Source organism: Cervus elaphus, chromosome 18, assembly GCF_910594005.1.
Source record: "Cervus elaphus chromosome 18, mCerEla1.1, whole genome shotgun sequence".
Classification (NCBI taxonomy): domain Eukaryota; kingdom Metazoa; phylum Chordata; class Mammalia; order Artiodactyla; family Cervidae; genus Cervus; species Cervus elaphus.
The window spans coordinates 22,953,730-23,025,818 of record NC_057832.1 but is presented as its reverse complement, the minus strand read 5'-3'; the positions used below and the strand labels follow the sequence as shown (position 1 = coordinate 23,025,818).

At 40.1% G+C, this 72,089-nt stretch overlaps 1 protein-coding gene and 2 non-coding genes across 3 annotated transcripts; 2 read left to right on the top strand and 1 right to left on the bottom strand.

Moving 5' to 3' along the window:
* Positions 1 to 26,709: 26,709 nt before the first annotated feature.
* LOC122674970 lies at positions 26,710 to 26,814 on the bottom strand. Its single transcript, XR_006335131.1, has one exon. It is a non-coding gene; the product is annotated as a U6 spliceosomal RNA (small nuclear RNA).
* An 18,567-nt stretch (positions 26,815 to 45,381) lies between these two features.
* TRNAC-GCA lies at positions 45,382 to 45,452 on the top strand. The gene has a single exon. It is a non-coding gene; the product is annotated as a tRNA-Cys (tRNA).
* A 12,212-nt stretch (positions 45,453 to 57,664) lies between these two features.
* PDK4 (pyruvate dehydrogenase kinase 4) lies at positions 57,665 to 70,823 on the top strand. Its single transcript, XM_043872629.1, has 11 exons — positions 57,665 to 57,797; positions 58,797 to 58,938; positions 60,555 to 60,626; positions 61,373 to 61,557; positions 61,731 to 61,817; positions 62,263 to 62,340; positions 64,106 to 64,182; positions 66,194 to 66,292; positions 66,481 to 66,591; positions 66,874 to 66,987; positions 68,599 to 70,823. The coding sequence occupies exons 1-11, from the start codon at positions 57,683 to 57,685 to the stop codon at positions 68,740 to 68,742; spliced, it is 1,224 nt and encodes a 407-aa protein (XP_043728564.1). The 5' UTR covers positions 57,665 to 57,682; the 3' UTR covers positions 68,743 to 70,823.
* The last annotated feature ends 1,266 nt before the right edge of the window (positions 70,824 to 72,089 follow it).

Below are 72,089 nucleotides of genomic sequence, written 5' to 3'. Positions count from 1 at the left end.
TTCATTAGAAATCTTGGAGGATAAAGATGAGGAGGTTTCCTAGAAGGTTACATTTACAAGAGAAAGAAGTGGAAAATAAAAACTAGAGGTCTACCTCACAAAGTTCAAACTTTAATTACTAGTTCTACGGAACAAAGACAAAGGAAAAAAGAAGGCACTATGAAAGAAATAGTGGGATGCATGAGACAAGTGCTTGGGCCTGGGGCACTGGGAAGACCCAGAGGAATCGGGTGAGAGGGAGGTGGGAGGGGGGATCGGGATAGGGAATACGTGTAACTCTATGGCTGATTCATATCAATGTATGACAAAACCCACTGAAATGTTGTGAAGTAATTAGCCTCCAACTAATAAAAAATAAAGAAAGAAAGAAAGAAAGAAAAAAAAAGAAAAATTGCAAATACTAAGGCCATGGTTTAGTAGATTAAAAAGACTCATCCTGAACAGTAAATGGAAAGAGATTCACATTCAGGCAAATCCCCATGAAATTTTAGAACACTGGTTAGAGAGAATAGTCTCTAAGCCATCAGAGGTAAAACCAAGAATGAAGAAATTGAGACCCAGGAAACAGAAGAACTGCATAGAGTGGTGAGCCTGCAGGAGAGTGGTGAGAGAAAGTTTCAGGATAATTGTGCAGATGGCAATTGATCCATGTTGAAAGAGGAAAAGAAGAGGCTTCATTGGGACATCTCCAAGAAAATAAAATGAACTTACAGAGCAGCTGATGTGTTTGCAATATTTAGAAGAGTTTTAAAATTCTGTCAGTGAAAATTTGTGGCTGAATGAATAACAAGTACATAGAAAAGTGGGCTTCCCTTATGGCTCAGCTGGTAAAGAATCCGTCTGCAATGTGGGAAACCTGCGTTCAATCCCTGGGTTGGGAAGATCCCCTGGAGGAGGGAAAGGCTACCCACTCCAGTATTCTGGCCTGGAGAATTCCAAGGACTTTATAGTCCATGGGGTCACAGAGTTGGACAAGACTGAGTGACTTTCACTTTTCACTTTCACATAGAAAGCTAAGAAAAATTTTTAAAAAGACAATGATTAATCTCAGTGAAACAAAACAGAAAGTAATCACATCATAGCATATGGTTCAGCTGTTACGATAATTACATAGATATTCAAAGGTAAATATTGAACACTGATTTAACAAAAATTATGACACAATCAAAGTAGGATGAAAGGAAAATGAAGCGGGAGGACACCTAGGATAAATCATAGCACTATTCACAAGAGCCAAAATGTGGAAACAACCTGAGTGACTGTTGGCAGATGAATGGGTACAGAAAATGTGGCAGATATACCTGATGAAATACTATTCAGCCTTAAAAAATAAAGAAATCCTGCCATCTGTGACAACAGGGATGAACCTGGAAGGCATGATGCTATGTGAAATAAGTTAGTTAGACAAAGACAGATGCTGCATGATTCCACATGTAAGGGGCATCTAAAATAGTCAGATTTGTACACGCAGAGAATAAACAGTGGTTGACAGGGTCTGGAAGGAGGGGTATACGTGGAGTTGCTGTTTAACAATTATAAGGTTTCAGTCATTCAAGATGAAAAAGTTCTAGGTAACTGAACTGCATTACAACATTGAGCTTATAGTTAACAACAGTGTGCGTACACCTGAAAATTTGTTAAGGGAGTAGATCTCATGTTGTGTGTTCCTGCTTGTGTGCATGTGTGTTAGCTCACTTCGTCATGTCTGACTCTTTGTGACCCCATGGACTGTAGATCACCAGGCCCCTCTGTCCATGGGGATTCTCCAGGCAGGAATACTGGAGCGGGTGGCCATGCCCTCCTCCAGGGGATCTTCCCAACCCGGGGATCGAACCCAGGTGTCCCACATTGCAGGCAGATTCTTTACCATCTGAGCCACCAGGGAAGGTCAAGAATACTGGCGTGGGTAGCCTTAGCCTCCCCCTTCTTCAGGGGATCTTCCCGACCCAGGAATTGAACTGATGTCTCCTGCATTGCAGGCAGATTCTTTACCAGCTGAGCTACCAAGGAAGCCCTAGGAAGTCAATATGTAAGTCTAAAATTGAAAAATAGAAAGTAGTAGTATAGGAGTGCTTTTTATAAATAGGATATATTGTAAGTGAGTGGAGGAATAAAGTTGGGTAGTCATCTATAGAAAGATTTTTCTTTCAATAGGGGGAATAAAGAAGGGCTTCATGAACGAGATGTTTTTGTTAAAATTCTTTTGGTTGCAAAAAACAGAATCTTACCTGACTTGCCAAAGTTTAAAAAGTCGGGGTGGGGGCTGTTTTTACTATATAAGGATACAAGGGTAGTTCTTGGAACTTAAGTGGGAAGTACAGCTGAGCCTGATGAGAAACTGGAACCAGGAATCTGGTGCCAAATAGAACAGAGGTTACTATATCTAGCTCATCAGCATCAAGTCTCCAAATCTTTGCTTTTCTCTGTGTACCTACCTTCATTTCTATTTATGGAATGGCTTTCCCTACTTCTGAGCGTGGTTGCTGCAGAAAGACATCCTCAGCCTTAAAGGCCACAACATCCAGGTCCAAGATGGACCACTGGAGACTCACTAAAACTTCTGAATCCCAGTTCCAAACTCTACAAGTAGGGATGTGAGTGTCTAAGCTTTGGGCAGATGGCGATTCTGGTCGTACTAACAGTGGTAAGAGTAGAGAGGTTGCATACAACAAGCAAAGCAGCAGGAGCCACTACTTGTGGGCAGAGAAGGAAAGGAACTCAAAGAAGGAGGGGCATAAGCTAGGCAGAAACCCAACAGGCCAACACCATATATTTTTAGGAGAGACATGTTTTAGGCAAAAGAGATATAAGAAAAGAATTCCAGGCAGAGGGAAGAAGTGAAGGAATGCAAACAAGTGCAGTCCCATCTGGATACCAATACATGGGCTCATGGTTCTGCTTAGCCAGCAGGAGGAAGTAAGGGAGTGCACTATAAAATAAGTTTGGAAACATAGATTCTCTGACCTTTAGTCCTAATCCTGCTCTCTATTTTGCGTCACCCCCCTCCCCCCCTCACAATTTGAAGCAGCCAGGGTTCTGTTTGTCCTTTCTTGATGGTTGCAGTGTTCTGTGCTGGTAGATTCCTTATAGGATTTGAAAACCAACCTGTTCAGACCTGTCTACAAAAGCTTATGGAGGCAAAGAAGTGGGAAGTTTGTATGAACACCCAGTTCACCTCCTGTTAAGACTGTACAAGGGAACATTTAATATCCTAACTCGGCAAAATAGTTTCATAATTATTTTCCAACTGCAGTTCTACCCAAACTTAAGAAGCATTTAAAGCACTTGTGAAGGAAAAAGTGATTTTTCAAGTATCTAGTATAATATCAAATCCTGAATGCTATTGCTTGACAAAGAAAATAATTTTATAAAAGAGTAGAAAATTGCCTGGAAAACTATCAGAGTAAAAATATAAATTATATATAATATTCTTTAACATAACAAATAAAATGGGCAAAGATACCTGAAGATAAATTTTTGAAAACATTAAAAGATGCTATTAGCAATATTAAAAAGAAAATAATCTATGCTGCTTCAAAAATTAAATAGATGTAAACAGGCTAAGAATCACTTAGAAGAAATGGAGTAGCCATCATATTCAACAAAAGAGTCTGAAATGCAGTACTTGGATGCAATCTCAAAAATGACAGAATGATCTCTGTTTGTTTCCAAGGCAAACCATTCAATATCACAGTAATCCAAGTCTATGCCCTGACCAGTATTGCTGAAGAAGCTGAAGTTGAAAGGTTCTACGAAGACCCACAAGACCTTCTAGAACTAACACTCCAAAAAAATGTCCTCTTCATTATATGGGACTGGAATGCAAAAGTAGGAATTCAAGAGATACCTGGAGTAACTGGCAAATTGGTCTTGGAGTACAAAATGAAGCAGGGCAAAGGCTAACAGAGTTTTGCCAAGAGAACGCACTGATCATAGCAAACATCCTCTTCCAACAACACAAGAGAAGACTCTACACATGGACATCACCAGATGCAAAAGACCGAAATTAGATTGGTTATATTCTTTGCAGCCAAAGATGGAGAAGCTCTATGCAATCAGTAAAAACAAGACCAGGAGCTGACTGTGGCTCAGATCATGAACTCCTTATTGCCAAATTCAGACTGAAATTGAAGAAAGTAGGGAAAACCACTATACCATTCAGGTATGACCTAAATCAAATCCCTTATTATTATACAGTGGAAGTGACAAATAGATTCAAGGGATTAGATCTGATAGACAGACAGCCTGAAGAACTATGGACAAAGGTTTGTGACATTGTACAAGAGGCAGAGATCAAGAGCATCCCCAAGAAAAAGAAATGCAAAAAGGCCAAATGGTTGTCTGACAAGGCCTTACAAACAGCTGAGAAAAGAAAAGCTAAAGGCAAAGGAGAAAAGGAACGATATACCCATTTGAATGCAAAGTTCCAAAGAATAACAAGGAGAGATAAGAACGCCTTCCTCGGTGATCAGTGCAAAGAAATAGAGGAAAACAAAGAATGGGAAAGACTAGAGATCTCTTCCAGAAAATTAGAGATACCAAGTTAACATTTCATGCAAAGATAAGCACAAGAAAGGACAGTACTGGTATGGACCTAAGAGAAGCAGAAGATATTAAGAAGAGGTGGCAAGAATACACAGAAGAACTACATGAAAAATATCGTCATGAGGCAGATAACCACCACGATGGTGTGATCACTCACCTAGGGCCAGACATCCTGAAATGTGAAGTCAAGTGGGCCTTAGGAAGCATCACTACAAACCAATTAGTGGAGGTGATGGAATTCCAGTTGAGCTAGTTCAAATTCTAAAAGATGATGCTGTGAAAGTGCTGTACTCAATATGCCAGCAAATTTGGAAAACTCAGCAGTGGCCACAGGACTGGAAAAGGTCAGTTTTCATTCCAATCCCAAAGAAAGGCAATGACAAAGAATGCTCAAACTACTGCACAATTAAACTCATCTCACACGCTAGTAAAGTAATGCTCAACATCCTCTAAGACAGGCTTCAACAGTACGTGAAGCATGAACTTCCAGATGTTCAAGCTGGATTTAGAAAAGGCAGAGAAACCAAAGATCAAATTACCAACATCCACTGGACCATCAAGAAAGCAAGAGAATTCCAGAAAAACATCTACTTCTGCTTTATTGACTATGCCAAAGCCTTTGACTGTGTGATCACAACAAACTGTGGAAAATTCTTCAAGAGATGGGAATGTCAGACCACCTTACCTGCCTCCTGAGAAATCTGTATGCAGGTCAAGAAGCAACAGTTAGAACTGGACATGCAACAACAGACTGGTTCCAAATTAGGAAAGGAGTACGTGAAGGCTGTATGTTGTCACCCTGCTTATTTAACTTATATGCAGAGAACATCATGAGAAATGCTGGGCTGGATGAAGCACAAGCTGAAATCAAGATTGCTGGGAGAAATATCAATAACCTCAGATATGCAGATGACACTACCCTTATGGCAGAAAGCAGAGAAGAACTAAAGAGCCTCTTGATGAAAGTGAAAGAGGCGAGTGAAAAAGTTGGCTTAAAGCTCAACATTCAGAAAACAAAGATCATGGCATCTGGTCCCCTCACTTCATGTCAAATAGGTGGGAAAACAATGGAAACAGTGACAGACTTTATTTTGGGGGCTCCAAAATCACTGCAGATGGTGACTGCACCCATGAAATTAAAAGATGCTTGCTCATTGGAAGAAAAGCTATGACCAACCTAGACAGCATATTAAAAGCAGAGACATTACTTTGCCAACAAAGCTAGGCAAAGCTATCATTTTTCCCGTAGTCACGTATGGATGTGAGAGTTGGACCATAAAGAGAGCTGAGCACGGAAGAATTGATGCTTTTCAACTGTGGAGTTGGAGAAGACTCTTGAGAATCCCCTGGACTGCAAGTAGATCTAATCAGTCCATCCTAAAGGAAATCATTCCTGAATATTTATTGGAACGACTGATGCTAAAGCTGAAACTCCAATACTTAGGCCACCTGATGGGAAGACCCGACTCTTTGGAAAAAATCCTGATGCTGGGCAAGATTGAAGCAGGAGAAGAAGGGGACGATAGAGAATGAGATGTTTGGATGGCATCCTCAATTCGATGGACATGAGTTTGAGTATGCTCTAGGAGTTGGTGATGGACAGGGAAGCCTGGTGTGCTACAGTCCATCGGGTCGCAAAGAGCTGGACACGATTGAGCAACTGAACTGAACTGAACAGAAAGTAGGCTAAGAGCCTACTCCATGTGATGCATTTGAGAACTCAGATAAAATGATTAGACCCCTAGAAAAAAAAGATGACATACTAAACTTTACTTAGAAAGAAATGGTAAATGTAAACAGTCATATGACTGCAAAGGAAATTGAATCAGAAGTTAAAATCTTCCTTCATAAAAACAAGGTCTAGTCAGTGGAGCCAGTAATTTCAAGTAAATAGTCAAGGAGAAAATAACTTGGCAAACTGTTAAGGAAAAAAGTTCCATTCTCACACGAACTATCAGTGTATAGAAAACTGGGGATATCCCTAGGTGACTTTATCAGGTCACTGTAGCTTTGATACAAAATCCAATGGAGCATGAGAATAAAATTACAGCTCAGAGTTGCTCACAGACACAGGTACAAAGGTGAGAATATTAGCAACACGATCCAGAAGTATGTATGTGTGTTTATCAAGATAATGCATTAGCTGGTTGATCCCAGGAGTGAAAGTTTCATTTCATATAAATGAATTAATACATATCACTATATTAACTGAAAAGAGGAGAAATAATATAATTATCTCAAATAAATGATTATAGAAAAAGCAACTGATAGAATTCCACATCTTTTTCTGAGTTAAATGAAAATAAACTAGAAATAAAAGAGAACTTCCTTAAACCAATAAAAGATAGCTACAGAAAACCTACAGCTAGCATTATATTTAATTATGAAATATTTAAAGTTTTCCCTTTGTGGTTAGGAAAAAGACACGGTATCTGCTAGCTTTATTTGAATGATATTGCACTGGAGTCCTTAGTAATCAGACAATAAAAAGTAATAAAAGGTATGAGAATTGGAAAGAAAGAAACAAAACTATTAACTTATGCTTGTGAATATAATCTGTGTGTTAGAAATCCAAAAGAAGCTACAGATAAATTACTAAACTTAATATGATAATTTGGCATAGTTATAAAATGTAAAACTCAGTATACAATAATAAATTTCAACAGCATAAATGAAAACTTAAAACTATATCTATAGCAACATCAAAATTGCAAAACATCTAGAATAAATATAACAAAATTATTCAAGAACCTTATGAAGAAAATTATAAAACTCTACTGAAAGGTAAAGAAAACCTAGTAAATACAGATATATACATCATGTATATGGATGAAAAGGCTTGATATCACAGAAACATTAACTATTCTCAAACTGATTGGTGATTTCAATGATATTCCTCCCATTAAAATCCCAGCAGACACTTTGTTGTGCTTGACAAGTTGATTCTCAAGTTTATATGAAAGAGCAAAGGGCTGTGAAGAAAAAGAAGAAAAGGCACTTATTTTATCACATAGTTAGAGTTATTATAAAGCCATGATAATCAAGACAGAGGGCCTTGTTATGGAACAATCAAATGAAACAGAATAGAAACTTTAAAAGCAAGTCTACTCATATATGGGTCTTTGATATATGACAGAAAGTGTGTAGCAGGTCATAATAGAAAAGAATGTACTTCTCAATAAATTATCTTGGCACACTTGAGTATTCACATGTGAAAACCTAAAATTCTATCCCTCTAATACACTATACTAAAAAACCAGTTCCGTTAAACCAATCTTAGATCAAAAAGGCAAAGTTAACAACAGAGAAGAGTGCTTTTATGACCTCCAAATAGGGAAAGATTTCTTACAACACACAAAGCATAAAGGAAAACTTAAATTCTATTGTTTTATTCAAAACATATAAAAATAACTACAAGAAAATGCACAAACTGGGAAAAAGATTTTTTGACATACAAAACCGAAAAAGGGTTGATTAATCTCCAAAATAAATTTTAAAAATAAAAAACCTAGACCAAAAAACCTCTCTTACAAATCAGTTGATAAGAATGCAAACAATTCAAAAAAATAAGGGCAACATTTTGAACAAGAACTTCACAGATGAATAGTCTTAAATGGAAATAAACATAGGAAAAGATGCTCAACTTTATTAGAAATGATGAAGTATAAATTCTAACTACAGTGAGATAAATATCACACCCACAATGGAAATTAAAGTCTGGCAGCATTACATGCTTGTGAGGATGTGGGAAAAAAGATGGATTTTATACAGCTGATAGAAGTGTAAGTATTTGCTACAACCACTTTGAACACAAATTTATTTTCTAGTAAAATTGAAAATGCATACCCCATGATTCAGGAATTCTACTCCTGAAAATCCATGTACATATGCACCAAGAGAAATACCCCCAAATGTATCTGGTAGTACCATTTATTATTTCACCAAATTCTGAGCAATCCAAATGCCTATCAACAATAGAATAATAAGTTGTGTGTTACTGCAATGAACTACTATGGACTAGAAATTTAATGAATTTTGGCTATATAAACAACATGAATTTTAAAAAAATGATAAAAATATATTGCATGATTTCATTCATTTAATCTGTTATTTAGAGATTCAAGGAAAAGTAATGTTACTATGAAAAGAAATCAAATTATAAACACAGAATTTTGGATCATTGTTATTTGAGAAAGGAAAATGGGACACAGAAGGGAAAGAAACACACAAGAAACTTCAACATTCTTGGTCATGTTCTGTTTTTTGCCTAGACCATGGGTAAGTGGATTTTCACTGTCTTTGTGCTTTACATCTTACACATATTTCATAAATATTTTTGTATTTATGGAACATCAAAGTTTTAAAATTCTTAAAAAATGTTTTTAATATGTCAAGCACAAGAACAACTTTTCAACACTCTACAGGGGCACCATCTGAGAGTCAGTGCCCTGGGCCAAGGGTTCAAGCAGCTCAGGCCAGTGACGGCAAAATCTCAAATGCAGAAATGGATGCATTGAACCATCTTACCCTGTCATACCCAGACACCCCAACTAATTGCTCTTGTTCCAATTCTTATTTTGCCAACCTATCTCCCAATTACAAATTTAACATCCCACATAGATTTGCCCACAGGGAGAGAGGGGACTGATCAACAAACATGAGTCACTGGAGAGCTTGATAGCTCCATTCCTGACTGTAATTTAAAGCTGACATTCTGGCTGATATTTCAAGTTCTGTGAGCATCCTCAGGGACAATCTATGCCTGTCGAAAGATGGGAAGATGAATCATTCATTCTAAGAACAAGTGGAGGGGGAGGCCGAGAAGGAGGCAGAGAACAGAAGGAGAAAGAAGGTGCTGTCCAAGCCAAGTTTCAGATGCAATAACAAGAGACTTTATCATAGGGGCACTTAAACTGGTTGCAGGCTGAAATTTGAGTGTTTACAAAACAACTACATAACTTGAAAAGTAGTAAGTGCCATCGTGGGACACAGCATCCTGTAGTGGAAAGAGACAAATTTTCAGAGTCAAATTTGTCTCCTATATTAATAGGACTCCTCACTCATGATGACTCTAAGTCTCCGTATATTCACCTGTAAACACAGTCAACAATATTGGTGGTAATTAAAGATAATATATTATAGCTTTTCTCAAAGGAAGGCAGCCTGATAAAATGAAGGTGCTTCAGTTTTGATCCCAGACCCCCGCCTGATTCCAGCTCCACCACTTTCTGGTAATATGGTTTCCAAGACTCATTTTTCTCATCAATAAAATGGAGTAATGAGACCTACCTTGGGGATAAGATAATAGTAATAAGTCATGAGACTTAAGAGATAACAAGCTCAATACTGACACTTCACAATTGTTCATCACAGCTTATATGATATTATTGTTTCTGGATGTTGATTTGCTATTTTAAAAATCAAAATCAGAGATGGTCTGACAGAGAGAGAGAGAGCCAGAGAGACTCTAGGCACAAAGAGTTACAGTAGTCACAGTGATAGGACATCGACATGAGCTCAGAGAAGGAGCAACAGTCAATAGCTACCTGGGGCTGGCTATGGTACAGTAAGGAGGGAGTGGGCATCAGTGACTCAGACATGGGGACTTCTACCCAAGGACACATCTCTATTCACTGGAAAGGGTAGGAAAAAGTAGTACTGCCAGTCAGCCCCAGAGAAAACTGAGCTGCAGATGGGTAATCAGAATAAAAACTCACCCAGGTGTAGCTGGGAGTCACATAAGACCAAGACTTGGATGGTAGCCTAAGTCAAAAGACTGTGGCCTAAGTCAAAGCACTAATCACAGATTCAAAGCAAGAGGCCACAGGGTCATTGTGAGGCTGACAGATGCAGAGGTGGCTTTGGCTCCTTAAATGTTCCAATCAGGCTAACGTAATCGTTTTCTCCTCTGAGAAAGGAATGTTCAGGAACTCTTGGCTGACCTGGAGTATAATGTCTGGGGACTTCACGCTGGCAAGGGGATAGGACATTGCTTAACCTCGGGCTACGGTACATAGAGCAGAGGGAGAAGCTCTGGGTGGCAGCAGGCTGGCCAGCCACACCATCCAGAACGGGGCCAGGCAGAGTCCCAGGCATTAGGATGAGAAGCAATTCTAGCAGAGATTTCTACAAACAGCATTTCATAGGACGTGGGGGCTTAAGAAATAACCTGTGGATAGAAACAAGCAGAGTCACAGAATTTGTCTGACACCACTGTGCAAACGTCTACAAGTCCTAGTTACAAAGATGAGGGGACTTAATCTGCAAGGAGCCACGCACACACTGTTTTCAGAATGGCAGGATTTGGCAATAAGGGTCCACAGTGGAGTGGATGTCCATGGCCTGCCCCAATCCCAAACTCATGCTCTTTAGCTTGAGCCAGTTCTCTGCTAGTTCTTAGGGAAGACAGAGCAAAATGTTATTTCCAGAGATATCTGCCTCTGCGTTCCCACCTTTGCTGGATGCAAGTTTGGTCTTTGAAGAGTAAAAATTCAACTTCCTGAAAGAACTCTGTACAAGACTGTCATTTCAAAGCACTATGAAGAGTTTTATAAGTACTGTTGACTTGGAAAGTCATTTTGAAGGGAATACAATTGTATTTCTTGAATGGGAAATGAATCCAATTTCAGAATAACTTTCAAGATTGTTTTTATTCCCTAGTTTCCTCTCACTGAGGACCTTAGAAATATTCCACTACAGTAACTGTTCGCTTGCAGTTGCTTAGATTTTCTCTGTTGCTTTAATTTCAGCACGTTCATTGTGATTTGAACTGCAGTGCTTTGATTTTATGCTTGGTAGGATGGTAGTTCTTTCCTCTGTCATTTGTAATCACTTTACTTAATCATTAGCATTGCCAAAAGAAAACAAAAGCACCTGATGCTTTTGAGCATTAATAACAAAGGGCTGCTTTTTCCAAATGCCCTTCAACTTGAGAAGAAATAAATCCCCTCAAATTCTACCTCCCATACAAGGGGGTTTATTCCATCTCAAGTTAGAATGGGGAGCAAACTCTTGGGGAAATAACTGGATTTTCTAACCCCAATGTAAAAAGTTTAATGTCTTAGTGTATAATTCAAGACCTTTAACAGTTCTGTTCTGTGGTTCTCCTATTCACCTTTTCTTTTACCTGGCTAAATATTCAATTCATTCTAAAATATCTATTTATTTTACCAAATATGACATCTCTAAGTCATAATATTTGTAAGTAAAATCATCATAATTGCAAATTCTGGTGTTTGTTTCTCTCTAGCACTTTGTGGGGAAAATCCTCATGTCCTTCCTTTGTTCTAGCTTGAACATAAGTTTAAATATTCTTCCATTAAAAAACTTATTTCCACCAGCCTCAGTCTCTGTGGCCATCCAAAACCCTGACATTTCTCTGGAATACTCCTTGGATTTCAAACTTAAACGGGCTCCAAGCCTATTTTAAAGAATTGGACTTCTGTTTATATATGAAGAAAATAAAATTGCCTTAAAAAAAAAAAGTAAACACACTGGAGCTGTGTTCTGAATGAGTAGCAGGATGTATCGCTTTTATTTGGGAAGACTTGTTTCTGGGTCTTATTGTTATTCTGTTGAAAAGCTGCCTGTGGGCTGGTCTGGTAGGAAGAAACTGAGAAAAAGCAGGAGCTAAGTTGGGTTGCATAATAATGTTACAGGGCTTCTTGACTTTCCTTGGCAACTAGAGGGGAAGGAAGTATTAGGGACACCAGGAAAGTGAGGAAAAGGGAAGATGGGAAATTGCAGACCCCAGCAACCTGAGGCATTTGTGGGCAGGGAAAGAGCAAAGAGCTCCGATGGATTCCCTTGAGTAGGGACTGGCTGAGTTCTTTAGGGGTAGTGAAGTCAGCCCTTCAGTTAGCTTCTTCATCTGTACTCGGATCCTTTTATTATCCCCCAAAATCTTCATTAAAATACTGTGACAATACCAGCTGTGTGGTGGAGCTGCCTTGAGGAATGGAGGAGAAGGTGGAGTTTGCATATTGGAAGCAAAGATGAAGAAAGAAGAGGCCAGGCAACAAGGGTAACAAAACATGGATGGGTGACTAAGGCAAGGCAGGAGGAAGGAAGTCTGAAGGACAGATGACAATCATCACCTGGAAGAACATACACTTCTCCCATCCCAGGAGTGTCAGGAGTACTAAAGAAGGAGGCGAACTTCCCAAAGCTACATGGCAAGAGTGTGCAGCTGAAATAAGACTTGTACACAGAACACTTGAAGACTCAGAGATCTATGGATTCTAACACACGCATGTATGCACGCTAAGTCTCTTCAGTCGTGTCTGACTCTGTGCAACCCCATGGACAGCAGCCCACCAGGCTCTGCTGTCCATGGAGTTCTTTAGGCAAGAATACTGGAGTGGGTTGCTATTTCCTTCTCCACTGTCTAACACAAAAATCTCTTTTTCTCTCCTTTTTTTTTTCCATTTATTTTTATTTGTTGGAGGCTAATTACTTTACAATATTGTAGTGGTTTTTGCCATACATTGACATGAATCAGCCATGGATTTACATGTGTTCCCCATCCCGATCCACCCTCCCGCCTCCCTCTCCATCCCATCCCTCTGGGCCTTCCCAGTGCACCAGCCCTGAGCACTTGTCTCACGCATCCAACCTGGGATGGTGATCTGTTTCACCCTTGATAGTATACTTGTTTCAATGCTGTTCTCTCTGAACATCCCACCCTCGCCTTCTCCCAAGAGTCTAAAAGTCTGTCCTGTACATCTGTGTCTCTTTTTCTGTTTTGCATATAGGGTTATCATTACCATCTTTTAAAATTCCATATATATATGCATTAGTATACTGTATTGGTCTTTATCTTTCTGGCTTACTTCACTCTGTATAATGGGCTCCAGTTTCATCCATCTCATTAGAACTGATTCAAATGAATTCTTTTTAATGGCTGAGTAATATTCCATAGTGTATATGTACCACAGCTTCCTTATCCATTCATCTGCTGATGGGCATCTAGGTTGCTTCCATGTCCTGGCTATTATAAACAGTGCTGCGATGAACATTGGGGTGCATATGTCTCTTTCAGATCTGGTTTCCTTGGTGTGTATGCCCAGGAGTGGGATTGCTGGGTCATATGGCAGTTCTCTTTCCAGTTTTTTAAGAAATCTCCACACTGTTTTCCATAGCGGCTGTACTAGTTTGCATTCCCACCAACAGTGTAAGAGGGTTCCCTTTTCTCCACACCCTCTTCAGCATTTATTGCTTGTAGACTTTTGGATAGCAGCCATCCTGACTGGCGTGTAATGGTACCTCATTGTGGTTTTGATTTGTGTTTCTCTGATAATGAGTGATGTTGAGCATCTTTTCATGTGTTTTTTAGCCATCTGTATGTCTTCTTTGGAGAAATGTCTGTTTAGATCTTTGGCCCATTTTTTGATTGGGTCATTTATTTTTCTGGAATTGAGCTGCAGGGGTTGCTTGTATATTTTTGAGATTAATCCTTTGTCTCTTTCTTCATTTGCTATTATTTTCTCCCATTCTGAAAGCTGTCTTTTCACCTTGCTTATAGTTTTCTTTGTTGTGCAAAAGCTTTTAAGTTTCATTAGGTCCCATTTGTTTATTTTTGCTTTTATTTCCAATATTCTGGGAGGTGGGTCATAGAGGATCCTGCTGTGATTTATGTCGGAGAGTATTTTGCCTATGTTCTCCTCTAGGAGTTTTGTAGTTTCTGGTCTTACTCGAACAGCCAAAGCAATCTTGAGAAAGAAGAATGGAACTGGAGGAATCAACCTGCCTGACTTCAGACTTTACTACAAAGCCACAGTCATCAAGACAGTATGGTATTGGCCCAGAAATATAGATCAATGGAACAGAATAGAAAGCCCAGAGATAAATCCACGTACCTACAGACACCTTATCTTCGACAAAGGAGGCAATAATATACAATGGAAAAAAAGACAACCTCTTTAACAAGTGGTGCTGGGAAAACTGGTCAACCACTTGTAAAAGAATGAAACTAGAACACTTTCTAACACCATACACAAAAATAAACTCAAAATGGACTAAAGATCTAAATGTAAGACCAGAAACTATTTTTCTCTCCTTTAGAAAGTCGATATTGTTTCTCCTGATGACATTCATGTAGAAAGCACTCATTGCCATGCTTCGGATGGTCTACCCTCTTCAATCAAAAGCAAACTAACTTAAAGGAATTGGTTATTCTCTGCCAATCCAACCCATGAAAGACTTTTTTGGACACTGACAAACAAAATGTGTTCTGTTTTACACTTGTGAAAGTGAAACTGCTAGTTGCTTAGGCATATCCGACTCTTTGTGACCCCATGAACTGTAGCCTGCCAGGCTCCTCCATCCATGGGATTCTCCAGGCAAGGATACTGGAGTGGGTTGCATTCCCTTCTCCAGGGGATCTTCCTGACCCAGGGATTGAATCTGAGTCTCCCACATTGCAGGAAGATTCTTCACCATCTGAGCCACCAGAGAAGCCCCAAACACAAGCTGTTTTACTCCTTGTGGTGATATCTAAACATTCCTGTGAAAGGGAGAATTCTGAGCTGAATCATGTCCATTTCTGGCTGCCCCATTTGCCAATGTCTTCCTTCCCATTATTCCTTTCAAAGATGGAAGCAAGGAGATGACGTCATGACTCTCCACATCCAGATGACATGACATGAGGATGAACTTAAGACTGCCATAATTCCCACCTCCCAGATGTTGGGTTCTTTGCTGATACATCCAGAAGCGGCTTCCAGATTCTTCTCAACAGCAGACTTGTGGCAGCCACTCTGAGTGAGTCAGCACTGGCGTGTGGGATGTAGTGGATTCCTCCCGCGCCCTGTCTCTTCCTCTCAGCTCACCTTTTACGACAGACATTGCTGCAGCCCGTGCCTCTGCTCACAGGCATTTCCTGACTGCACCTCACATTAGCTTCACCACTCGTCTGCTACTTTCTCACCTCTGGCTTTTCTGCCACCACCCTGAAGGACCCGTAGGGTATCTGCCACATTCCCTCACGTGTGCAGCCTGGAAACACAGGGGGAGTTAAGTGAAGGCTCACAGGGCAACTCTTGACCAATGAGCATGCAGGCAATGGATGACTGACCAGTGAGGATGCAGGCAATGGATGAGCATGAGTGCTCCCTTTTCCAGCCTCCCAGTGGCCCGTTCTGATGCGCAGCTTACACTGCTTGTCAGAGTCCCACTGCCCGCAGCTGTGAGCAACTCGAGAATGCCCCCTTCAGCTAGCTCTCCCACTTCCCTCCTTTATTCCCCACTACCCTTCGCTCTTGTTTCTTGGGGCCGCTTCCCAAAATGAGCTACCTACATTCACATCCTTGTTTTTTGAGGAGAAAACCATGCTAAGCAATCTATACCGTCGCTATTGAAACAACAGTAAGTTTCATACATAAAATAATTTGATATTTATTTTGTTAGTTTTCTTTTATAGTTTCTCCCTCAAGACGCCCAGAAAGGATTTAAACACATGGTATGATAAATTGTCCTTTACACCTCTTCATTGCTTGACATAAAATATTGTCATGTGGATTAATTTAGGCTACCCTGACAGCTCAGTTGGTAAAGAATCCACCTGCAAGGCAGGGATTTGTTTAATTAGTATTAAAAATAATCTATGTTTGAAATATTTGCACCTGGTTCTGTCTCTGACAATTAAAAGTAAACAGAACTTTCTCTTTCAATTTTACTTTAGATCTGGCTTAACATTTATTCCTATATAGTATGTTGACTTTTTTTTTTATATTTGGTACTTGTTTTTATGGACTATATGAGATAGTTTTGATAGAACCTGATGTTAAGTTTACCAGAATTGTCCCTGTCCTCCTGAAAATTCTGTCTGTTAATCCATGTCCTGTCCTCATAATGCTTTAAATTAAAAAAAAAAAAAAAAAAAAAAGATCTGAGATGCCTCAGGACAATCAAGACTTGGGATTTGTTAATTTTTCCCTTTTATAAGGGTACCAGTCATATTGGATTGGGGCTTCCCTGGTGGCTCAGCTGGTAAAGAACCTACTTGCCAATGCAAGAAATTCGAGAGATGCAGATTCTGTCTCTGGGATGGGAAAGTCCCCTGGAGAAGGGAATGGCAACCTGCTCCAGTATTCTTGCCATGGACAGAGGAGCCTGATGGGCTACAGTTTATGTGGTCGCAAAGAGTCAGACAGGACTGAGGATTGAACACGTGCAAACACCCACACACATATACATATTGGATTAGGTTTCACCCTAAAGGCTTCCTTTAGCTTGATTATCTCTTTAAAGACTGTATCTTCAAATAAGGTCACATTCTGAAGTAATAAGGAGGTCAGGACTTTCACAAATGAATTTAGGAGGACACAGTTCAACTTAACAATGGTCAGATTCTCAAAATGAGGCTTCATAACTGCACAGAAAGTCCTGAAATTCTGATCTGCTTTTCATCCACTTCTTAAAAATGGAAACATTTCTTCCCTTTCCTGCCCCAATTCTTAAGGGAGTATCCTGGCTTGGGAAGTCACTGCTACCAATGAGAATGTGTGATATTTTTCAGGGGCTATTTGGGCAAAGCAGGAACCACTGGTCTTGGGTAATGTTTTAATAACTTAGATAATAAATATTTTATATGCTATTAAAGTGAGATTTTCCTCCTATATATCAATTACATGTAGATGAATAGCTGAAGATAATTTTCTTTATGGCTTCAGAACAAAGTGGAAAATTTACATGCAATGGCCATGGGATGGATTTATTTCTGAAAAAATGACATTCTCTGCAGTTTCAATTTTGTGCAAAGAACTCTAAAGGTTTCAATATGCTACTCAACAGAGCCCTGCTTATTTGATCTGCAGTGAAGGGACTAGTTGTGAATTCTGGCTTAGTTTCCAATCTAAAAGGATTTAAGGAAAAGTGGTGTTTTTAGCTGTAAATCTTAAAACTTAACTATATTCTGGAATTAGATCAAACAGAAGACATAAATTAAGCTTTCTACAGACTATATATGGATCCAGACTCAAAAGCTGATGTTAAATTGAGACTGTTTCACCAAGATTTTAGTGTACATTTTTAATGACTTGGCCATGGGTAATTATCTTATTAAGTAGTATTGGGACCTTTCACAAACAGCTCAGATGTCAGAAGGGATCCTAAATGCCTGTGTTCATCTGTGTTCTTCCCATATCAATTTAACGGAAACCCAGATTTAGAATTCAACCCCTTCCCAGATCTCCACAGGAATACCCATGACCTCAAGTATATATCTGGACATTTTACATACACTGAACATCCAGGGATCACCAGGAGCTCTGAGCACAGTCCTCTTCCAGTCCCTTTCTCCCTTCTCTTTTCTTGCTTTCTCCTTTTTGTGTTTTCTCCACCTCCACCCCTCCCTCAGCCATACCATCCCTCCAGTAAAAATGCCAGTTCCTCCTCCCAGTTCATGCAGAGCATGAATCACAGTGTATCAAATTATTATCTCAAGTAAACAGCAGTGCTTTCCCTATTAACAAATAGGAGAACAAACTTCTCTCTATTGCATTACACACTGACCATGGGCAACTTACTTCACCTCTATAAATCTAAAGGCCTACAGTGAAAATCCCCTGATAAAATGATTTTGGATATAACAAGATTGCCCTGTCTTAATCAGACTCCGGGAGTTGGTGATGGACAGGGAGGCCTGGCATGCTGCGATTCATGGGGTCGCAAAGAGTCAGACACGACTGAGCGACTGAACTGAACTGAACTGAACTGAATCAGGAAAAGCTAAAGTTTATTTCTGTGGGAGGGGGAAAAAAAGTGACATCAGAAGCGGAAAGGGTAAAAAAATCTCAAACTATTTGGGGAAAGGAAAACAGTCCTCTGAATCCTGAATGGGCCAGGGTTCAATTCTCTTGGTCCAAACTGGCCAATTAAACAGGAAACTTCAAAATCCCAAACTTCAGTAGGCCTTGGGTAGTGGGGATGGCACACTTGGACCCTGGAGCTTCCTGCATTTTATTTCTCACGAAATAAAATGACTTTCTATTTTACACAACTGAATTTTTAGACTTCTCCTATTATGATGGGGTTTTATATGAATATGGAATTTTTTAAGCCTTATATATCTTATTAGACTCTCAAAATAACCACCCTGTTTAACAGTAGAAAAGAAAAATTAAAAACAGACACCTCTGAAGAAAGTAAGGGCCTTAACAAATCAGTAACAAGAGCTGGGCCTCCCACCAGTTCTTCTGATGACAACTAGACTAATTCTTCCTGGACTGCATGCTTCTTTCCCCAGGAGATTTCATCAAGACCAGAGAACAGAAATTTATTTTTCCTTCAAAACACTTATTTGGAATGATACGCAGTTAATTATCTCATGTTTTATGTGGCCTCTGTCCATATGTTTCAGAAACTTTGGAGGTTCATGCCTTCCAATTGGACCAATTTGTGGCATCCAATTGCAGTCTGGGTCTAAAACAACCTGGCAATATGGTGAAGTCAATCAGACAAGCAATCATGTCAGTTAAGTAAATAGGATGGGTAATTCTGTCATGACTGCCCCATCTCCCCAATGAAGTTTCATTCCCTACTGGTATAAAGAACTTTGCAAAAACATCAAGGTTGTGGGACTTCCTTGGTGGTCTAGTGGCTAAGACTCTGTGGTCCCAATTCAGGGAGCACAGGATTGACCTGTGACCCAAGTTTGACCCCTAGTCAGGGAACTAGACCCCATGTACCGCAGAGTACATCATGAGAAACGCTAGGCTGGAAGAAGCACAAGCTGGAATCAAGATTGCTGGGAGAAATATCAATAACCTCAGATATGCAGATGACACCACCCTTATGGCAGAAAGTGAAGAGGAACTAAAAAGCCTCCTGATGAAAGTAAAAGAAGAGATTGAAAACGTTGGCTTAAAGCTCAACATTCAGAAAACTAAGATCATGACTTCTGGTCCCATCACTTCATGGGAAATAGATGGGGAGACAGTGGAAACAGTGAGAGACTTTATTTTGGGGGGCTCCAAAATCACTGCAGATGGTGATTGCAGCCATGAAATTAAAAGATACTTACTCCTTGGAAGGAAAGTTATGACCAACCTAGACAGCATATTAAAAACCAGGTATATTACTTTGTCAAAGGTCCGTCTAGTCAGGCTATGGTTTTTCCAGTGGTCACGTATGGATGTGAGAGTTGGACTGTGAAGAAAGCTGAGCGCCAAAAAACTGATGCTTTTGAACTGTGGTGTTAGAGAAGACTCTTGAGAGTCCCTTGGGCTGCAAGGAGATCCAACCAGTCCATCCTGAAGGAGATCAGTCCTGGGTGTTCATTGGAAGGACTGATGCTGAAGGTGAAACTCCAGTACTTTGGCCACCTCATGTGAAGAGTTGACTCATTGGAAAAGACCCTGATGCTGGGAGGGATTGGGGGCAGGAGGAGAAGGGGACGACAGAGGATGAGATGGCTGGATGGCACCACTGACTTGATGGGCATGGGTTTGAGTGAACTCCGGGAGTTGGTGATGGACAGGGAGGCCTGGTGTGCTGCGTTTCATGGGGTCACAAAGAGTCGGACACGACTGAGTGACTGAACTGAACTGAACTGAACCACAACTAAGACCCAGCACAGCCAAATAAATATGAGTAAATAAATATTTTTTTTAAATAAAATCAAGGTTGAAAGAAAGAAAAACTGGTTCTGTAGTGATTTACAGGGTAATATGTGTAACAGCAATAATAGTAATAATAATAATAGTGAGAAGAAGAATAGCAAGGGATTCCATCTATTGAGTGCTTACTATATTCCAGGTATGTGCAAAACACATCATAATTTAATCTTAAAGAGAAACCATTTTATACATCTATTTTTGACCTTTTTTTTTTTTTTTTTTACTAGAAATAAATGTTGCATGAGTGGTAAACTAGCTAACTTTTCCAAAATAAAATCTAGGCTTTGATGCTTACTACTTGATCAAATAAGTAGATGTGAACAATTAAGACTAAAACTTCCAGCATTGCTGTCATGTAGAAGAACAAGAATCACAAGAAATGAACCATGATATCTAATTTAGTATTTGCTTCTTAAACAGATGTTGCAACATCTGCTTTATCCATTCATCTGCCCTGCAGGTGTAAGTTAAAATTTCCTATGTACTGGCTATTTTTCACAACAGAAAATACTCATGTGCTTTATGGAAAAACCATGTCCAAAGCTAGGAGCAAGTTTCACCATGATAATCTAGTGTTATTTGCCTATGTTTGTGGCATTGCTTTCTCTCTGCTCTCACAAATAACTTCAACCTATCTTCTAGACAAGTAGAGACACTGAAACAATTTAGGTCTTAAAGTTTCTGTAGCATAATTCTTTGATGAAGATGTCCATATTTAATCCCCATACCATGTAGGCTGTTGGTATGATCAGAAAAAGGATTTGGAAATCAGAATAAAAATAGCAGCCATCGAGTGATACATGTTGACATTTTCATGATAGGCAGTCTGGGTTTGAATTTGCCTTCTGCCATTTATTAACTACGTGACCTGAGTTGCTTACCTGTATTCTCTAAGCTTTGTCATCCTTAAAATGAAGATAAGAACAGCATCTGTCTTATGGGGTCAATGTGAGGCTTCAAGAAGATAAGGCACATAGATGTGTTGACATAGTGCCTGGCACATAATAAGAGCTTAGTAAGCACTGCTTATTATGATCACGCCTTCCTCAGCCAGTTTGTGCAGATTTGGCCAAGTCATTCAACCTCTTTAATTCTGATGCTATAAGGAAATAGATTAAACTAGATGTTCTCCAAAATCTTTTTCAGCTCTAATTTTCTATGAGTCGAAACCACTCTGTACATTCATAGGAGATATAGTTCAGTTGTTCAGTCATGTCCAACTCTTTGTGACCCCATGGACTGCAGCATGCCAGGCTTCCCCATACTTTACTATCTCCCAGACTTTATTCAAACTCATGTCCATTGCATTGGTCATACCATCCAACCATTTCATCCTCTATCACCCCCTGCTCCTGCCCTCAATATTTCCCAACAATAGGTTCTTTTCCAAGAAGTAAGCTCTTTTCATCAGGTGGCCAAAGCATTGGAGCTTCAGCTTCCAGCATCACTCCTTCCAATGAAAATTCAGGGAAGCCCAGGAGATATAGTTGAAGTGAAAATCACTCAGTAATGCCCGACTCTGTGATCCCATGGACTATACAGTCCATGGAATTCTTCAGTCCAGAATACTGGAGTGGGTAACTGTTCTCTTCTCCAGGGGATCTTCCCAACCCAGGGATCAAACCCAGGTCTCTTGTATTGCAAGCAGATTCTTTACCAGCTGAGCTACCAGGGAAGCCCAGGAGATACAGTTAGTGATCATCAGATACTCAATATGTTCCTCTACATTTCTCAACATTGTACTTGACCTGAGACCTCATGACCAGTTCTGACCATCGGAAAGGTGAACGTAAATGGTGTTCTCCTCTGGGTCCATGGCAGTTATGAGCATGTGTGAATTTCTGCCTTCCCATGTTACAATATAAAAGCAGCCTGGACCTCTGAGATCCCACTAAAGAAAATCTGCCTGGCCTGCACTTGACTGTGACAAGAGTAAGAAGTAATATTTTGTTGTGTTGAGTAAATGAGATTTTAAAGTTTGGCTGTTGAAGCAGCCAGCAGTTACTTGCCCTGACTTATATAGTGTCAGACTCCTCCCATCCTATAGCTTAAAATTGTAATGTAGGTAAAGCTGTTTAAAAATAAGGCACACAATTTCTGGGGAGAAGGTGGGGCAGGGGGAGAAGAAAGGAAATGTAGTTCAAAGATCAACATGTGGCCTGAGAGGCATGCGTGAAAAACATGAAGAGACTGAGAAGCCAAATACGGCAGTGTTTTCTGTGTATCTCCAGGTTTGTGGGTTGTTGTTGTTGTTTTTTTTTTTTTTTTGCATTTACTAGATACCATCCTTTTCCCGTTAGCTTGCTTCCAGGTTTATTCTACTGTACACATAGGAGGCTCTGACTCCTAAGTCAGAAATGCCTCTGTTTTTACAACAGCTTAACATTTCTTCTGGTTTTTACTGGACATTGTACAATTCTTATAGCATAAGTAATTTTACTATAACTACACTAATTATAAGAAGAAAAACAATTCACACCTAAGGTAAAATGAAAAGTCATACAATATCTGGTGGCCCTATCTCACAAGACTGTTGTGAAGACCAAAGTAGACACCAGAGGCTGAAAATTGTGAAGTGTTATACAATTCGGTGAGGTGGGTGATGTGATGATGAAACGAGAAGCATATTGCAAAGGCAGTAAAACTGGATATCTGATATGTAAAATCTATATTTCTAAAGAGAAGAAATTTATGAAGGTCAAAATACAAAGCATGAAATCTTTGTAGAAATCTACACAGGAACTTTAACAATAACAGCCTAGCTTCATTCTACAGAGTATACACTCATTTCTCTATTCTCTTCCTTTAAAGAGAAAGCTATTAAACTTAATAGATATTTGCAAGAATATTAACATCTCCTTCAGAATAACTGAAATTATAACAGCAGTGACAATGGCCTTTCTAAGCAGCTACATATTTACATCTGGATAGTTTAGGGCCTCCCAGCTGGCTCAGTGGTAAAGAATTCACCCGCCAAGCAGGAGATGCATGTTCGATCCCTGGGTCAGGAAGATCCCCTGGAGAAAGAAATGGTAACCCACTCCTGTATTCTTCCCTGGGAAATCCCATGTCAGAGGAGCCTGGAGGTCTACAGTCCATAGGGTCGCAAAGAGTCAGACACAACTCAGCGACTAAAGAGCAGCAGCATTAGGATAGTTTAGAGAAACTGGAATTCTTTAAGAGTTCGCATCCATGTTTTCTTAACTAAGAAAATAGTGTTGGTAGACACACATCAATGTCATTTAATTAATTGTAATTGATTTAAACATGAATTTCAAAGCAAATAAATACCAGTGATTCATCTCTCCATGTCATTTATCAAGATGGATTTATCCAAGCCATTTGCGATTTGGATGGAATGCTGGAACGGGGACCACTGCATCGTAACAAACAAGATAGATGAAAATCTCAGAGGATGACTGTTGACCTAATCCAAACAAAGTGTCTCCTGGCTCCAGTGACTGTTGCCAAGTCTCAGCAGAGTGCTAAGAATAAATATAGCACAAGTGCGGAAAAGGGTCTGCTTGACTTTCCGTTTGTGATTGTTCAAGCGGATGAGAAAGAGCTGTGAGCTGAGCTCTGCCAACTGCATGGAAGCCATCAGCTCGTTGACGCTCAGAACGGGGTGTGCTGTGAAAGCAGCAGTCCCTCACAAGATAAAAGGGAAAAGTAAACAATGTGACCCGAAGAAGAGGACGAAGCTTGAGGCAACGCATCAGGCCACTGAGACAGGAATAATACTTCACTGTACCGAAAGTTACCATCCAGTGGTACCCTGCTAGGACCCTGGGAGAGTGGGTTTTCCTGAAAGGGGATTGACAAATGGTCTGAAGAGGCACCCAGCAGCAGCATCTTCATACCAGAAGAACAAAGATCCATGCATTTCCTAAGACTTTGAGCCAGGTACATTGTGTAAGTCACAGGAGACTTGTTTCGCCAAGGCCTGGCCAACAGTGGTCAGGTCATCTCACTTAAACTGTATCTTGAACATGCCATGGTGCCAATTTTTAAAAGCAGCAAAAATTCCGGTTGAATAGTCATCAGTGACTTTCGATTAGATGTAACTAATTGCCAAAAGGGTCCCAAGACATGGATATACTGAATAGGTTTTTCGCTTCTCACCCAGCGTCCAGCAGTCAGTGAAGGGGTCACTGCCAATAGGGATAGAGAACGGGAAATGGGAATGAGAAGAGTGAAGTGTAAGACATGGAGAATGGAGAGATGGGGTAAAGAACCATGGGGACAGCTCTGATGCCTGCCTTCAATAATTTGGTCTTTTGCCAACCACAAATTCCCTGGAGACAGGGAAGACTTGTTAGCAAACCAGACATGCCTCTCCCTGAAACACACACACATACACCTCTACCTGAGCAACATTTTAAATCGCAGTTCCACCTGTAAAAATTCAATCTTTTCATGCCAGATAAAAAGATTCTCAAAATAGCTTAAGACCCCAAATCTGTTCAATACTAAGTTTAATCACATTGCCTGATACCTTGATATGAAATATAAGATGGTTGGATGAGGCTCGGTGACATTCTTACTTTATTCAGCACACTTAGAATTTTGTTGTTTAGCGTTGCTTCTTGACTCCATAGCTTTCTTCCAGGTTTAATTTCCTTCTTGCTGAATTACTTCAATCAGAAGTTCAAAAGCAGAGAACTATGAGTTCTAAAAAATTACTTTTTAGGATGTCTGAGATTTTTTTATTGACCAACCCAACAGTTACAGAGTTTTAGGTAAAAGTTGATTTTTTTCCTCTGCACCTTAAAGATGTTTCTTTGTTTTGTGGCACCCATTACTACTGAACAGAATTGTTTTGTCAGGCTAAATACCATTCCTTTATAAGCAATATGATTTTTCTCCCAATTGGATTTAAAGTTTTCTTTAAATATGAATATGCAACAGCTCCTTCTCCATGAAATCCTTCAGACTTGGACTTCTGATCTGTCTTAAATCATGAAAACTACTTAGCCATGATCAATTTTTTAAAATATCTTCATTTGGTTTTCTTTTTTAAAAAAAATTAATTAATTTATTTTAATTGGAGGCTAATTACTTTACAATACTGTAGTGGTTTTTGCCATACATTGACATGAATCAGCCATGGGTGTACATGTGTTCCCCATCCTGAACCCCCCTCCCACCTCCCTCCCCATCCCATCCCTCAGGGTCATCCCAGTGCACCAGCCCAGAGCGCCCTGTCTCATGCATCAAACCTGGACTGGCGATCTATTTCACATATGGTAATATACATGTTTCAATGCTATTCTCTCTTTTTTGGCTGTCTGCTAGACATATGACAGAGATTCTCAAACAATGTATCCCATTCAAGTTCCTATTTCTTGATGTTTCTGTGTTGCATTCAGAGTGATTTTCTCAGGTCTGTCTTCCAATTCATTAGTTTCCTCTTCAATGAGTATGTGTGTGTGTGCCAAGTTGCTTCAGACATGTCTGACCTTGTGCGACCCTATGAACTGTAGCCCGCCAGGCCCCTCTGTCCATGGGGTTTCCCAGGCAAGAATACTGGAGTGGGTTGCCATTTCCTCCTCCAAGGGATCTTCCCAACCCAGAGACTGAACCTATGTCTCTAATGTCTCCTGCATTGGCAGGCGGGTTCTTTACCACTAGCATCACCTGGGAAATCCCTCAATGAGTACAGTCTTCGGTTAATACACTATTGACCTTTTTGGTAGCAATTTTATTAAAATATAAATATCATATGACACACAATTCATTCATTTAAACTGTACAATTCAATGGTTTTTAGCATATTCTCAGAATTGTGAGAGTATCATCACAATAAATTTTAGAACATTTTTATCACTCCAAAAGAAATTCTGTTCTCTTTAGGTGTCACCTCCCAAACACTCCCAGCCCTAGATAACAACTGATACACTTCTATCCCTATGGATTTGCCTGCTCTGGACATTTAATATCATTCAAACAATGTGTGGCCTCTTGTGAATGGCTTCTTTCATTTAATGTTTTCAAGTTTCGTCTATGTTGTAGCATGTGTCAATACTTCATTCCTTTTTATTGCCAAATAATATTTCCTTGTGTGACTATACCACTTATTATTATCCATCCATCAGTTGGTGGGTATCGGATTATTTCTACTCTTTGACTATTATGAAGAATGCCACTGTGATCTTTCACATACAACATATTTTGGTGGACATGTGTTTCCTTGGGTGTAGGAATGGAATTGTTGGGTCACAGAATGACTTGAGGGCTTCCCAGGTGACACAGTGGTAAAGAACCCATCTGCCAATGCCAGAAACATAAGTTTGACCCCTGGGTTGGGAAGATTCCCAAGAGTAGGAAATGGTAACCCACTCTAGTATTCTTGCCTGGGAAATTTCAAGGAGAGAGGAGCTTGGCGGGCTACAGTCCATAGAGTCAGAAGAGTCAGATACGACTGAGCTTACACACATTCAGGGTGACAGTATGTTTACCTTCTGAGGAGTTTCCAGGTTGTTTTCCAAAGTGTACTGTTTTATATTCTTAATAGCAGTGTATGGGGGTACTAATTTCTCCACTTCCTCTCCAGTGCTTGTTCTTCATGAGTTCGTGTCATCCTCACACAGGGGCAATGCTAATCTTCTCTATAACGTTCCAATTTTAGTATATGTGCCACCCAAGGAAGAACTTACCCATCTTTTTATTATACATATATGAAGTGACATCCCATTATGGTTTTGATTTACCATTTGTGTACCTTTTTTGGAGACATGTCTGTTCAGATCCTTTCTGATTTTTTAATTAGTTTGTCTTTTTATTTCTGAGTTCTGAGAGTCCTTTATATACTCTAGATGCAAGTCCCCTATTAGATATATGATTTGCAAATATTTTCTCCCATTCAGTGGGCTGTCTTTCCACTTTCTTGATTGCATTCCTTGCAGCACAAAAGTGTTAGCACAAAAGTCCAATTAGTCAATTTTTTCTTTTGTTTCTTATACTTTCCTTTTTATATTTTAAAAAACCATTGCCAAATTCCAGGTAACAGATCTAATGCCCATGTTTTCTTCTAAGAGTGCTATATTTTCAGCTCTTACATTTAGGTCTGTGATGCACTTTTATTTAATTTTTGTATATGATGTGAGGTATAGGTCCAACTTTATTTTTATTTTTTTGCATGCAGATATTCAGTTGCCCCAGTATCATTTATTGAAAAGATTATTCTTTCCCCCATTTAATTTTTTTGGTGCATTAGTCAAAAGTCAATTGACTATAAATGGAGGGTTTATTTATAAACCCTGGGCTCTTAGTTCTACCCCGCTGATCTACACGTGTGTCCTTATGCCAGTGCCACACTGTCTTGATTTTTGTAGCTTTACAACAAGTTTTGAAGTTGGGAAATTTAAGTCCTCCAACTTACAACTTTGTTCTTTTCCAAGATTATTTTGACTCTTTGAGTTTCCTTGAATCCCCATATGAATTTTAGATCAGCTTGTCAATTTTTGCAAAGAAACCAAGTGTGAGATTGATAGGAATTACATTGAATTAGATCAACTGAGGGAGAAGAATTCAAGAATTCAATCTGTAGATCAATTGTAAGAAAACACATGCACATAAAATGTCCTTCTATTTATTTTAGTCCTCATTAATCATTTTCAACAATGTTTTAAAGATTATTGAGTGTAAGTTTCACACTTTTGTAAAACTTATCCTAAGTATTTTATTCTATTTAAGCTATTGTAAAAAAGTTTCTGAATTTCATTTTAAGATCACTCATTGCTAGTGTACAGAACTATAATTAATCATTTTAAATTGAGGTTCAGTTCAGTTCAGTTCAGTCGCTCAGTCGTGTCCAACTCTCTGCGACCCCATAAATCGCAGCATTCCAGGCCTCCCTGTCCATCACCAACTCCCGGAGTCCACCCAAACCTATGTCCATTGAATTGGTGATGCCATACAACCACCTCATCCTCTGTTGTCCCCTTGTCCTCCTGCCCTCAGTCTTTCCCAGCATCAGGGTCTTTTCCAATGAGTCAACTCTTCACATCAGGTGGCCAAAGTATTGGAGTTTCAGCTTCAGCATCAGTCCTTCCAATGAACACCCAGGACTGATCTCCTTCAGGATGGACTGGTTGGATCTCCTTGCAGTCCAGTTGAGGTACATAGATTTATAATGTTATATATTAGTTTCAAGTGTACAACATGGTGACTCAAAATTTTCATAGATTACACTCCACTTAATTTTATTATAAAAATATTGGCTATACTCCCTGTGGTGTACAATATATCCTTACAGTTCATTTTATACATAGTAGTTTGTATTTATTAATCCCCTGCCCCATCGACAATTGATTTTTGTATATTAATATTATAACCTATAATCTTTCTGAACGTACAACTTCTACTAGTTTTTAGTGGATTGCTTAGGATTTTCTAAATACAACATCATGACATCTGTGAACAGAAACAGTTTTACTTCTTGTTTTCCAATCTCAAAATAGTTTTACTTCTTGTTTTCCAATCTTGAAGACTTTTATTTTACTTTCGTGGTTAAATGCACTGACTAGAATCTCTAGCACAATGTAGACTAGAAGTGATGCAACAAACATCTTTGTCTTGTTCCTGACTTTAGGGGGAATGTTTTCAGTCTTTCATCAGTAAGTGTGATATTAGCTGTGGACTTTTCTTCGATACCCTTTATTGGATTGAGAAAGTTCCCCTCTATTCCTAATTTTTAAAGTGACTTTATCATGACAGGGTATTGGATTATTTCAAATAGGTTTGCTGCATCTATTCAGATATCCCTGGGCCGGGAAGATCCCCTGGAGAAGGAAATGGCAACCCACTATGGTATTCTTGCCTGGAAAATTCCATGGACAGAGGATCCTGGTGGGCTACAGTCCATGGGGTCACAAAGAGTCAGAAATGACTGAGTGACTAACACTTTCACTTTTCATTATTCAGACGATACTGTGAGATTTTGTCCTTTATTATTATATATTGGGCTTCCCAGGTGGCTCAGTGATAAAGAATTCGCCCACCAATGCAGGAGATGTGGGTTCTATCCATGGGCCAAAAAGATCTCCTGGAGGAGGAAATGGCTCCTCACTCCAGTAGCCTTGCCTAGAAAATCCCATGGACAGAGGAGCTTGGCGGACTCCCATGAGATCACAAAGAGGCAGATATAACTGAGCATACAGCACATACACATACACACATTACATAGATTTTCAGATGTAAAAACCAACTTTTGTGTTAATTCCACTTGGTCATGGTGTATATATATAACTCTTTTAATATGTCCCCATATTTGGCTGGGTATATTTTGTTGAGGATTGCATCTATATTCATAAAAAATATTGGTCCATAGTTTTCCTTTCTTGTGATGTCCTTGTCTGGATTTTGTATCAGCATAAAAGTGGTCCCATGAAATGAGTTGAAATTGTTCACTCCTCTTCTGTTTTTTGGAAAAATTCATGAAGAAGTGGTATTAATTTTTAAATGTTTAATTAAATTAACCAGTAAAATTGTCCAGGCCTAGACTTTTCTTTGTGCATAGTTTTTTGGCTAAATTTACTTTTTGTTATAGGTCTGTTCAGAGTTTGTATTTTTTCTTGAGTCAGTTTTGGTAGTTTGTGTCTTTGTAGTAATTGGTCTATTTAATATAATTAATCCAATTTATTGGCATACAATTGTCCATATTACTTCTGTTTAATCCTTTTTTATTTCTGTAAAGTTGGTAGTGCTGTCCACTTTCATTTCTAATTTTAACAGGTTGAGTCCTCTCTTTTTTTCCTTTTTCAGTCTAGGCAACACAGGCCCCTTGGTTGCTTAACACTGGCTGTCATGGTAGCAGAATTTAACCCATTCAATTGAAACACTACAACCACTCAACTTGTACTCGATAGTTGCATTTGGTTTGGCAACCTTGTCCCAGGAATTCTGATGATGCTGTCAGTGACCAAATTAAACTGGAATTACAGTAATTTGGTCTTGTTAATATGGTGAACATACATTGTTCAGAAGCTTTGGTAAGCTCCATGGTTCCTAAACTCTGTTCCAAATCACTTCAGAGTACCACAAAACATTCACAAGAGCCCTGCAAGATATTTTAAAATTTCTAGGGAAACATAGCAGTATTTCTTACACAAACTATTACTAACAAGTTGTGTGGATATAAATATTTAATAAATAAGATGGTTAAGACAATTTTTGGCTTATAAATACTATGAAAAAATAATCAAATCACTGTGACCTGAGAAATTTTGCAACCTCTGGATTATTTATTTTTGTTTTTCCCCACAGCCTTATTAACGATAACTGCATGGGTTTTATTAAACTTTTTGAAATATTAAAGAGTCCTAAGAACCTTTCTAACCTCATGAGCCACAAGTTGGTAACTGATAGATGAAGGTGTCTCTAAAATCACATGAATAGGACAAAACTGTGTATTATTTGTAAGTACATGCTCCATGGTGATATCATTATGGTGATATAATACCTCCTGTTCTTGCTCACATTTCCCAAAGATATTTTTCTAGAGGTAGAGAAGGAGCAAAGAGGCAATTAACTTATAGTGTTGCATTTGGGGAACACTTCATCTATTTTACAAAAATTGATGTAGCATATACTGTGTGCCAGACATGGGGAACAAAACAAAGAAGCCCTGACTAATATTCTAAAATCTAAACGCTTAATGTAATAACAGTGAGGTATGGTGCTTTAAAAAAGATGGTCAGGAAGGGGTCAAATATGGGACACTTAAGTAAATATCCGAATGAAGAGACAGAGAGCAATACAGATAATTAGAGAGGGTTCCAGGGCTTCCCAGGTGGCTCAGTGGTAAAGAATTCACCGGCCAGTGCAGGAAATGCAAGAGATGCTGGTTTGATCCCTGAGTTGGGCAGATCCCCTGGAGGAGGAAACAGCAACCCACTCTAGTAATCTTGCCTGGAGAACCCAACGGACAGAGGAGTCTGGTAGGCTACAGTTCAAGAGGTCACAAAAAGTCAGACACAGCTGAGCACACAGCATCAGGCAGAGGGTTCCAGCAGGTGAAAGGTCAGAGCATGTTTGGCATTCTAGGTAGGAGTTTATGTCGGCTAACCTTTGTCTCTGGGTAAGTATGTTCCTAGCCTTCTCCCAGCCAAGGAGTGCAGCGCACAGAACATCTCATGGTGTCCTACCCCTGCTAACCTCCTGTTCTTCCTTCCTTCCTTTCTCCCTTCCTTCTTTCCCTCCCTCTGTCCTGTCTTCTTTCTTCCACCAAATGCTTACTGAAAGTCTACTGTACACCATCCATTATTCTTGGTACTTAGGATCCAGCAGTAAATAAAACAGACATGGCCCCAACTTGCTTGAAATTTACAGACTAGCAAACTAGGGTCATTTGTAAACAAACAAGCAAACCAAAAATCCCAAGTGTGGTAAGTATTAAACACTTGTTCAGTGAACCTGACCCAAATTAAGAGATAAATATTTGACCAACGAATCAATGTTCAAATGAATGAACAAATGAACAGATGAATTGACTGACCTTTAAGATGTTATTACCCTGAGATTTTTACCATAGCAGAATAATTAGAATTTTTGGTCTGATTCTTATTTTCTATTTCTATATTGCTACAAGTGAAAAATGTTGAGTAAGAATTCAACTAAATCTGTCAGTCAAAAAAACTTCATAAGAAAATCAATTAACTAGCTCAAAATCATTTCTGTACTTTCAGAAAAAAAGAAAGCAGCTGCCTGATGATATTTTTAATTGAATTCAGAAGCTATTACCTACGAGAACCTCTAATTTATTCTTAGCCAGTCAATCGAAAACAATTTAAGCAAAGCAGAATCTGTTTTCTTTTAAGTTGCAACTGAGCTGAGAGCTGCCATGCCAGCTTTCACCCAGTGTGAATTTCAGGAACTGAATGATAAACACCAGTAAATGAAACCTTTTCCTAGAATGCCAGCAGGACTGCTTTAACCAAGGTTAGGCTACTAGGCAACAATCTAAGAAAACCAATATTCTGTTGCTAATTACCCATCTAAAAGGCTAGAGAGGAAATTATGGAAAGAAGCAATCTTCTTAATAATTCCCCAATTACTCCACCCTGAATCATCTCTTACTCATGAAAGGGTGAATATGGTAGTTTCAGAGAATCTCAGTTCTCATTAAACTGAGAATTAGAGAGATTGCCTCCCTGAAAGAAATGGGCTTAACAGTTCTATGCAAATGCCTTACCCTCCGTATGAAGTTATAGTGTTAGTCACTCAGTTGTGTTTGACTCTTTGTGACCCCATGCATGGACTGTAGTCTGCTAGGCTACTCTGTCCATGGGATTCTCCAAGCAAGAATACTGGAATGGGTAGCCATTCCCTTTTCCAGGGGATCTTCCCGACCCAGGAATGGAACCTGGGTCTCCTGCTTTGCAGGCAAATTCTTTGCCATCTGAGCCACCAGGGAAGCCATACCTCCATGTAGTATTTACAAATGCTGTGGGTGAGACCGACAGAGAGGGAAGGCTTCTGGAGGCTGAAGGGGTGGGAGCCACAGAGCTCAAACTGATGGCAATACTGTCAGTCACATTGCAGTCTGGTCTCTACTGGTTCATCTGTTTGTTCATCACATGCGAACAAGACAGAAAAGCTTACAGTCGAATGAGGGAGTCATGTGAGAAACTGGTACACAAATAAACAAGATGGTCAAATGTAACTGTGCCTTGAAGAAAATTTCCAAGGTGATGTGACAGAGAGTAACTTTAGAAGACTTGTTTAATAAAGTGGTTAAGAAAGCCTTCAGGCTATTTTTCTAAGAGTTTTATGTATTACATATGTTCTCTGTGTTCTTTTTAAATAGGGTCTAACCATGCTGCTGTCACACTAGCTAGAGTAGACACCCAACAAGTGGTTCTTTTCTAGCCAACTCATCATGAGTCTATGGAAAAGAATGGAATGGGGGTAGGTCTTAACACAACAACTGGAACCAGCCAATACAAGATACAGGGGGAAAAGTCACTTCCTCCTTTATGACCATGGCTAGGGAAAAAAATTCCTCAGAATTACTAAAAAACCAAGAATATTAGCGAAAAAAATTTTTAAGTTGGATTTTTTTTTTTTTAATTCAAAGCTTTTGTTTTTAGAAGGACACCTTTTAGGAAATTAAAAAGCAGACCACAGACTGGGAGAAAATATCTAATATATGCCAAAAATACTATGTGTGTGCATACTCAACATATATATGTATAAATACATGTTGTTGTTTAGTCTCTTGGTCATGTCCAACTCTTTGCAACTCCATAGACTATAGCCCTGCCAGGCTCCTCTGTCCATGGGATTCTTCAGGCAAGAATACTGGAGTGGGTGGCCATTCTCTTTTCCAGGGGCTCTTCTGGACCCAGAGATCAAATCCACACCTCTTGCACAGGCAGATGGATTCTTCAATATTGAGCCACCACGGAAGCTTCTATAAATACATACATGTGCGTGCACATATAACATATAGGATGTGTGTGTTTCATATGTCATACATATCTGGAAAAGGACACATAAAGAACATATAATGAACTCTTAAATATCAATAATTAGAAGATAACTCAACTTTTAATTGGACAAAAGATTGAAACAGGTACTTCACAAAAAATGATAGAAAAAAATGGCCTATAGCACTCAAAAAGATATTCAACACCATTAGTTATCAGAGAATTACAAACTAAAACCACAGTGAGATACCACTTTTCACCTACTGTGATGGCTAAGATGAAAAAGAGTAACCATACCAAGTGTCGGTAAGAGTGTGGAAAAACAAACTCATACACTGCTGGGGTACACACAAACTTGTATAAAATATTCATAAGAGTTTTATTTCAAATAGCGAATAACTAGGAACAGTCTTTGGAGAAGGAAATGGCAACCCACTCCAGTATTTCTGCCTGAAAAATTCCATGGACGGAGGAGCTTGGTGGTCTACAGTCCATGGAGTCTGAAAGAGTCAAACACGACTGAACATGCACACACAACAACAAGGAACAGTCTTACTACCCACCGCAGATGAACGGATAAACAAGTTGTGTTGTACGTACAGAGTGGAATACTACTTGGCAATAAAATGAACTACATCCAATAACAAGGATGACTCTGAAAAACATGCTGAGTAAAATAAGCCAGGCACAAAAACACATGCTGTATGATGCCACTTATATGAAATTCTAGAAAAGAGAAAGTCTAATCTATAGCAATAAAGAGCAGATTAGTGGTTGCCTGGGGTGTGGATCAGAGCAGACTCACTACCAAAAGACATGAGGGGCAATTTTGGGGTGATGGAAGTGTTCTACATCTTAACTGTGGTTGTGGTCACACAGGTGTGTACATCTGTCAAAACTCTAAGAATGTACGCTTAAAAGGATCACATTTTATTGTATATGAATAATAATATAGTTGGCTTTGACTCAAGTTGACTTTTAAAATGGGTTCTTTCAAAAAGTGATTTTCGTGTTTCCTTACAGCATGGGTGGAGGCATGTCATTCATTAGATCAATTCAAGAAATTGGAGGTTGGAAAGTTAGGCAAACATGGAGCCAATATAACAACCATAGCCCCAAAACAAAAAGCAGAGACATTACTTTGCCAACAAAGATCTGTCTGGTCAAGGCTATGGTTTTTCCAGTGGTCACGTATGGATGTGAGAGTTGGACTGTGAAGAAAGCTGAGCGCCAAAAAATTGATGCTTTTGAACTGTGGTGTTAGAGAAGACTCTTGAGAGTCCCTTGGACTGCAAGGAGATCCAAGCAGTCCATCCTAAAGGAGATCAGTCCTGGGTGTTCACTGGAAGGAATGATGCTGAAGCTGAAACTCCAATACTTTGGCCACCTCATGTGAAGAGTTGACTCATTGGAAAAGACCCTGATGCTAGGAGGGATTGGGGGCAGGAGGAGAAGGGGACGACAGAGGATGAGATGGCTGGATGGCATTACCAACTCAATGGGCATGGGTTTGAGTAAACTCCGGGAGTTGGTGATGGACAGGGAGGCCTGGCATGCTGCGATTCGTGGGGTTGCAAAGAGATGGACATGACTGAGCGACTGAACTGAACTGAACTGAGCCCCAAAATATTCCCTGACATGATTTTATCAAATTTACTGTACCAGTTGTGAAAGATGCTCTGCAAAGAAAAAGTCTCTGGTCTAGTAAACTGTAGAAAAACTGAATATTCTATAGATTCACATTATAACATTACCATAAATACGATTCTGAAAGTCCCAAAGTGAATAAAGATGTATTATACCAGCCTTTTTAAACTTGTTTTAACAAGAAATATATCGTGGGACATGACTTTGGAAATGCTAAATTACTTGACCAATGTCAATCTGGAAGGAAGTTTCTTAAGAGTTTTTAATCATCAATATGTATTTTAAATCTCAAAGAGTGTTTTAGTATGTAGCATTTTCCACATGTATTTGAGCATAGTGTTCTATTTTCAACTGCAACTTGCAAAAATTGGTATTCTATTTTCTTCCAAAAACAGTTTTCTAGGATTCATCCAAAGAGCTTGGTCCTTGCCTCTATCCTCCTTACAAGCAACTTAGTAGTAGTCACTCAGTCATGTCTAACTCTTATTACCCTATGGAGTGTAGCCCAGCAGGCTCCTTTGTCCATGGATACCTCCAGGCAAGAAGACTGGAGTGGGTAGCCATTCCCTTCTCCATGGGATCTTCCCGACCTAGGGATCGAATAAACCCAGGTCTCCTGCATTGCAGGCAGATTCTTTACCATCTGAGCCACCAGGAAAGCCCACAAACAACTTAGCTAAATGGCAAATACAGGATTGTCAAATGTTCAGATGACACAAACCAGTTTCTTAAAAAGATAAGCAATACTCTAAAATTTGAATTCACTAAGATCTGGGTAGGCAAGATTGATGAAATTTAAAACAAACTATTGTTTGAAAATTCAATTAAGTGTATATATGTTTATGGGGACAGATGGAAGCAGGCGTTGGAGTTTTAGCTGACAATAAACTCAACCAAAAGTACAATATTGTGTCATCAAAAACCAATTCAACTTTAGTTTACACAAGAGAATGGTGTCAAGAATAATAAGAGAACCAGTGTAGCTGAGTACAACTGTAGAATTACAAGATGGTCAAAGGGCCAGAAATGTCAAAGGAAGAGTGTTCGGATTTGGTGGGGGAGGCAGAGAATGTATATGTAGAATGGTATGTGCCTCCAAATATGAGGAGAAACTTCATGGAAAGTCATTCAAGTATCTTGATTGCCAGCTTCTAGACCTATTTTTAAAAGCTCTGATTTGGATGACAACAGACTGTGGAAAATTCTTAAAGAGATGGGAATACCAGGTAACCTTACCTGCCTCCTGAGAAATCTCTATGCAGATCAGGAAGCAACAGTTAGAACCGGACATAGGGCAACGAACTGGTTCAAAAACGGGAAAGGAGTACATCAAGGCTATATACTGTCACCTTGCTTATTTAACTTACATGCAGAGTACATCATGCAAAATGCCAGGGTGGATGAAACACAGCTGGAATCAAGATTGCTGGGAGAAATATGAATAACCTCAGATACGCAGATGACACCACTCTTATGGCAGAAAGTGAAGAAGAACTAAAGAGCCTCTTGATGAAAGTGAAAGAGGAGAGTGAAAAAGCTGATTTAAAATTCAACATTCAAAAAACTAAGATCATGGCATCCAGTCCCATCACTTCAGAGCAAATAGATGGGAAACAATGGAAACAGTGACAGACTTTGTTTTGGGGGGTTCCAAAATCACTGCAGATGGTGACAGCAGCCATGAAATTAAAAGATGCTTGTTCCTTGGAAGAAAAGCTATGACAAATCTAGACAGCATATTTAAAAGCAGAGACATTACTTTGCTGACAAAGGTCCGTCTAGTCAAAGCTATGGTTTTCCCAGTGGTCATGTGTGGATGTGAGAGTTGGACCATAAAGAGAGCTGAGCACTGAAACATTGATGCTTTTGAACTGTGGTGTTGGAGAAGAGTCTTGAGGGTCTCTTGGACTGCAAGGAGATCAAACCAGTTAAAGGAAATCAGTCCTGAGTATTCATTGGAAAGACTGATGCTGAAACTGAAGCTTCAATAATTTGGTCACCTGATGCGAAGAACTAAGCCCATGATGCTGGGAAAGATTGAAGGCAGGAGGAGAAGGGGGTGACAGAGGATGAGATTGTTGAATGGCATCACTGACTTGATGGACATGAGTTTGAGCAAACTCTGGTAGTTAGTGATGGACAGGGAAGCCTGGTGTGCTGCAGTCCATGGAGTTGCAAAGAATCAGACACAACTGAGCAACTAAACTGAACTAAACTGTACCTAACCAGGACTATCTTAGTCAAAATGAAAATCTGTCCACAAAATCCACAGGACATGGGAGGACCGGATTCAGAAAAGATTGAACAGAGCTCTGGGATGGGGTAGCCAGAAGCCCGGTGGAAGTTACACCCAGGAGAGAGCTGGTCCTCACACCTGTGACCCTATCAGTCATGATGGATGACCAGCACCTGCCCCCTGGGTTTCTGCAGTTGCAGCCTCACTTAAGATTCAAAACTCCACTACAGAACATTCAATGGGTTGGACCAAAATTATGTGCCTAGCCCTGGCTGGGTTTATTTTGATTTATTCTGGAGAAGAGAACTAGCAGCAATGAGATGGTTGTTGGTCCCAAACAATGTGAGAACACCCCTGCTTAGAAATAGAGTTATGCTCACTGAATGCTTAGCAAAGATTCTTTCTCAATATGAGAAAGGCAACAATTTCTCAGACTCATTCAGTGAGAATTTTAAAAGTGACCGTGGGCAAACAAGGAGATTTTAAGAGTGCAGTGCACATTAGAGGTTAACTACAACAACTCTTGACCTTTATCAACATGGAAACTCACCTGGAGAGATTAAATGATGTTTTTGGAGGAGCTCTCAGTGGATATCAAAAAGAATGAACTCGGGGTCCCCATGACGTCAACCATCCTTCTTATAAAATATTGCCTAATTTTCAACTGAACAATCTGACTTAGTGATAGAATTGTAAAATTTACTGAGATCAAAATATTGTTGTGTCAAAATATCCACTCATAGTTGTTAACAGAATTAATGTGAACACAGGAAAGAATGATCATGTGGGGAAGGGAGAGGAGGTTAAGGAGGGACGTGGAGACAAGATGAAAAATTCATTCAACTCTAACTCAATTTATTTTTCTGATGTGACCTCTAATTTGCCAACTTTAGATTTGGTTTGGATGCTAACCTTTTCCAGTAATTAAAGTTTGAGTGTTTAAGGAAAAACAATGCCTTTGACTACCAGCAAGACTTTAGGAAAATGTCACTGTGACAGCAAGTTATTTTTCATCTGCATAGTAAACTTTTTGAATGATGAAAAATCAATACTTCAACAATTCTTCTTGCAGGTGTTGTTTGTTTGATATGTCTCTTATGTCAGTTGGAAACAACAGTTTAAACACTACTTTAATGAGAAAAATTGCCTATGGCTGGTCTGGTTTTGCCTTAAATGGATTTGTAGATGGTTGGTGACTGATGTTTGCTTTAAACATTTTTTGACAGACAAATCCATTGTTTGTTGCCACTTTTTCCAAAGTCCATGGAGAAATTAGCTTTAATTACTCCATTGATTGGAGGACCATAGCAAATCTTCTTTTCTTAAGAAAGAAAGGCAAACACTACTAGTCACTGGTTTTGAGCAATTCTTTCATAAATCAAAATACTGAAGCTAGTGAATCAAACCACTAGACAGCTTTCTTTGAAGGACAAAGTATATTATATTAACCCTTCCTCCCCAGTACAGAGGCAGAAGAAAAGAAAGTGTTTCCTTAAATGTTGTGTCAAAATATTGAAATAAAATGTGGACACCTCAGACATTCAGATATTTTAGGTATACATCTAATAAAACTGTGGCTTCCCACTTCCTTTCAAATTGACAAAGAGTATAGATCTCTAACTGCTATCATCCTGAAAATATGGTCTCCATTAGCAGCCAAGGATATAGTATAACCCAGAAGCACTCATTTAAAAGAAAACAGAAAATTCCTTGGCAGTCCAGTGGTTAGGACTCCATGCTTCCACTGCAGGGGGCCTGGGTTTGATCTTTGGTCAGAAAATTAAGACCCCATTAAGAGGAAAGTGAAAAAGTTGGCTTAAAGCTTAACATTCAGAAAACTAAGATCATGGCATCTGGCCCCATCACCTCATGGGAAACAGATGGGGAGACAGTGGAAACAGTGTCAGACTTTATTTTTGGGGGCTCCAAAATCACTGCAGATGGTGACTGCAGCCACGAAATTAAAAGATGCTTACTCCTTGGAAGGAAAGTTATGACCAACCTAGATAGCATATTAAAAAGCAGAGACATTACTTTGCCAACAAAGGTCCGTTTAGTCAAGGCTATGGTTTTTCCAGTATGGATGTGAGAGTTTGTTGTGAGTATGGTTGTGAGAGTTGGACTGTGAAGAAAGCTGAGCGCTGAAGAATTGATGCTTTTGAACTGTGGTGTTGGAGAAGACTCTTGAGAGTCCCTTGGACTGCAAGGAGATCAAACCAGTCCATCCTGAAGGAGATCAGTCCTGGGTGTTCATTGGAAGGACTGATGCTGAAGCTGAAACTCCAATACTTTGGCCACCTGATGCAAAGAGTTGACTCATTGGAAAAGACCCTGATGCTGGGAGGGATTGGGGGCGGGAGGAGAAGGGGACGACAGGGGATGAGATGGCTGGATGGCATCACCAACTCGATGGGCCTGGGTTTGGGTAAACTCCGGGAGTTTGTGATGGACAGGGAGGCCTGGCGTGCTGCGATTCATGGAGTCGCAAAGAGTCGGACACGACTGAGCGACTCAACTGAATTGAACTGAAGAAAAGCAAAAGAGAAACAAGAAAGAAGAAGAAAGGACATTAGTGGACAGAGAAAAAGAGACCATCCAAAAATTAGAGGCTGTCATCACTATTCCTACTTTCTCCACGCAATTTCTGGGTTTGTTCTCTAATAGCAACTTGATAGTCCTCTATTCTGTGATGCATCACCTCCAGTGGAGACACCCCTTCCTCTCAGAGTATGAATCCTACCATTTGGCTGATTCTAGACATGGTCAGTGACAGCCTGTGCCCACTCCATAACACCATGGGTCAGAAGGCCTGTCATGACTCTGTCTTAGCCAGCGCAGTTTTCTTAGAGTGAAACTCATACCATAAGCTTCTGTCCAGATTTGTAAATAACCCATCTTATTTCTCATTTGAATGTCTCATTAATTCACCTTGAGATGTTGATCATGACTCCCTTTGACATTTGTAATGTTTCAAGAGGAAATGCTTATATTGAACTAACTATGGGAACTATCTGGGAGGAACACTGTTTGAAAAGTACAGCATTTTCAAAATAATATCATGGCAGGCTTCCCAGCTCACAGCCACAACATCCTGTGGAATCAACAAAGCAATTTAAAAAGCCTGAAACTCATAATCTCCAGGGGAGACACCCCTTCCTCTCAGAGTATGAATCCTACCATTTGTTCTTTGAATTAGAACAATTCTGTGGAGGCGTAGGGCAACAAAGCTTTTCTTCCTAGACTCTAGAATACTGGTCTTCTTAGATCATGACCTAGACAAATCTAAAACAAAAGTTTCACCCCCCACCATCTCACTAATCACAAGCATGCTTCTTTCTTTATTTGACTTCATTTTAATGCTGGTTATGACCCACTAAGGACCTAACAGAAGCAGAAGAGATTAAGAAAAGGTGGTAAGAATACACAGAAGAACTGTACAAAAAAGCTCTTAATGACTCAGATAAGCACGATGGTGTGATCACTCACCTAGAGTCAGACATCCTGGAATATGAAGTCAAGTGGGGCTTAGGAAGCATCACTACAAACAAAACTAGTGGAGGTGATGGAATTCCAGTTGAGCTATTTCAAATCCTAAAGGATGATGCTGTGAAAGTGCTGCACTCAATATGCCAGCAAATTTGGAAAACTCAGCAGCGGCCACAGGGAGGGAAGAGGACAGTTCTCACTCCAATCCCAAAGAAAGGCAATGCCAAAGAATGTTCAAAGTACCACACAATTGCACTCATCTCATACACCAGAAAAGTACTGCTCAAAATTCCCCAAGCTAGGCTTCAACAGTATGTGAACTATGAACTTCCAGATGTTCAAGCTGGATTTAGAAAAGGCAGAGAAACCAGAGATCAAATTGCCAACATCCACCAGATCATAGAAAAAGCAAGAGAATTCCAGAAAAATATCTACCTCTGCTTTATTGACTTTGCCAAAGCCTTTGACTCTGTGGATCACAATATACTGTGGAAAATTCTTCAATAGATGGGAATACCAGACCACCTGACCTGCTTCTTGAGAAACCAGTATGCAGGTCAAGAAGCAACAGTTAGAACTGGACATGGAACAACAGACTAGTTCAAAATTGGGAATGGAGTACATCAAGGCTGTATATTGTCACCCTGCTTATTTAACTTATATGCAATGTATATCATGCAAAGTGCCATGTTGGATGAAGCACAAGCTGGAATCAAGATCGCCAGGAGAAATATAACAACTTTAGATGTGCAGATGATACCACCCTAATGGCAGAAAGCAGAGAGGAACTAAAAAGCCTTTTGATGAAGGTGAAAGAGGAGAATGAAAAACTTAAAACTCAATATTCAAAAAACTAAAGTCATGGCATCATCTGGTCCCATCATTTCATGGCAAATAGATCAGGAAAAAATGCAAACAGTGACAGACTTTATTTTCTTGGATTCTAAAATCACTGTGGACAGTGACTGCAGCCACAAAATTAAAAGATGCTTGCTCCTTGGAAGAAATGCTGTGACAAACCTAGACAGTGTATTAAAAATCAGAGGCTTCATTTTGTCGTCAAAGGTCTGTATAGTCAAACTATGGTTTTCCAGTAGTTGAATATGGATGTCAGAGTTGGACCATAAAGAAGGCTGAATGCCAAAGAATTGATGCTTTCAAACTGTGGTGCTGGAGAAGACTCTTGAGAGTCCCTTAGACCGCAAGGAAATAAAATCTGTCAATCCTAAAGGAAATCAACCCTGAATATTCATTGGAAGGACTGATGCTGAAGCTGAAGCTCTAATACTTTGGCCACCTGATTCAAAGAGTTGATGCATTGGAAAAGACCCTGATGCTGGGAAAGTTTGAGGGCAGGAGGAAAAGGGGATGACAGAGAATGAAATGGTTGGACAGCATCACTGACTCAATGGACATGAGTTTGAGCAAGCTCTGGGAAATGATGAGGGCTGACATGCTGCAGTCCATGGGGTGGCAATGAGTTAGATAGACTTAGCAACTGAACAACAACAAATGACCCACTAAACTGATTTCATAACCTACTGATATGTGATAACCCACAATCTAAAACGCACCTCTCTAGAACATGGAGAACTTTGCTCCTAATCTGGAGTCATTTCACACAGCCATGTTTTTAAGATTATAAAGCAATTGCACTTTAGACACACTCTCTAAAAAGTAAGATGGCTGGGTGCCCCAGCAACAGATTCTGATTTAACTAGAACCAAGCATCAGTCATTTGTAAAAGCTTTCTGGGTAATTCTAACGTGTGCCAGGATCAGTACCGATTGCTTGGTCTAGAGAAACTAACAAGAAAATCTCTAAGTTCTTTTATTGCAATTCATTTTTTAAAAGACTCTGCTTATAAAGTTACTTTACATAATATGAAGTAGCCAGTGAGTAGGTTGTGTATCACTTTGCCACGTTTGGTACAGGATGGTCTTCAAAGCACTTTACAATCCCTATTTTTCCACTTGAGCAGCAGGACACATGAGCACCTGGCCTCTTGCCTTGGACAGGGCGTCTCGGCAGGAGTGGGTTATTATCGAGCTGCCTCTGGTCTGGGTGACCTTTTCTCTACTGAGCTTTATTTCCCTGAACAGAAACTAGATGCCTGAGAATGACGCATGGAAAGTGACTGGAGCGCTGCGGCGGTGACCCTTCACCTACTAAACTCCCCTTGTTGATTCCGCTGCCAGGCAGGGCAGCTCAGGCTGTGGGTGTGGGACTGACCTTTCCCCCAGTGAGCCTGCCCGCGAGGCCAGCATCTGCTTCGCTTCCACAGAACGGGCTAGCATTCCCCTCCCGCCAACACAATGTGGATGAAAACTGCACGGCAGAGTCACTTTATTTTTAAACGGGAAATGTATTTATAAATGCATGTCCTAGCAAAGGAAAACTTACCCCGTGGCTCCAATACACAGTACATTTTGTACATAGTACATTGAGGTGCCCGTTTATAGAAAGCAGAGGTGGGAAAACCCCATTATGGAAGGGGCAGGAGAAAGAACAAAGATGGGGAACCCCACACCTTTCCTTTCTGGACTCAGCCTTGACTTCTGAAACCCACCTAGGTCCCTATGAACTGAGAACATAATATAACCAGGTCCCTCAAACTCGGTACTGTCAAATTCTCATGTTTATTTTCAAAAGGGAGGGATTAAAAGGGGGAAAGTGTATGTGTCTGTGTGACTACTGTTAAAGCTAGACCCAGTCTAATTTCCTCTCCAGCAAAGTCTAACCTATGCCCCATAGTATAAGAGGACGCCAGAAAAAAATCAGTGTCCTTAAGGAAACAAGCTGTTACTGTTTCTAATAGCCAGGACATGGAAGCAGCCTAGATGTCCATCAGCAGACGAATAGATAAGAAAGGTGTGGTAATATGTACCACAACAGAATATTACTCAGCTATTAAAAAGAATACATTTGAATCAGTTCTAATGAGCTGGATGAAACTGGAGCCCATTATACAGAGTGAAGGAAGTCAGAAAGAAAAACACCAATACAGTATACTAATGCATATATATGGAATTTAGAAAGATGGTAACGATGACCCTATATGCAAGACAGCAAAACAGACATAGAACAGACTTTTGGACTCTATGGGAGAAGGCGAGGGTGGGATGATCTGAGAGAATAGCATTGAAACATGTATATTATCATATGTGAAACAGATCTCCAGTCCAGGTTCGATACATGAGACAGGGTGCTCAGGGCTGGTGCAGTGGGATGACCCTGAGGGATGGGATGGGGAGGGAGGGGGGAGCGGGGTTCAGGATGTGCACCCATGACTGATTCATGTCAGTGTATGGCAAAAACCACCAGAGTATTGTAAAGTAATTAGCCTCAAATTAAAATAAATTTTAAAAAAAAGGAAACAAGCAGTTGAATTTCCAGCATCCTTTTTTTTTTTTTTATCCCCTCAAATTCAGTTTCACACAGTGTCTGGTCTGGACCAACAGGACAAGCAGGCATTCTCAGTTCTAAGAGGTCAGAAAGGCTCATGTAAAAAGTAATCCTAAAATTGCCAAAGCCTAGAAGAACATGGCAAAGATTCCAGTTTCAACTAAGGCTTACAAAATTCATACTTTCTACTACTCATGTGACTTAGGTGACTTAATGTCCTGTCTGTCTCCATTTTTCCTCTGCAAGTAAAAGTGGTGGATTAAGTGAATGCTTCTGGTATTTGTCTTTGATGGTCTCTCTGAAGAACAGCTCTTCCAAGTGGAAGGGAGAGGATGGAGGCAGGGGTGTGGTGGCAGGCTGAAATGTGAAGGCTGCTTGGATCCCCAGCCCAGAAATAAGCAGAGGTTGAATCTCCCAAACCTGATTCTGCTTCTCTGATCTCTGGAGTGCTGTGTTGGAAAGAATCCTAAGGCCAAACCACACAAACAGGAAAGAATGTTATGATCTATAATTGGTGGTGTCAGCTATAGTTGGGAGGACTAACTGCTTGGACAATATGTACTTGCTTAAATTGGTATTTTCAAATAAACAGAAAAATTTAGTGTGTAATGTCTATGTAGCTGTCTTTTCACTGCTAAGCATAGCATGCAATGCTATACTAATGCACTGCATATAATAACAGGCCAATGCATATGAATTAATTGAATTCACCCGATAGAAAGGAATGTCTGTCTAACTGACAAAATTTTCCCATTTTTAAGTGGAAATTTAGTTGGGTATTGATTCAGTTTTGACCATCCCCTGCACTGGGATGAGCAAAGAAAGGACAAGAGGTAGTGACCTCTAAAATTTGTCTTCCAGACGACCTGATACCTGATTGTGTTCCTTTTATTTTCAGTCAAAGTTTGTCTAAGGCAGTCAGTCAGTGCTACACAAACCAAGCTGGGCCTTGGCAATACTTGGGATTTTCCAAATTAGAGATTTCTATTTGGACTCCGTAGAGGGCAGGAGGGCTTCCCTGGTGTCTCAGTGGTAAAGAATCTGCCTGCAATGCAGGAGACCCAGGTTCGATCCCTGGGCTGGGAAGAAACCCTGGAGGAGGGCATGGCAACCCACTCCAGTATTCTTGCCTGGAGAATCCCATGGACAGAGGGGCTTGACAGGCTACAGTCCATAGGGTCAAAGAGAGTCAGACATGACTGAAGCGACTTAGCAGTAACAGCGGGGGATGGGGAGAGAGGGGTGAGAAAGAGATCCCCCTTGGTGATAACCTTAGGAAATTTGGGCAATGATCAGCAATCAGAGAAAAGGAACAAGTCACAGAAGCAGAAACGAAGCCTCAGCTGACAGCAGCTCAGTATCCGTGTACAGAAGACAAAGGGCAGGGAGGATAAGAGAGAGGAGCTGAATTCAGGCTCCTCAGGTCTGGAGCTGTCAAGCCTCCTACGCCCAAGGGGTTAGCAGTAGACGGCGGGGGAGCCATTAACCCAATTCCCTGTCCTGATCTTGCCTTCCAGTTTCATCAAAAGCCTATTTTAATAGACCTCTGCCAAATTCTTTGGCCTGTTCTTTCGCTACATGTGGTTTTAATTCAACTTTTGAAATAACATTTATAAATCCTTATAATTAAGAAGTAACACATGTTCCATTGTTTAACATTTGGAAAAGCACAAAAGAAAGCAAATGCAAATAATGATAATTTTACCACCCCAAAATAATCACTGAAAACCTCCTGGGCTATTTTCTTTATACATATGTTTATGCATATGTTTGTTCATATAATATTCAAAATATTAACCATCTATGTTTTCAGACACAATTTAGCGACTAAACAATAATTGTTTTACACCAGCATTTCTTATTTTCCAATGCCCTCCTCCCTCATTTGGTCAGCTAGGCCATAACTCACAGAAGAAGCCAAAAATACTTAATACTAAGTTTGGGAGATCTGAGAGATCGAGTTATAAGTTTTCTTCTTTCCTAAAAACCTATGTGTGGTTTCTATGATCCACCTACTAACTCCTACTTAAGGTTCGTTTGAGCTCTTGTCAAGTTTCTTTCACCTTTTGTTTTCTTCTGTACCCCTCAGATCAGAGAATCTCTTCCAGTTTGAGAGGTAATAGTGGGAAACCTGATGTGATTTACTGGATATTCACTATGCTCAGGCTTCCCAGGTGGTGCCAGTGGTAAAGAACCCACCTGCCAATGCAGAAGACTAAAGAGATGTGGCTTTGATCCCTGGGTCAGGAAGATCTCCTGGAGGGAGGCGTGGAAACCCACTCCAGTATTCTTGCCTGGAGAATTCCATGGACAGAGGAGCCTATCAGGCTACAGTCCATGGGGTTGCAAGGGTCAGACACGACTGAAGTGACTTAACAGGCACACACACTACGCTCTAAACTCCTTCAAAGCCTAGGCCTTTGCAACTCATTTTCTGCACCAAGACCCTAGGAACACAGCAGGAGTAGAAATGACTGCACGGAAGATTAGGCAGACAGGCACGAACCAGCCTTCCAGGGTTTCCTGCAGCCCTAAACAGTATAATCACAACAGAGGCACTGAAGTAAATAGGGTAGGAGACTAGGGTCCAATGTGTTTCAGGAACAACAGGATGAAATGCTGCCCATGTGGCAAAGAGCAGACAGATGCGAGAGAGAGAAAGAGAAACAGTCTCAATTGGGTCTTCTAGGTGGGAATGACGGATGATGTTGCAGCAACTCACATCAACCAACAAACTAGGACCAAATATAACACGAAACATTGCCATAGAAGCTAGTCTGGCCAGGTGACATCAAGCACCAGCTCTCCACCTGCCGTGAGACCTCGGGGAATACACAGATGCAACCCCGGGGGAAAGGATGATAAAATCTCCCATTAATCAAACAGTCTTGTAATAGACACAAAGCTGACCTATAGACAAGATGATATCAATAACTGCACATTTGGCATTTGTGAACTGAGATCTGTACCCACTGTATATATTTAGAATGGCTTAACTATGGTTGGTTCACCTAACAAGTAGAACATGAGGAGAGAGATATAAGAGTTTTCCTAATCTAGTGTAATTATGTGTAATTATGGTGTTGGACCATGAAGTCCAACTGGACAAGGGGAGAGAGAAGACACAGAGGAAGGAAGGAAAGCAAAATTGGAGTCTCAATGAGTTTGATATACTGTGCATGAGATGACAGTTGATGTCATCTAGGAGTATGGGAGGTGCACACAGCGAGTTGTTGATATTTTCTATGTTGTGGCATTACTTGTGAAGATAAGTTCTAGGGTGTGTTCATGGGAATGGGTAGCTGAGGTGAGCTATACATAGATATTGATAAGGTAAAGAGACTGATGAATTCAGGGGTAAAAGAATAGATTTATCATTTAGAGTAGTGTTGAAATCAACAAGAAAGATGACAGAAAGCATAATGGAAAGGAAGTAGTCAGTTATGCTGTAAAATGCAGCAAAAAAAAAAAAGTAGTAGGTAGAATTGTATGATGCCTTGTCTTCAAAGGTCCTATGATTTTAAAGGAGAATGGAGGAGTAATGTTTTGCATGCAGAGGGATAACAAACAAGGTGTGGAAAGATGAAGACACTTATCTCACCTTCAGGTCATTAAATACTTTGAATTAAGGAAAACATCCATCTACACTTAAGAGGTTGCATGAGACATGAAGTCTGTAGGTTGTGGCAAGAATATAAACATATTTAGAGAAGAAATTGGGGGTGTTGGGAATGTGCAATGTTTGTAGACAAATGCTGAATTCTAGAGGGCAAAATGGAAATATTTGGAAGAAGGACAAAGAGCATGAGAGATTAGGTCAGATTGGGAGGTACAAAAAAATGGTCTGGAGAAGGCACTAGTCAAAGATAGATAAATGGAGGGGAAGAAATGTCAGGTGATACCTGAGCTAAAGCATGATGTGAGGCATGGCAGGACTAGTGCAAGTAGACTCTGAGGTCCGACAGTACAACGTGGAGTCCAGGGACTCATTTAGCTCAACTGTGTGGCTCACTTTTTCACTGAGATAAGTTATGACAGCCTCAGGGAGCCAGGATATAACCTGGAACACAAGACTAAGGGAAGGCCTGGGGGCTGACGGTCCCCTGCAGTGCTATGGTGTGGAAGATGGGAAGAAAATCTCACAAATAAAATAGGATGCCTGTTCTTCAGTTAACAGATAGTAAAACAGAAGCCACAGTAGAACAAGAAAGGGATGAAGGTGAGAATGAATCGAGTGCAGGGCATCGAGGGTGAACAGGGAAGAAATGGAAAACACAAGACGGGTACCGTAACAGGATTGGAGGGAGCAAGGGAATGAGCCAAATGGAAAAAGAGGAGACAGTGGGCTGGGAGAAGGCATCTCCATGCTTTCAGAGGCAAGGTAGCCCTGACCAATAACCAGGCATGTGAGTGGCCATGGGAATAAGTAACAGAAATGCAATAGGGGGACTTCCCTCATGATCGGATAGCTAAGACTCCCTGCTCCCAATGCAGGAGGCCTGGGTTCGATCCCTGGTCAGGGAACTTGATCCCACATGTCGCAAATAAAGACCCAGGATGCTGCAGCTAAAAAAGATCCCTCATACTGCAAAGAAGATTGAAGATCCCTTGTGCCACAACTAAGATCCAACATAGCCAAGTTAATTAATTAATATTAAAGAAGAAAAGCAGTAGGTGTCAAGGTCACTGAGATTAAAGAATTCAAGGAACTATGAGGACAAAGTTAGATAATTCATCCACCTGACCTCTGAAGTTGTCTGGGATTATATGCTTTCCAGAGCCCCAGGTCTACCTTTCAATTCAGTGGAATAGACCAAAGTAGCCCAGTGGTAAAGAATGTGTCTGCCGATGCAGGAGACTCAAGAGACACAGGTTCGACATCTGGGTTTGGAAGATCCCCTGGAGGAGGAAATGACAACTCACTCCAGTATTCTTGTCTGAAGAATGCCATGGGCAGAGGAGCCTGGCCGGCTACAAAGAGGCACTACATGGGGTCACAAAGAGTTGGACACAACCAAGTACACACGAAGACCAAGATGCTCAGGGTGGACTATCATCACCCATTGCACAGCATTTATTTCAACAAATGCTCTCTCCACCTTACTTTCCCAATTTTTGGCATTCAGGCAAAACACAGTCACAGAGGACCCTGGCATTCATGGTAGCAAACTTAGTGATAGCATGGTCTAGCTCCTAGCGGCTTCAATCCACTGTTCTTCATCTTGGAATCCCGTAGAAAAAGAAAAATGTAGGGGCAAACAAGTATAGGGAACAATTTTTCCCCAAGTGGCATCATTTTATACCCTGCTCATTTGGCCAAGAACTATTACTGGCTTGAGTGTATGAAGCACAAAGTCATGTATCATGGAGAGTAAAATATGGAGTATAAAGAAGTATGAGTGTCTCCTTCCATGCACCCCCAACACCATGACTATTTGGTATTATTCCTTCCCAGACCCTTTACCTCCATTTATTAACTCATATTCAAATATTCCGTTTTTGTTATTTTTCTTTCTTTTTTAATTAATAATTTCCACTGTACTGGGTCTTTGTTGCTGCACAGACTTTCTCTAGCTGCAGCAGGCGGGGGTTCCTCTTCGTTGTGGCACCCAGGTTTCTCATTGCAGTGGCTTCTCTTGTTGTGTAGCGTGGGCTCTAGATGCCAGCTTCAGTAGCTGCAGCTCCTGGGCTCTGGAGCGCCGGATCGGTAGTTGTGGCACACAGGCTTACTTGCTCCATGGCATGTGGGATCCTCCCCAATCAGGGATCAAAACTGTGCCCCCTGCATTGGCAAGCGGATCCTTATCCACTGAGCCGCCAGGGAAGTCCTCTTTCTCTCTTAAAAAAATTGAGCCATACTGTATATATATCAGTATGCCACAAGCTTTTGACAATTAACAACATATAGAGGACAAGTTTCTAACATAGAGACAATGTTAGTGTAGGTCCTCTGGTAAGCTGCTGCTGAGACAAAAGTGCAAGAGGTTTGGAGTTGTTTGTTTGTCTATCTAGAAATAAAAACATACATTCACCAAATGTGTGACTGTATAACATGTACCTGGACCATACTAATCTGCTCTAGGGAGAGTACCATATCCATGGAAGGCAGCAGTTTCTATCAGTGCTACTGCTCCTTTGGACTATAGCGGTCCACAATCATTCTCAAAGAGCCATCTGTTTTTACAGATGAATTCAGTAGAAATATGATGGAACCACCACCTTCGAGATACAAGAATGGAAGTAATCTCCATCATTTTCACCAGAGTATCACAGTGTTCTGTAAATGTTTCAGAAGCTTATACTTGGCTTTCCCCACTTTGACAGGGCTAAACCTATAGGCCAAGGACTTACTGTGAAATTATTCCAAATGCCAGTTGCCAAGTATGTAAATTCCAGTTATACCCTCAGGGACCAGGGTACCAATTTCTATCTCTGCCCAGTATAGGCCTCTTCTAATGGGAAATGTTTGCTCCAGAGCCCCAAGCTGGGCTGCTGGCGGGGTGGCCTGTGGGAAGCTAACAAGGAGGAAGCAGAAGTGAGCAGAGAAAACTTTCAGACTGTGGATCAGTAGTTGTGGAGACATGGGAAGCAGAACTGAGCAGGGACAGACTCAGAACACAACACAAATTTGACAGAACTTCAACCAACAGGGAGAAGGCCTCAGAGCAGAGAATTCCCACTAGCAGACTCCCACACTGAGGAGAGTGCATCTCAGGTGGTACCAGGGGCAAAGAACCTACCTGCCAACACAGGAAGATGTAAGAGATGTGAGTTCTAACCCTGGGTTGGGAAGATCCCCTGGAGGAGGGCATAGCAACCCACTCCGGTATTCTTGCCTGGAGAATCCCCATGGACAGAGGAGCCTGGCGGGCTATGGTCCACAGAAGTTGGACTCAAATCGGCTCAAAGAGTCGGACACAACTGAAGCGACTTAGCATGCACACAGGCACAGTGAGCGGTAATGGCCAGCCTAGGTGCTTACCCATCACAGGGGTCTACGTGCGAAAAGCTAGGCAGAGGTTCCAACACTGTGTGGATCCCAAAGGGGCTGCAGCCTTGCTGTCGGCTAACTGCACACGCTGCAACTAACAGATAGTATTTTAGTGCCTCAGTTCAATCGCTCAGTCATGTCCAACTCTTTGGACCCCACGGACTGCAGTACGTCAGGCTTCCCTGTCCATCACCAATTCCCAGAGCTTGCTCAAACTCATGTCCACTGAGTCGGTGGTACCATCCAACCATCTCATCCTCTGATGCCCCCTTCTCCTCCTGCCTTTAATCTTTCCCAGCATCAGGGTCTTTTTCAATGAGTCAGTTCGTCACACCAGGTGGCCAAAGTACTGGAGTTTCAGCTTCAACATCAGTCCTTCCAATGAACACCCAGGACTGATCTCCTTTAGGATGGACTGGTTTGATCTCCTTGCAGTCTAAGAGACTCTCAAGACTCTTCTCCAACACCACAGTTCAAAAGCATCAATTCTTCAGTGCTCAACTTTCTCTGTAGTAAAATTCTCACATCCATACATAACTACTGGAAAAACCATAGCTTTGACTAGAAGGACCTTTGTCAGAAAAGTAATGTCTCTGCTTTTTAAAGTGCTGTCTAGATTTGTCATAACTTTTCTTCCAAGGAACAATGGTCTTTTAATATCATGGCTGCAGTCACCATCTGCAGTGATTTTGGAGCCCCCAGAAATAGCCTCTCACTGTTTCCATTGTTTCCCCATTTATTTGCCATGAAGTGATCGAACTGGATGCCATGATCTTCATTTTTTGAAGGTTGAGTTTTAAGCCAGCTTTTTCACTCTCCTCTTTCATCTAGAGGCTCCTTAGTTCCTCTTTGCTTTCTGCCATAAGGATGATGTCATCTGTGTATCTGAGGTTACTGATATTTCTCCTGGCAATCTTGATTCCAGTTTGTGCTTCATCCAGCATGTCATTTCACATGATGCATATAAGTTAAATAAGCAGGGTGACAATATACAGCCTAAATGTACACACTCCTTTCCCAATTTGGAACCAGTTCATTGTTCCATGTCCAGTTCTTACTGACATAGTTGCTTCTTGATCTGCATACAGATTTCTCAGGAGGCAGGTAAGGTGGTCTGGTATTCCCATCTCTTTAAGAATTTTCCACAGTTGTTGTGATCCACACAGTGAAAGGCTTTGGCATAGTCAATAAAGTGGAAGTAAATGTTTTTCTGGAACTCTCTTGCTTTTTCAATGATCCAGCGGATGTTGGCAATTTGATCTGTGGTTTCTCTGCCTTTTCTAAATCCAGCTTGAACATCTGGAAGTTCATGGTTCACATACTGTTGAAGCCCTACTTGGAGAATTTTGAGCATTACTTTGCTAGCATGTGAGATGAGTGCAATTGTGCGGTAGTCTGAACATTCTTTGGCGTTGCCTTTCTTTGGGATTGGAACGAAAACTGACCTTTTCCAGTCCTGTGGCCACTGTTGAGTTTTCCAAATTTGCTGGCATATTGAGTGCAGCACGTTAACAGCATCATCTTTTAGGATTTTAGTGCACGGGTGTCATTTATTTTTTCATTCCCCCATGAGTAGACAAGTTCTTTTGTCTTCAACATTTTGTTCTTACAGGTAGTACTCCATGAGCAGTCTCATACATAAATCTTCATGCTCTCTGCTGGTAAAACTGTAGGTTAAGTTTCTAGAAGTGGAATGGCTGAAACATGAGGTAATTATCCTTAAAATTTTATAGATTCTGCCAATTGCCTTCCAGAAAATGTTACCCATTTTATATTTCCACAAATAACATAGTAGTGCAGCTCATTTCCCCCGGACTTGCCAACATCGGATGTTATCAGACTTTTTCGTTATTTTCCAATCTGATGGTAGAACAATGATGTATCATTATCTTATTACTTCTTATTTTCCTACTCAATCATTAGTCTCAGAATGTTTCCATATGTCTATTACTTTTTTCTTTAATTTTTAAATTTCCTTTGCTTACCTTCTCCTATTGTTTTGTAAATGCAAACATTTAACACAGTTGAAAATTTTCTGGTGGGGAGAGGAAATTAACTCTAAGCCTATATTTGGACCTGAGGCAAAAATTCTTCTTGCTTCCCCAAGGAAAGTCAAGATGTGCTACCTTCAGGATTCATTTGCTTTTTTTATGATAACATTGGAGCTCCCGCTGAAAATGAAGGAAAATAATTCTTTTGCTTTGGTGCTGCTTTAGTGAAGGGAGGGTTCTGACTTTGGTAAGTGAAGGGAGGCTGCGAATGAAACCAAGGACTACTCCAAAGGAAGTAATGTGCATGGAAAAAAAGTGAGACATAGCTGTAGGCGATTGTTGAGGGGAGCCTTGCATAAAGAAAGTAGGGAGAGACTCTCATTCATTCATTGTCACTTCTCAGCAATGGCTCAATAGCCTTTGCTATTTCTTCCCTTCACCAGTAATTATAACTGTGACTGTTTCCCCAGTAACTTCTCCTGAACTCAAGGTGTTCCCAAACTCACCATTTGTGTTCCCTTCTCCTCAATCACCCTGTCCTTTCTTCCTGACCCTTTTCACTTCTTTCTTCTGTTGTTGAATCATCCCTCCCAGTAGCACAGGCTTAGAAGTTCAGAGAACTGTTTTTTATATTCTTCCTTCTCAGATTTGACAAAGCCTAGAGATTTTGCCAATGAAATTACTCTTCTCATTTTCTCCCCACATTGCTCCAACACTTTTCCTCTTTGTCTACCCATGAACTTCTGTTCTACTTTCGTAACTCAGATGTGCCACTTCCTCCAGAAAGTCTCTGCTGACTACTTGCACTTCCCTCCACTCCAGCACATACTTTATATACATCACACTATTTTTCTTTAGACTATTTATATGTCATTCTCTAAACCTTGAAGAAAGGAACTCTACCCTTTTCATCTTTATGTTGCCCAGCACCTATCACAGTGCCTGGTACATAATGGGTGTTCAGTGAACTTTAGTTACATTGAATTGTTTAGCTGCTAACAAATTTGAGTGGGGAGCACACTGCTTGCTGCCTAAGAGGCCTTAACAGTTTCATGATGCCTACTCCAGGAATAGCAAAGTCCTCATACCAACATTTAAGGCTTTCATGATGTAACCCAATCTTCCATTCCCTCCCCACTTTGGTAACTAGTCATTATTTCTCTGCTATATCCCTAGCTTGTACACCCGTCCTTCTTCTAGGCCTAGACATCCTTCCACATCATCTACCAATAATTTGCCCAAATCTTCCTCATCCTTCTAAGGTTACCCCGAAATCCAGTCCTCAGAGACAGCATTCACTAATCTCCAACACAGTTCTTCCTCCAAACATCACCTGGGTTTGGAGATGTCAGCATTACCACCATTACTATTACCACCGAAGAGACACACTGATCAAATCTCTATTATGAACTATTTGACAATGCATTAATTGTATTTTTTTCTTGCTCCGATGATTAAATTTTTTAAAATCCCATAATTTTAAAAAATCAACTATTGTTTTCCATCGCCCTCTGTTAGTCAGGAGAAAATGTTTTTTCACCCACCAATGCATCCCCAGTCTAGCTCCTGATACATAGTAGTCTCTAAAAGTACCAAATTATAAGATGTCTCAGTGATTTAGGCCTGGCTTTCCTCAATCTCTTCACCAATATTCCCTTCTCACCCCCCACAAATCTATAATCTCCATGAGGGAACAGAGCATGTCTATATTGTTCTGTGTTGATGTAGCCATTTCTTAAACAATCATTTGTTTGTTACACACTCTGAAAATACTTTCTCCAAGTATGCTGCTCATTTTTTTAACTTGCGATTTTCTGTAGTCAAATCTGTTCATCTTTCCATGATGGTTTCTAAAATTCCTGTTATGTATATTTTTAATCACTTCTTTGGACTATGCTCCTAGAGGTAGAAAAGTTGAATGGGCTTCTCTTTAGAGTCTTGATGCATTCTTTAAATTGGATATGCCCAGCCCTTTGGCAAAAGTGTGAGTTGCATTCTTGAAGCTCCATCACAGGTCCTGTGTTATTAGATTTTGCTAGGCTAGAAAGAAATCATCTGATGCCCCTGAAAATAAGTGTGCTCCCGAAAATTGCAGGAATCAGTTGCCTCAAGCAGGGAGGATGTGTTCAGCACAGGGTACAAGGGGGAAGCTTTGGTCCTCCCCCCTTTCCATGAACACCAAATCCCCTGATAGCCCTCTGATGGTTTACCTTTACTCAATGAATGAGCAGATCTGCCCATACCCATTGCTCCTCAATAATTCCCTTTCCTTTACTGTTATAGCAACTGGATTACCTCCAAGTTCTGAGTTCAGCCTGAGAATATAAATGCAGCTCTCTTTCCAGGTCACATTCTAATCATGGTAATACATGGCATCTTATCCAACTGGGTACACAACTTGACCTGTCTACTCCAGCCTAGTTACCATGGATGTTGTCAATAAACAACTGTTCCTGTCATAGAGAAATGACACAGAAGAATGTAATGTACTGTGAGAACAACCTGGTAAATACTATTGGATGGGATAACACGCACACAAAAGTGTGATGACCTCAGGTCACATTTAGCCCTTAGCCATCTCTGTGAACACCATATGACTTCACCTGATCTTTAATCACCCCACCACACGTATGGGAGTCCTGCAGGGTAAGTCAGGTCAAGTGCTCAATGGGGCTCTCCTAAATTAAACCTGCTTGTAATGAACACCATCATTTCCGTTGCTTTTCCTCTGCAGATTAAAGAGTAGAATTCTTTGAAATACTTTGCCTATTCCAGATCCCACACACAGGGTGAGAAAAGTAAAGGTGTGCTTTTCTTTTACTTCCACTCTTAGGATGTATTAAAGTAAAAATAAGGGATTTTTTTTTTACCTTAAATTTACTTGCTTCATCAGAGAAGTTTTATTTAGTCTTTTGACTTCTTGACCATTTTTGTTGCTGTTGTTGTTTCACAGAGCTACGCAATTATGTAAAAAAAGGATTCAGGATGCAAAGACATAAATCACAGTGGTATCAAAAGTTATCTCCAAGTGCAGATGCAATTTGGAACTTTCTCCATGTTTCCATAACTGAGCTTGAGCAGCAACAAAGCAAAGTAGAACTCAGAAAGAGTCATCAGACATGGTCCCAAACCTGATCTCCTGCAAGGCAGAGGGTTCAGAAAGGGAAAAATATAAGAACACAAATAGCTACAATATAATGTCATAAGTGAGAAAAGCCATATTTGGAAGAAGGAGTGAGGAGAAGAAATCAGGGAAGATACCTCGTGGCACATAGGTTGTGCTGGACATTTACTGGTATAAAAAACGTCTTAGGCAGAGATTTGGATAAAGGACATTTCATACAGAAGGACAGAGTGGCAAAGTCTCTGATGGAAAGAGGGAAAAGTGAGTCAAATTGACAAGCTAATCCCTTTTGAATCTTGTTTTTAATTAAAAGAGTTAAGCCTAATGGAGGGAATGTATTACGGGAAGGAAACAGACTGAGGGCTTTTTTTATCGCCACGAGGGAAAATAACCCGTTCTTTGGTCTGTTCAAGTTCCAGCAAAAGGAACTTTCAGTTCCCGACCTGTGCCATTCGGGGATGGAGAAAACGCCGGAAGAACTCCAGGCTGCTGATTCTCTTCGCTGTCCAATAGCAGAGCAGCCCATACTCTTGGACAAAGCTGATTAGCTACTGTAAAAGCCCCGCTCTGAGCGAGGACCAATGATGTCTCCGAACGCAGGTTCTTGGAAATAGTTTCTGGCCAGGAATGCGTGACATTGAGACGGCCGTCTCTGGTAAACAAGGACGGGTCTGGGCTGGCCCGCAGCCCACGCTCTCCGGGGTCCTGTCCCAAGGGTCTGATCTCGAGCCCTCGTACCACCTGACGTCCGCTTGGGCTTCCTGGTATCCCCTTACCCCTGGCAGCCTCTGGGGCCAGTCCCCCGCGACCTGGAGGCGGGACCCAAAGTTCTTTATCTGAGCCGACTGGCGCAGCCCCAAGTTCAGGAAGCTCTCCAAGTCCCAGTGACTCCTCCCCTCGAGCTGGGGCGGGGTGCGGGGTGGCGGGGGAGTGGGGGGGACGTGCAGGGAAACAAATAAAACCTCGGGAGGCGACGGGAGGTGACAGGACACGAACTTGAGTCTCAAGCCACCTACGGCTCCGCAGACTCACCGGCCGACTCCGCAACCGCGAAGCCCCCCATCCCCGGAACCTCAGCGCAGGCCGGGGCGCACGAGGCCGCTGGCCCACCTGCTCTCCCTGCCCGGACGCGTCCCGCCCCTTCTGCGGCCCCAGGTCAGCCTTCACCCCACAAACCAGCCCCAGCTCCGGCCCTGAACGGTGCATCAAGATGAAGGCGGCACGCTTCGTGATGCGCAGCGCCGGCACCCTGATCCCCCGCGAGGTCGAGCATTTCTCGCGCTACAGCCCGTCCCCGCTGTCCATGAAGCAGCTGCTGGACTTCGGTGAGCGGGGACGTGGGGCCCGGGAGGGTCCGGGAGGGTCCGGGGAGCTGCCTCAGCTTTCAGACCCGGTATAGGGAGGACTCGTTAACTTAAAACCACCCGGGTCCGCTTTCCTGCGGAACCCTGGAAACTCGACGCCAGCACACTTTGTCTTTCTCAGATCTGCCTCCTTTCTGACAGTCTCTGCCTGCAGGTCAAGGCCACTTGGAGCCCCGCTGATGCCTGCCGGATAGCCTGAGCTCACCCTCCTCATTCTGCCCTAAGCTTTCAGTCAAAAGACCTTTTGCCTCCAGTCATCATTTAACAATAGCGAAACTTCCCTTTTTTCCTAAAGAGGAGACGTTTTCCCCTCCTTCATCGCATATTACTTCTTGGAGAAGATTGCTTGTAGTATCAAGTAGGCTTGAATTAATTGCTATTTTAACCTCTAGCCACCCTCCACAGGGTTCATCTCTCTGTAATTCTAACAAATTTCTTTGTTTCTTTACCTTTACCGTTTTCTCTATATTTGCATTACTGCTGAAAATATTTGCAAACTTTCGGCAGAAAAATCTTATAAAGAAAATTTCAAGGGTTTAAATATAATTATTATTTATCGCTAGTCTGTAAACATCAGGACATCCTCCTCCCCACCCCTGTCTCCTAACTCCAGCTTCCTACCTAGAACTCTGAATGATGTCTTCTCAACCTCGTGGCTGGATTGAATCCTGCACTGTTTTAGAAATGCTAAGAGCCTTGGGGTATTATGACTTCTTGGAAGTGAATCCTCACCAAAGAGAGAAAACAGTAATTCTCATATCTGGTCACTTTTTCTAAAAGAAAGAAAAAGACGATGAAGAAGAAGATGCTTACTAATGAACTAGAAGTAGATGCTTACTACTGAGGGTGAAATAAAATTTTGTAATATGTATGTGTGTGTTCAAAACTGGATAGTTAATGCTACTCAAATATATAACTTAGGTACATGTTTTTGAAAAAAATAAATGTTGTTTATTGCAGGTTCAGAAAACGCATGTGAAAGAACCTCTTTTGCATTCTTGCGACAAGAGTTGCCTGTAAGGCTAGCCAATATCCTGAAGGAAATTTATATACTCCCTGACCGACTAGTAAATACCTCTTCAGTGCAGTTAGTTAAGAGCTGGTAAGTGGTGAAGCATTCTGAAACAGTCTCTAGTTTTAAAACAGGTATTTGAGTATGAATTCTTACAATGTATTAAAATCTTAATTGGAAAACAGGTGGTCTGAACCTTAAGTACTTAGCAAGATGTAAAGAATTTTCTGTTAATCTAGGATAAGTTATCCTAAGGGCAGTTATAAAGCTATAAACCTGAAAAAGTAGATATTTTCACAATATAATTTTTACCTCTAGAAGAAAATATGAAAAATAATCAATAGTTACCATATTTGTGTTTTAAATCATAAAAGAGTTTGATATTGCAAAAAGAATCCTATCCTAGAAATAGATACGGAATGACTACTATTTAGAGAGGGCCTAAAATGTCTTGCTGGCATTTAGCTATACCATTCAGAAACTAAGTGGAGAGTCTGGCTAGAATTAAAAATTGGGGAGTATTCTGAACAAAAAAAAAAGAAGACACCAAAGACGGGGCTTCCCTCATAGCTCAGTTGGTAAAGAATCTGCCTACAATGCAGGAGACCCCGGTTCAATTCCTGGGCCAGGTAAATCCACTGGAGAAGGGACAGGCTACCCACTCCAGTATTCTTGGGCTTCCCTGGTGGTTCAGCTGGTAAAGAATCTGCCTGCAATGCGGGAGACCTGGGTTCGATCCCTGGGTTGGGAAGATCCCCTGGAGAAAGGAAAGGCTACCCACTCCACTATTGTGGCCTGAAGAATTCCATGGGCTGTACAGTCCCTGGGGTCACAAAGAGTCGGAAATGACTGAGTGACTTCCACTCACTCACTAATCTTTGTTGCTTACGAACCAATTAATGAAGCAGCCTCTGGATTCAAATCCCGGTTCTGTCCCTTCTTAGTTGTAAAAATCCTTGCTTAGTATCTTATCTCTAGGCCTCAATCCGCTCCCCCCCACGCACCCCCCCCCCACCCGTCTATTTTGGAGGAGAATAAAGCTGATAAAGCTGATGCCTCAAAGGGATATTTGGGTGTAATTAAATGAGGTAATCCATTTAAAAGACACTGAGTATCTGGCCCATAGCCAGCACTCAGTTCAATTATGATCTCTTTTTGAAAATAAATACTAAGTTAGGGAGAGTAGATAACCCAAAGCAGCAGATTTTCAGAGAACAGAGCCAGGTTATTCAATGAGGCAGATAAATACCAGACCTTCACCCTAACCCACCTTCTGCACAGCTCTTCGTTTACTGATTTAAGGAATATATGTATTATACAGTCATTAAGCAGTTGCAATCTGAAACACAGACTAGTATTTACTGCTACTTTCAAGACTTCTACTCTCCTATGAATGCAGTAGGAAAAAAGCATGAAGCCTTTCTGTAAAGGTTTCTAAATGATTTTGCTACAAAAATAAAGACTCTTGACACACAAAACAGAAAACTGACTAGTGATCTAGGATAGTTAAATTTTTAAGTTATTAAGTTGAGGGTTAAATTTTTTTCTTTTTTCTAAGACATAATGTTTTCCAAATGTCTTAGAAGAAAGTTTTCGTTTTAATTATACTTTCTCTTTTCAAATCTTTTGAAAAAGGCAGTCTATTTTCAGCCATCTGTAACTGACTATTCAATTTTAAAACTTAAAGCACACCTATTGCTTTGTAGGTATATGCAGAGCCTGATGGAGTTGGTGGAATTCCATGAGAAAAGCCCAGAGGACCAGAAGGCGTTATCAGAGTAAGTGTTATGCATTAGGGCAAGTGTCTCAAACTTTGACTATAAACATCATATTATTTTTTAGAACTAACTTAACGGATAATTTATACTATTGTCCTGAGTAGTAAATAACTATCCCCTTACAAATGACAAGTTTTGTCTTGTTGGTTTTTAAAAGTAATGGAGAATAATGGCATTGAACATGATTATGAGAATGAAACATGTAGAGGATTTTTTGGAAAAGGAAATCTATTTTTATTATAACTTTAGTATGATGACCAGATTTGTAGAAGGACTTCCTATCACATAATACTAATGCATGACACTGTCATTGGAGAGTAAACATTTTCTTTCAGAGTAACTGACAGTTTCTAGCTATAAGATTCTTTTCTAAATCTGACAAGAAATTTGAAGTTTCTTTCACAATGGCATTTTAGAGCCATCTCCAATATGACTTATTTTTTAATTATTATTTTTTAAAAGAGGATCCTTAGTGAACAACTAGAATGAAAACACCAGTCACAGAGCTGGTATTTTCACATGCAAGCTAAAAGCAAAATAAATCTATTTATGAAACTATCTCCTCTACTGTAGTCAAAGAATCTGTAGTGAGAATCTAAATAAAGCTTCATCCAAACATTTTATCATTTGATTTGTTTAGGTGGGTACTTGAAAAAAAGCTTTAACCTTGTTTGAAGTAATCTAAGAAATATAATTTAATGAAACTTACTTGAACCTCTATTAACCATAAACGTATTTTGGCTTAGTTTTGTAGATACTCTCATCAAAGTTCGGAATAGACACCATGACGTAATTCCTACAATGGCACAAGGAATCCTAGAATATAAAGATGCCTGTACAGCTGACCCAGTCACCAATCAAAACCTTCAGTATTTCTTGGATCGATTTTACATGAATCGTATTTCTACCCGGATGCTGATGAACCAGCACAGTGAGTTAGTTCATCACGATAGTCGTGATAAACATAGAGATGGGTGGAGAATATACGCTGTCCTCTAACTAGATACTTCACTACTTGGCGGGTCACATTCTCTCTCAGTGGTAGTTCTAATCAGTGTTATCCTGATTTTTATAATGATATTCCTCGTTTTTATTTTTCAACAGTCCTTATATTTAGTGACTTACAGACAGGAAACCCAAGCCTCATTGGAAGCATTGATCCAAACTGTGATGTGGCAGCAGTGGTCCAAGGTAATTTGTAGGTTTCTGCATCTCCCTTACTGAAAACGTACACTATCTGACTGATACATCTAGTCAGTTGAGGTGACTCTGAATGAATTCAAATTCATAGTGTTCCTTTTATGTTTTTATAAATTCTGTAATGAAGGTCCTTTACTTTTGAGAGTCGGGTGTTTAAATATTCATTATAAAAAATCCAAACATCAATAGCTAATGTGCCATATTCTCATATATTGTATTTGATCTTTGATGTGCACATATTCCTATAGCAATAGCTATAACTTAAACATTGTCTTCATTTTTTCAATAAAATATTAAAAAGGTATTTTTAATATACATAGACCTCAACTCTAATGAATATTTTAGACTAAAGGTAGTGTATACACTGATGATCAGTTGAAAATTTTACTTGGCATAAATTCATTTAATCATTATGAAAAACACACTTCCATTCTAGATGCCTTCGAGTGTTCTAAGATGCTTTGTGATCAGTATTATTTAACATCTCCAGAATTAAAGCTAACACAAGTGAATGGTAAGTTATAAATTAGATATATTTTAATCTGTAGAAAATTCAGTGTTCTCCCAGTATGATTTCTTCCTGTAAATACAAAGCAATTTCTGTGTTCCTTTTTTCCCTTCTGAACTTGCCTAGAATTTTTACACTTTTGTTTTGTTTTTTTTTTTTTTTGAAGCCAAGGCTCTCTTATCTCAACTGGAAAGTTCCAATTGAGTATATTCAGTTGCTAAAGACAATTCATAAAGAAGAATGGTTTGAACAGATAATGTAGGATTTAGGGAAGCAGCTAAGTTCCAGTATCTTAGATCAAAGAAAGATTGCTAGCTTCAGAATGTGGTGATAAGGCAGGCAGAGTCGGAGGAACCACTTGGTAGTGGAGATATATTCCTAAGGAGGTTACTTATCAGACCTGAAAACAAAACTACTTTAAACTGTACTATAAGAAAGAAGCCAGTCATAGAAGGACAAATACTGTGTGCCTGCACTTACATAAGGTATCAAAAATAGTCAAGCTCTTACAAGTGGAGAGTTGAATGGTGGTTGCCAGAAGCTGAAGAGGGGAAATGGGGAGCTGCTATTCCATGTGTATAAAGTTTCAGTTATGCAAGATGAATAAGTTCTAGAGATCTGCTCTATAGCACCACCATTACAGTTAACAACACTGCATTGCATAGTTAAATATTTAAGGTATATCTCATGTTAAATGTTTTTACCAAAAATTAAAAAAAAAATTTTTTTCATGTAAGTAGACACCATGGTTTTGGAAGCAGAACATACTTTAGAAGGGCTTCCCACACTGCCTGAAGTAATTACAGGATGAGTGCAATGCACTATTTTTATCTTATCCCATAGTTGCTTCTCAAAGCAAGACCGTACACTTAAATTCAAATAACCTTCTCCTTGCCACTCAAAGTAAACTTTTTTTTCAAGTAATCATTATACAGGAATAATATTTGTTGGTGGAGAGAATTTAAATCAAGTTGTTCAAATTAAAAGTACCATAGCTCCTGGATTTGGGAAAGGGAAATGGAATTGATGGCTAAACTAAAAGTAGGAGTGGACTGAAAAATATTTCTCAGCATTAACAGAAATGTTGCATAATACTTGCAGATAAACTGCTTTAACTATTTGCTAAAATAAAGAGGAAATTGTGCCAGACCTTGTTTTCAAACTCTGCCAAGGCCTGAAACACTGAAGAATAATACTTTTATTTTTCTTTGCAGAGTATTATGAGCTTTTTGTTTCTGTTTTCTGTAGCCTCTTGGTGAAATTTAAGCATATTGAGCCTATGGGATTTTATGTTTAATTCACAAAAGTCAAGAATAATCAGATGTGTTATTTTCCCATGCATTAAAAATATGAAAATTATAGCTAGCTAGCATCAATTTTGATGTTATTGTAGACTTTTACATTTATTTTTCTTATTTCTTAAAATGCATATAATTTTAACTCTGCAAGTGTTCAACACAAAAGTTTTGAAAGTAGAAATAACCAATCCACGTAATCTAATTTAGAGCGCCCTCATTTATCTGGCTTTATGTATTTGTACAGAAATGCAAAAATTAAATCATAGAGCACTAAAAAGCAATTGTAATAGCATTTTGAAAATAAGCCAGCTGTGTTTACTGTTTGAAAGGGAAGGTTCTATGGTAGGATTTTAGAGGAGGATGGGGAGTATCCCAATTCTGTTCAAATCTAAAATATTAATCAAATAGATATGAAAATATATTTTAATGAAACATTTGTTTCCCAATTCTAAATGAGCTTAATTTTTTTCTAGTAAAATTTCCAGGCCAACCAATTCATATTGTGTATGTTCCATCTCACCTTCATCATATGCTCTTTGAATTATTCAAGGTAAGACACTTCACAATAATTGCATTTTTTTTTAAAGTTCACTGGTTACATTTTTATTTCATTTATCATCCTCTACTAAACAGGAGCCTCACTCTCTTCTCCCAAGCATGCTTCTATGTTCTAACAGAAAGAAGCTACAGTTAATGTTTGAAAGGGTACATGCAGTTCCTCACAGCATCAACATGTATTTGAGAATGTACAATATAACCCAGTATGTCACACTGCTCCTGTTCCCATTATATTTTCAGGTGTCCAACAAAGCACTAGTTATTCATGCATTCATTAAGGAAGGTCATAGGGTGAATGCTTCAGTGACTGAGGCCTGTTTACCTCCACGCCCATGGTCAGTCCAACTCCAAATCCAGAAGTTTAGGTCCAGAATTACTGGAGGTGGCAGGGCCCCTGTCTATGACTAGAATATACTCGGAGGACAGTCAGCTCCTTCAGTGACCTACTTTGATGTGAATCTGCATCACCTGGGATCTTTTTTTAAATTCAGATTCTGTGGGTCTGGGATTGGGCCTGAGATTCCGAATTTCTAATAAGCTGACAGTCCTGGTCACGGATGCTGCTGGTCCATGGTCCACACTTTTCATAGCAAGACAGTACGGGGCGTGTGTGCTAAGTCACTTCAGTCGTGTCCGACTCTTTGTGACTTTATGGGCTGTAGCCCACCAGGCTCCTCTGTCCATGGAATTCTCCAGGCCAGAATACTGGAGTGGGTTCCCATGCCCTCCTCCAAGGGATCTTCCCAGTGCAAGGACTGAACCTGCGTCTCTGGCATCTCCTGCATTGGCAGGCAGGTTCTTTACCGCTGGGCCACCTGGGAAGCCCGGACAGTAGGATAGTGTTTCTCAGACTTTTGTGTGCATTACCAGTCACCAGAGGCCTTGTTAAACATGGATTCCTCTGCCTGTCTCAGAGATTCAGATACCCTGGACCTGAGAACTTGCATTTCTAACAAGCTCTTAGAGGATGTGGTGGTTACAGGTCTGTGACAGTCAGGCACTAAGGATCAAATTCTGTCCCAGGTTCTAAGCCCACACTAAAACTCTATCCTTACACCAAAAGATAGAAAAGCAATTGAAGCTTTGTGATGGTTCCTGAGTTCCCTGGCCTGGAGAGGAGGAAGCCTTAAAAAAAAAAAAAAGTGAAATCTGCCTTTGATATAACTCAGAGAACCCACTATTTCCTAACTTATTCTAATACTAGTGCAATGAGGTATTGATTATACTACAAACATCTGATCTATTTTATTTCACTTCAGCTAATGATTAGAACTTAACATTGTTATATAGAAACCAGAAAGCAGATAACTTAACAGAAGGGTAGGAAAAAAATGGGTAAAATAAACCAAACTTTGTATGAAATTCATCTAGCTGTCCGAAAACGTATTTGGGTTTCTTTCAGTTAAAGGACAAAGACACTTTTTTTGTTGATTTGATTTACTTTTAAATTGAATGGTCCAACTCATAACAGTTATTTTGCCATCATTGGTAAAAGTTAAGATGATAATCAAATGCAAATTGAAATTTAATTTAGAATTATTTACTATCCTTTTAAATAGTAACAGCATTTTCCCATCAAATTTTATAAAAGCCAATAAATTGGTTCAATGATTCACTGTTTATTTGTTATGTAATAGTCTTTGGTGCTGAGATGTAAAATGTAATGGAAAGTCAGAAAAGAGACAGCCAGGAAATGGACTATAAAAACCAATTTCTACATTTAAATTAAGCTTACAAATAAGAACTTGACAGCTAGCAGACTTGTTTTTCCATTAGACATTACTCCCAAGAGCTATATTACATGATAAATGAACATTTTTCATTATACATCCTGCATCACACATTCATAAATGGCTATTCACAGAGCTATTTTACTCCTAACTTAAAAAAGTAAAATAAGAACTTTGAATTACCCTCTGTGCTTTCATTGTAAACATAAACACAATTATTTATTGTCCCTCATCCTTCTGCCATTGAATTCCTTGTGGTTTTGTTTTCTTCAGAATGCAATGAGGGCCACAGTTGAACACCAGGAAAACTGGCCTTCCTTGACACCAATTGAGGTGATTGTTGTCTTGGGGAAAGAAGATCTTACAATTAAGGTAACTATTCTGTTTTTTTCTTTTGAGTCCTTCTTGAGAGAATTTTAAAAAAAGGAGTCAATAATAATAAAGCTCTCTGCTTTGAGCTACAGATCAAAGTCATGTACACCAGGTGAAGACAAGACATTTTTGTATAGACAAATACACATTGTTTTTAGCATATAACTCTGATGCCTTGTTTGTTTAAGATTTCAGACAGAGGAGGTGGTGTTCCCCTGAGGGTCATTGACCGTCTCTTTAGTTACACGTACTCCACTGCACCAACGCCTGTGATGGATAGTTCCCGGAATGCTCCGCTGGTAAGACCAATTAAATGACTAAGTTCATCCGAGCCACCTAGTTCTAAATGTAGAGCAAGGATTACAAGGATGTATTTAGGCAAGTTAATCAATTTAGTTAAACTGGGCATGGGGGATATGAGAAGGAATGATAAAGCCAACTAAGAAACAGTTATCCAAGGGGTTTCTGATTGGAAGCAGAAGATATGTGTCTAAGTTCTAGGACACCAGTATCAGGGAGTGTATTTTGTATTTCTATGATTGTGTTCACTTCTTTTTAAGTAACTGATCTTTCCCTTCCAGGCTGGATTTGGTTATGGCTTGCCGATTTCTCGTCTCTATGCCAAGTACTTTCAAGGAGATCTAAATCTCTACTCTTTACCAGGATACGGAACTGATGCTATCATCTACTTAAAGGTATCCTTTAAATCCAATTTAAAAAAATCATATTTCTGAAAAGATTGCTTCTCAGTTCTACGATCCTTGGTGAATACCCCAAACTGAGTTAGCACAAATATTGACCACAAGCCATTACATTTTCTGTTTGGTATGTGTAAACATACTGATTAATATTTAGTATGGGAATGTGCCAAAAAGCAAGTGAGGCGACCCTACCTGCCTCAGTGAAGCAAAATGGTTTCCCAAGAAGCGCAGTAGTTTCTGAGTGAGGAGATGCTCATGTGAATTTTTCAAGGCAGCTTAACATCTGAGAGAATAGCTGTAGTTCTGTTTTACTTAGGCTTGTGGGAAATGCATATATGCTAATAATGTTTCAGCCTAGAAGACAAGACCTTAAGCTGATCTTATTAGAAATCCAGGGGGAGGAAAGCTGACTGCTAAGAAGCTGTCAAGGGGGTGCCTGGCACTTCCTGTTTAAACTTTAAAACTCAGTACATGTTTTTTCCATTTCTGATAAAGCCTCAATTTATTTGTTAAGGTCACTGTCCTGATTCTGGTTAATCATTTGCCAACTAGTTCAAATGAAAATACATTCACAGTCATTAGCAACTAAAACATTAAGCTTCCAGGCTCCTGTTTTGCGCAAGGGAATTATTTACCACATGGTCTTAGGACACCTGGGGAGAAGGCAATGGCAGCCCACTGCAGTACTCTTGCCTGGAAAATCCCATGGATGGAGGAGCCTGGTGGGCTGCAGTCCATGGGGTCCCTAAGAGTCTGACATGACTGAGCGACATCATTTCCACTTTTCACTTTCATGCATTGGAGAAGGAAATGGCAACCCACTCCAGTGTTCTTGCCTGGAGAATCCCAGGGACGGGGGACCCTGGTGGGCTGCCGTCTATGGGGTCGCACAGAGTCGGACACGACTGACGTGACTTAGCAGCAGCAGCTTAGGACACCTGAGATAGTTAACGTATTCATTTCTTAAACAGTAAAAATGTCTTCAATGTATTTAGAAATATTAATGTATTATAGATCTACAGTGTCAGACTTTAATAGATCAATAGTATCAGGTTAGGACTCTCACTTTATTACATATACAGATGTCTTGCCTGGAAAACCTATTTGTCTGTTTTTATTCAACTCTATAGTTAGCAATATCCAGATAAGGGGCATGTGTAACTACTGAATACAAATACTGTTCCCAAACTTATTTTGTTGTTCAGTCACTAAGTCGTGTCTGGCTCTTTGCAACACCATGGACTGCAGCATGCCAGGCTTCCCTGTCCTTCACTTATCTCCCGGAGTTTGCTCACACTCATATCCACTGTGTCAGTGATGCTATCTAACCATCTCATCCTCTGCAACCCTCTTCTCCTCTTGCCCTCCTAATTTATAATTGTATATATACTGTTTCAGCCCCTATAGGGTATAGATAATATTTATTTTTCAATTTTCTTTCATACAGTGCCTACCATACCATGGACTCTGGGTGTGCTTTTATTATTAATTAAAAGAATGTATTTGAATGTTTGAATGCTTACCTCTGAGTTTCTTTTGAACAATTACTTTGGGTATGAAGTATGCAATGAATAATGTCTCTGGCTTGATTTTCCCCTCTTTCAGGCTCTGTCTTCTGAGTCCATAGAAAAACTCCCAGTCTTTAACAAATCAGCCTTCAAACATTATCAGACGAGCAGCGAGGCTGGAGACTGGTGTGTCCCAAGCAAGGAACCAAAGAACCTGGCAAAGGAAAGACTGGCCGTGTGAGGAGGGCCTCGCGGACACTTTCAGGGATCAAAGTGGGTCTGTGCCAGCGCTGCTTCAGGAATGTCTGCCCGTGAACCCTTGTTTCCTCAAAAACAAACAGCAGCAACAAAAACTCCTTGATCGGAACACTGATGTGAAGGAAGAGGGCTCCTTTCTGTGACCCAGGCGAGCACAGAGCAGGACCACGGGAGTAAGGGCTGGCCAGCTCTTTATTCTCCTAACTTAGAATAACACCTGAGTTTGTGTCACATCCTGAAGAAGAAATAAGCCTGTCTACCATCTCTTTATCAACAAAAAGGGGAAGGAGTGAGAAGGGAAGATGAAGGCTAGCAGTTTCAACCGACTGATACTTCAGACCATTGATTGATGTCATCAGATATTGGTATTTATGGCAGTACTTTCCTGCCACTCAAAGGATGAGGGCTTATTTTATACTGTATGATTAGAAATGTATATAAACATATATTTCATAAATACGCATTCTAGAGGTGAAAAATCAGTGACTAAAATAACATTTACTTTGAACGAGGGCAAATGAGCCAACACGCTTTATTCAAAGTTGCAGCCAAGGCCTGGGTCTACGTAAAAACTCGGAAGAAAGCCCCTTCTGATAAATACAGTGCCTTTACTATGTTGCTTTTCCTGTTCACACCTCAAATAAGAAGTGGGCACTTATTGCAAGGTGCATATGTCTTGGTTGAATTTAAAATGTGCACTGAATTCTGGACGTTGGCAGTTGGAGGGAGAGAAGAATTGCCAAAGTGATAGCAAAACCTCACTTTTCTTTGCTTACAAATGAAACAGAAGTAGATTGGAAAAACCAGTATTAGGGAAAGAAATCAGGCATTCAGAATCTAACTCAGTGGGAAGGGCTGTTCTCCACCCCGCAGTGGTGGTAATCCAAAGGCATCTATTTTCTAGGCTTAAAGAGATATATACTTTCATATATTTAACTATGTTCTCTACACTCCGCCATTAACATCTGATAAAAATGTGTAATTAACAAATGGTTCCAGAACATTGGAATTTAAATACTTCCTGGAGTATTTTTAACAAATAGCCTGCGGGTAAGAGATTTTCATGCCATGCATGGATGCTTTCATTTGTAAATTGTTGTGAATGAGAGCTAATGCATGAAAGCTGTAATGCGTATAGCGCTTTTGGGGAGTTCAGGTGGAATGCGCAGGTGGACAGGGCAGTCTAGCACATGCCTCTCAGAGCAGAAACGAAGAAACAAAAGGAAAGAAGGAAGGAAAGAAGAACGATGGAAGAGGAGGAGGGAGGGAAGCAGAAGGCAAGCATCTTGCTATATTCCCCATAAATTATTTCAAGAAATGATCCATATTATCACAGATAAATTATTGACAAGAAGATGAATTGGTGTTTTTCAAAACGGTGGCTTCTTTCAGTGTTTTTTTCACTCTTGCAAGATAATAGGCTTTTATGAGATAATAAACTCATCTGTGAAACCGGAATATTTAAAAAAAAAACAGCTAGCATTTTCTGTTTTGTAAAATAATCAGTACCATCTATATGTTGGATTTAACATTTGTGGTTAATTTTCTCACGGCCTAGTGTTGTGGTGCTTCTGGTAGTGGCCATAGAAGGCTCAGGCAATTTGCTGTGGATTTCAGGTTTTATCATCAGAAGTCCTGGAGGTGACTTTCTTGATTGTGGGACTCTGGCTCATGCATTTATTGACTGTATACAACTATTTGCAATAGAATATTTGACTTTTCAAAAATCTAAACATTTTTGCATGTAAATATTTGTGTTTATCAAAAGAATTAAAGCAGTTGATTAACAGTTAACCCAAATACTGGGAACTGTCTTTAAGACACTAGAGAATAAGAAATGTTGGTATCTCAGTAACATCAAACGTGTAAATGGAGCTGTATAAAACAGAAAGAGTCCATACTGGTATTTGTGAAACCTGTGGAAGAGCTTTAGGATCCTAATGAATGGAAACTGAATGTTCAGGCCCACTTAAATTATTAATGTATAAACTGTGTTTTTGTGTCTAGGTTATGTACAGAGAAATGTGATAATTTTTATAATAAATATTTTTTATTATAATGATAGATGTAATCTTTTAAAGTGCTTTTCTTAAATTAATGGAAAATACTAAGAAGAATTTGAGGTAAAAGTTTTCCTCACTTTACATCAAATCTCATTTATATTTTGGTTTTAGAAAAACTTAAATCTTAATTTTTAAATGAAATATAAATATCTTATAGCATTCCAGAAATTTGATTGTCCTTTGCTTTCTTGGTTATGCCCCAATAACACATAGTAAAGTGTATGTTTATCTACATGAATAAATTAAAATCAGTTTTGTAATGCATGTATTCTCTACAGTTTTGGGATAAATCTACTTTAAAGTCTCACTTAGTGACTGTATTTGCAAATACGGAAGAGTATCAAAATAATTACCTAGATAATTTAGGTTCCCAAACAATTTATAGATTAAATATCTTAATACAGTAGAAATATGATAGAAGTACTAAATTAAGTGGTGACAAGTTTTATCTCTGCTAAGTCCACACTCTTTCTTTACTACTTTAATCCTATTTTGTCATTTGACAACATTCTCCACTCACCTCCATGATGCCCTTATTGCAGAGTTTGTAACAAAAAGAATGGAGGGAGTGAAGGAGAGAGGGAAGCAGAAGGAAGGAAGAGAAGAGGGGAGGGAGAGAGGGTAAAAAGAAAAGGAATTAGAGTAAAACACAATTAGTGCAATGAGCTTGCCATAACTGCATTCTAAAATCTTGTCAGGGTAATCATCAGCTCAGTTCAGTCGCTCAGTCGTGTCGGACTCTTTGCCACCACATGGACTGCAGCACGCCAGGCCTCCGTGTCCATCACTAACTCCCAGGCTTTATTCAAACTCATCCATTCAGTCAGTGATGCCCTCCAACCATCTCGTCGTCTGTCGTCCCCTTCTCCCACATTCTATCTTCCCCAGCATCAGGGTCTTTTCAAATAAGCCAGTTTTTCGCATCAGGTGGCCCAAGTATTGGACTTCCAGCTTCAACATCAATCCTTCCAATGAACACCCAGGGCTAGATCTGCTTTAGGATGGACTGGTTGCATCTTCTTGCAGTCCAAGAGACTATCAAGAGTCTTCTCCAACACCACAGTTTAAAAGCATCAATTCACGGCAACCCACTCCAGTATGGTTGCCTGAAGAATCCCATGGACGGAGGAGCCTGGAGGGCTAAAGTCCATGGGGTTGCAAAGAAGCGAATTAGCATAGTTGTTACATAGCAATAAAATGTATTTGTATGCATTTATGTGTCTCCAACTCAGTTGTAAATGTCTTAAGGGCAGAGAATATAACTGTC

Bases quoted from the DNA above. Each gene is read 5' to 3' on its own strand.
- PDK4 (XM_043872629.1), top strand. From the start codon at position 57,683: ATGAAGGCGGCACGCTTCGTGATGCGCAGCGCCGGCACCCTGATCCCC. The intron at 57,798-58,796 runs GTGAGCGGGGAC...TGTTTATTGCAG, and splicing joins GAAGCAGCTGCTGGACTTCG to GTTCAGAAAACGCATGTGAA. The intron at 61,818-62,262 runs GTAATTTGTAGG...CTTCCATTCTAG, and splicing joins TGTGGCAGCAGTGGTCCAAG to ATGCCTTCGAGTGTTCTAAG.